Genomic DNA, 72,089 nt, shown 5'->3' on the forward strand with positions numbered 1-72,089 from the left:
GCTCTGTCCCTTAGGAATCAAGATCTTGGATAAATTACTTCAGTACACAGAGCCTCAGTTTCCTCTTTGTAAAATGGGCCTATTAACGTCTACTTCACGAAACTGCAGTTAAGACAGCACAATCTTAAACTTTTATGAGCACATATAGTAGTGAACAAGTATTCAACAAATACCTGCTGAATCTAAATTTATAGGATTTGAAACACACCTCAGACAAACTTAGGGTTTTGGCGGACTGTGATTCAATATAAACCAACAGTACTGATGACAAAGAGAAAGTGGAATCAGGATGCATTAATAGAAGTATCTTATTCATAAGAGACATACTGTGTTTTGTACCTCAAAACACATTGAGTATACTGGGTTCAGTTCTATATACAATATTTTAAAAGGAATACTGACAAAATGTAGCAGATCCAAAGTGAAATACCCAGGATACTAATGGTCTAGAATTCATATTGTGAGAACCAGTGGAAGGACTTGGGTATGTTTAGCTTAGAGAAAAGATACAAAAACTATTTTTAGAAGATAAATCTAGGGCCAAAAATTAAGTTGTATGCTGAACTGAAACCTGCTCTTTTACAAGAATTTTATTTTCTATGAGTTATTAATGACATAAATACAATTTATAACACTAAGGAAAAAGTCTATTTATTATGGTTCTAATTTTAATATTCTGAGGGCTAAAATAAAATGAATACAGATCAGTTTAAAAATTGACTTTTGGGCTTCCCTGGTGGCGCAGTGGTTGAGAGTCCGCCTGCCGATGCAGGGGACACGGGTTCGTGCCCCGGTCCGGGAGGATCCCACATGCCGCGGAGCGGCTAGGCCCGTGAGCCATGGCCACTGGGCCTGCGTGTCCGGAGCCTGTGCTCCGCAACGGGAGAGGCCACAACAGTGAAAGGCCCGCGTACCGCAAAAAAGAAAAAAAAAAAAAAATTGACTTTTAGGAAAATTCAATGTATTTTACTAAGCTGTCTTGTTAAGGATTTGGAGGACAAACTGCCAATTTTAAGTTCTGACTATAGGGCACCAAATTCCAGAGGCATAAGAAACAGCTTGTAGAGCCAAATTAAGGAAAACAAAACTGAAAAAAATTTTAATAAACTTACTGGATATAACAGGAAGAGTGAAACTGACAGTCTAGGCAAAAAGTCATGTATGACTGCTGACAAGTGGATACATGTTTAAGTCAATCTGCATTCAATTTATTCCTGTTTTTACAGGGAGATAATTTTGAAGACTCAAATTTCAGACAAATAGGCAAAGGGCAAGACTGCAGACAGTAGTCTGGGATGTTACCTACTGTACTTATGCTTAGAACTTGAAATCCCTATCATACTAGAGTTCATTATATTTGTATATTCATTTCCTATTTAAATCAAGGCCTGTGCTATTAAATTCTGACTTGTTTTCATTTCCTAAGAAAATATCCAAAGTAAGTTCACAAATAATAAGTTTTCTATTATCCTTCTTTGAATCACCCATCTTGAACTGAGAAGTTGTTCAGGGTGGGAAAACAGCGAATTCATTCCCTTTCTATAGTTTTGGCATTAAAATTCAAATTTTATAGCTATAATTCTTGTGAGATCAGAAACACAGCACTGCCGTAAACATTAAAGCTCAAATTTAACTCGTTCTCTTAAACATACATGTGTCAAATATATAAAATTTTGAGGACAGGAACACCTGGCATTTGATTAAGCATTGTCTACTTCTCAAAAATAGCTGTTATTTGAACAATGACTGAAAAATGGCTGTTGCATATTGTCAACTTTCTCTATGTTCACAAACTGTAAAACAATATACAGCTTTAAGAGCTTAGATATGATATGTTTACTAAATTAATATCAATTGATGATGTTATTAAGTTTGCAAATCCTTCCTTACCACCAAATGCTGACAGTACCTAGCATCCTTATAAAATTTTCTGCTTTGGATTATAACACTCTTTACTAATCCAAGTGCCAAAAAGGCAATTTGTTTTTTTCTCTTTTGGCACACGTCCTTCTCTCAGAAACATTCACATTATAAAATTATTCAAGATAATTAAAATTTCCCCATGAATGGCATAGGTAGACAGTAATTTACACCAGTAAATTTCCATCACAAATAAATTAAAAATAGGAGAAATTTCAGCTACATCTAGGGACTCATAAAAAAAGCATTACATTTTCATTGAAAACACAACAGATTTTATATCATTTGCCATATTGACTGCTTACCGCCCTACTGATTACAACATTCTGGTTTTATTTCCAGTACTTTTAGTCAATCCTACATTTACACTATTTATAATTCAAGAACTGACAATATTTTCTATAATGGTATAATTACATGCCATTGCTATTCTATGGCTAACTTGATAACTTGATTTCTAAAAACGATAACCAGTCCTATGTGAGAAATAGTTGTCATTTCTTTTCACTAGCTTATCTCTTGGACAGCAGGCAAATTTAATAAGTCTCCTGAATTACAAGGTAATTTATCTCCATCACTTTTGTTTACAGGACTACTAACATTGACAGCATTGAATAGTGAATTTTCTGCTTTATCTTTTGTTTCCTATTTACAAAGTCAATCGCTTAAAATTTTTGTTATTGTAGATTAAAGAGACAGAAGCAATGATATTAAGTGCTGACAATGAACCTAAAGATGTTATTTTATTTAGCACCAAATGATACATTAATTTATTTTAAATTCACATAACAGAAATATATAAAAATCAAAAAACATAGCTCAAAAAAGAAAAAGTAGGAAGAAGTGTGACTATTTCTAAATGTTTTATGTTAAGCAACAAAAGTTTAAGAGCTTAAAATTGAAAAACAAATTTGAAAAATATTTCATCTCTACTCAATTTGTAAAAATGAATCAAAAACACTATCATTATTTAATTTTTACAGTATCAAACATATGGAACACTAATACTCCACAATTTCTGGAACATCCATATTCCACAAGTGAATAGTTAAAAAAAAATCCCTCTCTTAAAAAAACAATGGGGACTTCCCTGGTGGTCCAGTGGTAAAAGAATCCATCTTCCAATGCAGGGGGCACAGGTTCGATCCCTGGTCGGGGAACTAAGATCCCACATGCCGTGGGGCAACTAAGCCCGTGTGCCACAACTACTGAGCTTGCGGGTCTCAACTAGAGAGCCTGTGTGCCGCAAAACTACAGAGCCCACATACTCTGGAGCCTGAGTGCCACAACTAAAGAGAAAACCCGCACACCACAACTAGAGAGAAGCCCACGCGCCATAACGAAGAGCCCATGCATCGCAATGAAAGATCCCGCATGCCTCAACGAAGATCCTGTGTGCCGCAACTAAGACCCGACACAGCCAAATAAACAAACAAATAAATAAATATTAAAAAAAGAAACAATAGTGTAAAATAAACATAAAAGAGAGAAAGACGGAATACACACACAATCATGAAGAATCAATGACCACTGTCACTATGTGCCTATTCTTCTGGGTATTGTTTAATTGGAAACAACGCTATTCTAGTATCTAAGATTAAAAGTAACTCCAGGCATATTACATAGAAGAGACAAGAGTAAGCATTTCAACTATGAAATACCACAAATGACCTATTTTAAAAGATGCTGGAGAGTATCCAAGCAAGGCTGCTTGCTTAGAAATTTATAAAGGAGATGAAATGAGCTTAAGAATGTGATGTTATCTGTACTTATAAATCTGTTGGAAATTAATGATACCTATTTCTTTTTGAAAAGTGGACTGCCCTCCAGTCTACAGTAAGACTGCAATACCAACTGAAAAGATTTCTTTTTCTTAGATTTAAGTTGAAGAAAAGCTGAGCTGGCTTCCAAGGGACCAATTAAGAAAGCCAAGCCTGGATTATATAGGATTCTTTGGGGATTTGCAAATGTTTCCATTCTAGTTTTCCAGCAACAAAAATATAAAGGGAAAAAATTATAAAAAGAAGTGATCAGTGGCATTTGGTTACTATTCTTCAAACTGGCTCATTACTACAAATTTTCAATATTTAATTGATTCACACCCTAAAAACTACTTAATTGAGCTCAATGGCTGATCTATGATCATAAAGTCACTCCTTGACACATACACATTATTTAATAATAATACACATTATTACTGGGTCACTAATGCAATGGTATGAGGTAATGTAAGAGAAGCACCTGAAGCACTAGTTTTCATTTAAACAGGGCCATCCCTCAATATCAAGAACAGAAACAGTAGCAGCTGAGTTTCTTTTATTTAGAGATGTAAATTAGCTGAAGGAATACATGGAAATGAATCTTTTTGGTAACTGATTTTAGGGTCTCAAATTTAGGGAAATAAGTATCTTGTGTATTTACCATAACCTTGTTTTTGACAGGTTTTCTAGGGGTATGATATTAATTTCAGCTAACCTATTAGAATTATTCCCTTAGCATTTACAAGTTTCTCAAAAGTAAAATGAATCAGGGTAAAAATGTTTCTTATTCTAAGAGGTGTGCATGTGTATATATAAAAGGAAGGAAAAGGGATTGCCTTCCTGTTTTTCCCACCTCTTGAAGTTTAACAGCTAAATTTTAAGCACGTCACAAAGAAGTCAGAAGTGTAATCTAGTAAAATGTAAAAACAGATAAATGAAAAAAACTATTTCTCCAGTGGAGAGGACACTTCCACTTTATAAAACCATAAAATAACTGTCAATAAACCTGAATAATGATGATAATAAAAAAGACCACTACTTATTTATAAATTCCTTTGAAGGAAAAGGGTTTAAAATTATGATTCTCAGATTTAGAGATGATACAGCCTGGCTGTAAAATCCTTTCCAAAACAGAAAACTTACCCAAGGCAATGACATTATTTTTGCTCTAAAATGGACTAAATTAACATCAAACTTCAATGTGTTGGGGGTCAGGGGAGGTTAGAAAGTTGTCATTCTAGGATGGTAGAAAAAAAATCCAGAAATAAAGCAAAATATGACACCAAACAGTAACTTTTTACAGCAATGGCAGGGGGACTGTGAGTTAATACTTACAAGGTAAGAATTGCAGGGCTAAGTAGGGGGCTTGTTTTATATGGTCTTCATTTTGTTGTTATTCACCTAGGAAAAAATAAGAGGGAAGACTTAAAAAATTTGATCACATTATATACGTTAGAAAATTTTCAACTGAGGTTGACAATCATTGTTTTTTGATCCTTATATAGCACTGAACAATCACAGATTAGAAATACCTAGCAGCAGCATTTACATATTTCAGTACAGAGTACTATCATTAATTTTTTAAATTCACTTTTCTATTACTATCACCCTCTTGAAGTTTAAAAGTCAAATATGTGAGTGTTACTAAAACTCACACTTCAATATCTAACTTGGAGCACACTGAGGCTTCTGGAAGACATCATATAATTGCAGATATTTTAAGATAAATTCAGTTTCATACCTCAACATTGACCAATCTCTTTCTCTTTGTCTCACACACATACACATGAAATCTACAAATCCATATACTGCCCAATTCCAAGAATTCTACTGTAATACAGTATAAATACAAAGCTTAGGTTGGAGCTTAAAATGCATGTAGAAATTTCTGAAAACAGTATGCTATGATCTATGGCCAAAATAAAAGAAAACACAGTCATGAAATTGCCTGAATTAAAGAGCAAACGAAAGAGTAGTGATAAAAAAAAGAGAAACTATTTCCATGGTTGTCCTTTCCTTATAAGAGTAGGGAGGATTAAAAGCCAGTATGCAAAGGAAGGAAACAGTATGGCTCATCTTCAAAAATAAAAGAATTTATTTAAAATTTAAAAATATCCTAGCAACGTAAGTTGCTTAGAATGTTTGATTTCTGTGGGCCATGACTGTAAGTTGTAGTTTGTACACCAACTAACAGTTAAGCACTTACTACAAGACATAGAATAGAATAAATCCAATCCACGCCCTTAATGGAGTATTCCAAGTGTATATCTTATTGTAGAATATCTTCACCAAAAAGGACAGTACATTTTTAAAACTTATTTGAAAAATAAATATTTCAAATCCACAGAAAAAATCAAGAGAATAGTAAAATGAATCCCCACATCCTACCCCTGGCCCTCCAATGCAGCTGTATTGAATTCTAATATTCTGTCATACTTTGCTTTTATTTATTTACCTTTTTTTTTTTAAAGAAAAAAAGACTACACATATAGTTGAGTTCCTTTTGTACCATACCTTGGATCCCATTCCCCTCTCTCCTAAGACATAATTACAATCCTGAATTTGGTATTTAATTCCTATGCATCTTTTTACACTATTATTACAAATTCAAGTATTTAAAACAATATATATCATTGCTTTCAAGCTTCATATAATGTTATCATACTGTATCTAATCTTTTGCAACTTTTTTTGTTTGCTGAAGACATTCATCTGTGATGATACACATAGCTCTCATTTTAATAGCTGTATAATAAACATTTTTTATCACATGACTATGTCCCATATTTGCCATTCTCCTGTTACTTAACATTTATATTGCTTTCAATTTTTTGTCATTCTCCTGTTACTTAACATTTACATTGCTTTCAATTTTTTCCCATTAAAAGTAAAAATAAATAAGACTTTACTACAAATGTGTTAGTTTATCTAAAACATCTAGGAATGGAATTGCTGAGTTAAAGCCTAGGCATATCTTCAACTTTAGTAGGATGTTGCCACATGCTCTCACAAGCAGCATATGAAAAGTTCTCCTTTCTGTATTTTCTCCAATACATATTTAGAAGTACATTTAAGATAAATAGCTACTATCTAACTGAAAATTTAAAAAATTCTTAAGTGATCAACTCCCTCTGTTTTCATCAAGTACAGGTTAAATAGAGGTATACTAAATGTTCCAAACAAATACTTAAAATTTGGTCCAAGGTACTTGAACAAAAATAAGCTCTCATAATATAGGTTTTCTTCATATGACTGAAGAAATAGCAAGACTTAATCTAGAGCTACTGTGTTAGAAATGATAAGATTCATAATTAGTTACTGAGCTTAGAGGAAAAAAAAAAAGCAGAAAATGTAAATGGTTTATTAGTGTGAAGAATTCTTCCCCAATTCATTCTGGGCAGTGTTCTCACATGTGGTGCTTCTAAAAAAAAAAACTCACTTAGTGTTTATAAAAAACACAAATTCCTAAGTCCAGCTCCAGAGATTCTGATTCAGCACATCTGGAAAAATGCTTTACTCTAGGTTATTCTGGTACAGGTGGTCCACAGATACTTTACACAGTAATTAGTAGTAAAAACAAGGTATTTTCAATATAAAGCATTATGTAACTCACTTTTTTGGTTAACAGTAGGTAACAGTAATTAATATGTTATCTGTTAAATTGCATCAACATATTAATGAAAACACACTGTAGTATTAGGGGGAAAAAACCCATACCAACCAACCAACCAACAAAACACCCCATGGTTACCTTTTTAAAAGAATGCTATTGTAAATGTTGGACTTTAAGATGGGGCATTAGGCTTACACACTAAAAACACCATTTGTAGTTTTCCACCAAGAATGCTACAAATGAAATCAGAATTGTAACAGAAATCCAATATTTACTTCCCTTTAACTACAACATATTGGAATTTGGATACAAAAGAGGAGAAAAATATACAGATAGTATTTAGGTTATGCACATCTGTGCAAATTCAAATCATTAAAAATCAAAAACACTCTTTTATACTATTTGAAATTACAGAGTCCTATTTCCAAAAGATTTAGAATGATCTGAACTTTCCATATACAAAGTTCAGATGTAAGACATTATTTTAATAGTGAGAAAAAGTAAAGACTTATGTACTTTCACCTGCAGCCTGCTTTGTCTTTATACACAACACCAAGTAGTACAGGGTGTTGTTCTTTTTAGTTACAGTGAAATGAACAAAAATTTGGCCTTGTTTAGACTGGGTTATAAAATAAAGATAATATGGGGCTTAGCATATGGTCCCAAAGTGAAAGAAACACTCTTATGTGGCCATAGTCAACTTTTCTTTCCTCAAGTGTACTACCTAACTTGTGTTATCAGCAACTAACTATTAATAATTTATTCTAGGCTACCAAAGCATGAAACATACCATAAATACTTTCAGAATCAAGACAGTTTTCCATTCAAACAGATGGAATTAACCGAATAAAAATTAAATGAACTAAAACCAGAGTAAATAGTAAAAAACAGTAAAAGTCTAAGAACTATAAGCATCTACTGTTCTCTTTAAGCTGCTTTGGGAATAAAATACCTTTTTGTCAAAGAATGTATTCATTATACTATATATGGATTACACTGACAGTTTGGCCTCTCTCACTTGGTCTGTAAAAGCTGGTGGGTGCAGGCTCTATTGGCCACCATTACTGCATATTGATGCTATTCTGTACAATAGCTGACAAGCAGCAGCAATCTCTCAGACCCTGCTCCCAACTGTAAAGAGCAAGAACAAGGGCTGTGGTGATACTTGTTTATTCACTGTTGCTTCCACTGAAGCAGCAAGCTGAGAAAAGCATATGCAACTAACACAGAGAGGAAAAAACTGGCTCAGCTCAACCTACCTAGTAAGTCTGCTTTTCTCATTACATGATAAAATTAGTTAAGAAGGAATTTTTTCTTTAAAAAGTGGGATGGAGAGAGAAGAAAAGACAAAATTGATGTTTTGATTAGAAATGGAACCTGTAATGTATCTAAGGAAAAAAATTAATGACACATGTAATGACACTTCAGCTCCTAGTTTAGATCTAACTGCTCAATTATCAAAATTCTCAGAAGAGTTTTAACCAGGTTCAGGGTGAATTCATAAAGACTATCTTCCCTAGCCATTCTTTTGGAAAATAAGAAAGCATCTAAACTTTAATCAAGAAATGAAATTATATTATGCTTAATAAAGAGCTCCAGTCTCCCAGGTTCCACATATCTAATCACCAATATATGTTTGACATCAGACACTATTAGCAAATAAGTTAAGATTTTAGCCCATAAAGTTTTTACAAAAATTCCAGCTATTAAAAAAAATTTCCACATGTAGTTAAGCTACCATGAATGTGTAATACAAAGCTAAAAACTTAGTCAGTACATATCAATTGATGACTAACAGAAATAGAAATATTTGTTCTGTCAAATTATCTTTAAACTTAAATGATTCTATTTACGGACTTATAACTTTAAATTTAAAAGAAATTCTTATTCTTTAACATTTAAGTATTTTTGATTCTGAAAAATATTTAAAAAGTCAGAAAAATTAGGAAATCTGTAAATTATTTTTTAAATGCAAGAATAGGCTGATAAACTTAAATAGCTAGTCAAGAAGGCTAGGTTTAAGATAAATAAAAGTATAAAATATAGTAATATTTACAATTCAGATAATATTTTGTTAAAAACCCCCAATCTTTAATTTTTATCAAAATTGAAAAAGTCATTTTTCTGCTTAGCAGCAGCTTAATAACAAACAATGTTAATAATAAAAATTAAAAAAAAAATCTGAGGATCACAGGATAACAAAATTACTAAATATATTTGTTTATTATGAAAGCTATCCAATAAAAAAGTTACAGCAAATATCAAAGAAAGATTTTTAAAAATTAAGACATTTACAAACAGTAATAAATTAATAAACGAATAACCAGTCAATTAATCAGTCTCAGCAACTACATTTGAATCAGGCTGCATGTTTCTCTTCCAAGTGACTCTAACCATGAAAATAGGAAAGTAAAACTAAGCCAAATCACATATGTTAATGAAATATCAAAAGTGTGGTTTGTGGTGCTGAGAACTGAAGTTCTACTTCAAAATGATATTAAATAAAAAAACTAAGTCCTGACATTAATTAATTATTGCCTTTTGAAAATGCTTATCTGACAATACAATTCTGATGCATTACGTCTTATCTGAAGAAAACTGAAACATTAAGGACCTATTTGCTAGTCAGAAAAAGAAAACATAAAATACACACATGTACAAAACTGCCTCAAATAAACATTTAAAATTTTTTCATTAAGAAATTGTATCTACTCTTTAATGAATCCTCAGTAACACCATAAAACCTCAAAGAAAATTTTTATAGCTGACAAACTGTTTAAAATATAAGTTGTCCTTATATACTAGCATTATACATCAATGACAAATATGAATAATTTCAAGTCCCCTCATACATAGATATGTTAAATTACCTCTATTCTAGTTTATCCAAATATTCTTCTCCCCCTAAGGATAACTATTTCAATAAAACTAGAACACTGACAGTATAACTGTATTTTGGGAACAATTAAGAATTTTCCTAAAAATAAACATCATTTAACCCTGAAAATGCACTTATCCAAAAATATAAATATTGCACAAATAAGATAGAAATCTATCACTGTAAAAAATATAACACAATAAATCCTTTCCCCCAAATTCTGTTATAATGAACTACATGTAAGGCTTAGTTAGATAGTCAGGTTTGTAAATTAAAAACAGTCAAAATCCTTACAAAATGTCCTTTAAGGGACAGCCAATCACATGTAGCAGTAAAAACCCTTATTAACCTGTCTCCTAAAATAACACATACTACTAATTAGGTTAAAGTTTCTTACTCTGTAAGAACTGACCAAATAGAAGAAAACTTAATATCTACACCAACTCTTTTAGATGTTAAATTATTTACTAAGCTAAAAATTTGGAAGTTTATAAGCTATCTATGGGACAATTTCATGATGCTAAATACTTGTGTCTAAATAATAAGTTTTGACAACTTCAGAGATCACAAATCATAAACTCTCTAAATCAGGAACAACTCTAATTTATATCTTTTCCACAATATAAATTCAAAAGCTGTCTCTCTTTCCCCATTTAACTCATTAAGGCTGTGTATAAAGATATCTGAATTGAAAGTGATAAACTGAACCTGGATTTTTCCCTCCCCCAGATACCCAGAAATTGGATTTTTCACTTTTCATCTCAATGTTCTCTAACCTAGAAAACACTGGTTAAGTTAAAGGGCAAAAACTGTATTCATTTTCATCCTATCCAAACTAAGCTGCTTTTTTATAACATTCTCAAATCAAAGTTATGAAGACTTTCTATACCTTGTATTTATCTCAAACAAGCACCTTACAGTATAATGACACCAATATCTGAACTCCACCCTTACATCAAACTGATTTCTATTAAATTTTAACGTTTTACTTAACCTTAACTGTCAACGGATTCACATTCCTGGATCACCTAATACCTAATAAAACAGAAATATCTGATTTTTAAAGTATTTTGATATGTATCTCAATGTTCAAACACATTCTTAAACACACATCTGAGAATTTACTTAAAAATTTTTTTTAACATTCTTTAAAGATAAAGGCAGTTCTATGTCCATGGTGATAAATACACTTCACTCTTAAAGACTAAGATTACACTCTTCTTATGAAAACAAACCTTTGTGATTTCCTATATCTTAAGTATATAAAGTAAATATTTTTAGGTGAAAATAAATTTAAAGAAAAAATTATATTATTTTTTAGTAAACCTCACTTTATTTAGCAAATAGTGTTTTAAAAAACATATTATGGTTAGTGTTTCATGTAATTTATACTTTACTAATCAAAACTTAACCAATACTTAGTAATACTGTTCAATGAATTTTCACTATACCAGATTACAATTTAGAAAACAGCCAAAATTTTTATCAGCTAAGTATCTGAAAACTTCAACTAAAACTATAAATTTTATTTCAAAGCAAATAAACATGCTGGAAAAGTGGTTCTGTGATAAAGTATTTTGGAGGTAAAGACCAAAGTCACTGGAAGTTCTGGAATTCTACAGTTTATTTTTAAAGAGTTTGCAACTTTTGATATGAACAATTTAAATATTTTACTCAGAGTACCTATGAGTAAGATGCTAGCTTCTGCTTAAGAAAGTGGGTTTTTCAGTTTCAACCAAATTGCCACTTCTGGTTAGGACAGTCCTTGGAATACTTTAAATTCTCTTAAAATATTCTCATTAATCTTATCTGATTTTGTAGGGTCTATCTACCACTATACCTGTCAAAGAGCGAAACACCAAATTCCTTTTGATTTAAACCTTCCATTTTATAATATGAAAAATCCACTATTTAAGACTTTTACATATAACACTGTAATAACAACCTTAAGAAAAAAAAAGAAAGATCATTATGTATACACTTATTTTTAGAATAAATAAATTCATTTGGAGTTGGACCTAATACAAGATGATAAGAACATCAATTATATGGAAAAAACCTGAAGTTTTAATAAATCAAGAGAACTCAACTGTGGCCACTTCACTGGATGATTTCTGTCTATTAGTAAATATTGATTTTAGCTCACCAAAATGTTCTGGCTTTACCAATTGTCTAGCTCAATTATATTGCAAAGATATAAAATTGTATGCTTTTAAAATTCATTAGTATACCTTAACCTCCTATCATGTTCCAATGCATTATGTGAATGTTCAATCAAAGAAGTTAGGTTGTTCTCCAGAATTGGCTCTCTCCTAAAGGTCAAAACCTGCAATAAAAATGTCATGTATTATAGCATGAAGACACTCAACAGATTTCCGCCTCCTGCAGTTTCACAGTGGATCCCTGAACACAGAAGTAAGATCTTCAAAACGACCCCAATCTTGCCTATATTCAAAGAAACCCTAACTTGAAAATAATGTTTTAAAAATAGAAATATCTTGATTAGAAACACCTGTGATATGCTTTATCATCTGAAGCCTCTTCAAACAAATCAGATTAATATGTTTCTGCTTTCATTTCTCTTTAGAGCATTCATTTTGAAAGCAGTGTAGATGAGTGTGTGTGTTTATGTAAGTAGTTATAAGAGGACTGGTAAAGGGGACTCCATAAGGAAAACAGAAATATAGTTTGTGCCTCTAAAACTCATAAAATCCACAGTTTAAGAAGTTACTCAAAGTGATAGAGACAAATTTTTAAATACCTTTCTCCCCAAATTATCGTATGTTTTAATGGTGACAGAAATTACCATCATTTTCAACTTCAGTCTTTTCCCAAGCCTGAGTGAATAATAATACTGATATTTCCAAACGTTTTAAGACATTACAGTCTAACAGAACAAAACTTAGAAATTACTTTTAAAACAAATTAAAATATTTGTAAGTAATAAATGGATGAGTATCGGGCCACTGGCTTTTTTAATGTGTCCAAGTAGAGGTGGTGTAACTAAATGTATGTAAGGGTGTTTTCATTTGTTTCACCTGAATCTTAATAATTTAGTGGCAATCAACTATACAAAAATATTAAATTGTTAAATTACCACAGGTTTATAATGTACTATATGTGAACCACAATGCTCTGAGCTTTCCATTTTTATTTAAAATAAAATAACCCTTTATTCCTCTGCAGCCAAATATCTGATTGTTTAATAACAAAAAACACACATATATAACTCACAAACACTAACCCTGAAACCATGACATTTAAAAAATTAGAATAATTGTACATAGTCTTCCTCAAAAGATATAGACAGTTTTCTATATGTGAGCATACAGTAAAGGAAGATAACTTAATTTTAAAAAATCACAGGATAATAGAAGAAACCAATATGTACTCCATTGCAAGTGCTGTTTTTAAATAGTAGGGAAACAAAAAATACTAGATAATAAAGAACAAAAGAGGTTCAGATAGAAGACAAATATTAAATCAAATGTGTATGATAAAAAAGATGTTAAGAAAACCTTGAAATATTAAAATTCAAATCTCAAATCTATTACAAAATACAGCTTTTTACACTCAGAACCCACGACAAGTCTTTCCAGTGCAAAGATTCTTCAGTGAAATATGACAGGATCAAACAAAAGTATATTTAACTTCTCATAATTTGATAAAAAATATTAAGAATATAATTCATATATATATTTAATACTTTTATATATTTCCAATACTTTAAACTTGTCTTTCTAAAAGAAAGATCCTTTAAAGTATCTTTAAGACAGGCAAAGGAAAAAAAAAAGGCAAGAGAAAATCATTTCCCTACCAGAAAGCAGTATTTCTAGGAAGGCTCTACAGTCATTTGTTCATGCAAATAATCAGAAAAATATATAAACACATATTAGTAATGTGACATTCTACAACTGATGTTACTCCTATAATATTAAGACAATCGAGACTTTAAAGTTCTACTACTGTCACTTGTAAAAATTAAATGCAAAAGTGGCTTAATCTCATTTTCGACACTTATTTCAAAGAAAGTGGTAGTTTATTACTGATTTCCTTAAGAGATTTGGAGCTACCAAATTTCAGCAAGTCATAGTTTGAATTCTAATTACATGCCAAAATTAGTTGCCTGGCACACAATGTTTCTAAGTTTTCTGAATTAAAACAAAACAAAACAAAACAACATGTAGAGTAATACTCTGACAATTCTTTCTAAGATGTGTTTTCTAGTTATAATCAGACCAGTAATCTGTTTCTTCTAAAAAAGGGTTAAAAAGAAATCAGTGAAGATTATTAAGCTTCATTAAACAAAAGGAAAAAAAGACAAGAGCCAATTTTAGCCCAGTAATATTTTAAAATGAGAGACAAATTTTTATAGAATAAAATTTCAAAATCGTGTGTAAATTTATACTCTGATGTTTTTAATTGGAGAAAGCTTATGTATCCTGTAGAAGAAATCTCTAATACAGTCGCTGGGCATTTTTTTTTTTCTTTTTGTAAACCAAATCAACCAACTAATATTTCTGGATTGAAGTTATTTAGTGACATTCTGAACAGTTACTACATACTAATAAGTAAACAGAGATAAAAATATATGTCTCCACAAAACAAAAAATAAACAAAAATGTAGCACACAAAGCATGATGAAACAAGGGATCCAGAATATCAAAGGTATTGAACTTTTCATCCTTAGCTCTAGATAAACATGAAAAGTGATTATTAATCTGATTAGGAAAAAAGCAGTGTTACATACAAACACCTGAGGCTACATTTTGTAAATGTACAACTAAGACAACTTAACAGCATTAAAACAAAGTCTAAAACCGCACTTTTATAAAAGAGTATGAAGGGCAAACAAATGAAAATCAATGCTATCAGGAAGACTGATACCTTACCTTCTCTAGTTCCCTCTCCCCCACAAAATGTAAACATAGCTTTGAAAAGAGCTGAGCTACGGTAGCAACACCTTTCTCCACCATTGTTTTCCTGTGGTAATACAAGACTTTTCTAGCCCTTACAATAGAAAATAAATTAGAATTATCCATTTCTGCAGAGAAATATGGATAATATACATAATAATATACATCTGCTGGAACTCATACCTACACGCCCACAAGTCTAAAACCAAAATCTTCCTCTTATCTAGCACCACATAAAAGGGAAAATATTTTGAACGCTTGTGGATTTTATTTAGGTGCTAGTGTGTTCTCAAGCTTTAGTGTAGTATTTTAAATAAAGGAACCCCTTCACTTCTTTTCAAAATGGCTTATTAAACAAAACAGTCCTTCACCTATCACCTCCCAAAACAAACGAAAAAAACCCATAAACCAAAACACTAAAAAAGTATGGTTAAATTTAACCAGCCTGGTGGAATTTAAAGCCTTTCCCCATCCTACCCTCAAAACTCTCCAAGTCACATAATAATTTGAATGAAAATTGAAACACAAAAACCAAAACAGTGAAAAAGCAAAACCCACCGGTTCTGGTATCTTAGGTAAAATTACATTTAAAATAGAAATAGGGTCTTCTACAGTTTCATTAAAGCAAATTTTATAGAGAGGATAATTAGCATCTCTTATGAAATTTTCATGAGATGACTCAAAATAAACAGCTTTGAAAAAAAGCAATGAACATAGGTTGTGTCATTCCAATTCTTGTTTTGAAGGCAATACAAAATAGTATGACTTATAAACTCAGCTATTCCCTTTATTAATATAAATTATATTTATAGCTCTACAGAGATTTATAAAAGTCGTAGGATCTTTTCATTTGAATATTTTCTCACAATGCACATCTGACCTAATGTGAGAATACAAACTCTAAGTTTCAAAATTTCAATTACTATTAATAAAAGGATATAAATTTCTATTAAAAAACCTTTAAAAAACCATCTATGGCTATCTTGTTTATCAGTGAGTTTACCGATGTTCTTTGAAAACCACACCCGCCTTTTATCAAGATGCAACTAAACGGAATGACAAGCTTGGTAATAAAAAGAAATATATTGACGGTTGTCTCAAGCAACATTAAACAACTGAAAACTAACCAAATAAAACACAACACACCCACACTGTTCTATGCAATATATTTCTTCATAATGAATTTATAAATGAAATCATACACACGCACCTGTGCTACTTACCTGTTGTATTGTCTAAATTAAGCAACATAAATTTATTGCAAATAAGGTTTTAAGTCCATTGCAATGGCTGAAATAGCAAAACCTATATATTTTAAATTATATGTGAAAAGTTTAAGAAATGTATCCAATTTTTGTGGAAAATGTGGAATGTGCTCATTCTTAACATTAAGAAAATTGAAGTTTCTTTTCATGGAAATAAAAGAAACAATTCTCCCATAATCTGCATCTAACAAATACATGTAGGTTAAGATGAAAAAATTCTGTCAGAGGAATAAAAAAATCCTAAACTCAGTTTTTAACCAATAGAGAACAGGGGCAAATATATAAAAGTCTTGTAATTTCAGCCAGCAGAATTACAATTTTGCGAAAATCGTCTTCTCTAGGATTTTCTTTTAATATACATTTCAAAACCACTCGAAAATCCTTTATGGAAGAAAAAATACTAAACACCAGCTTTTTTTTTTTTTAAACTCCCCGTCTTAATGTTTCATAACGTGGTTTTCTAAATGTATAATTTTTTGGAAAGCCGAGAATTATAATCTAGTGCTCAACATTCAAACCCCCCAGTCCCGCTTCCTTCCAGCCAATCAGGGGGTAACAAGTTCGGTGTTTTGGGAGCTCCGTTAGACACAATTTGAAAAACATCACTTTGCGCTCTCCTACTCTCTTCGGGGAAAGATTCTAAGTGAGGGCGGGTGCCCCAATCTTTACAGAAATAAGAAATCAATCAATCGTTACATCAATTCCAGAGGGAAAAACTTTAGGCAGGCGGTCCTAAAAACTCTGTGACTGAAAGCCTTATCCCTCTTTTCGAACAACTGAATAGCTGCTGCAAAAATCATCTCCTGCATATTCGCAACTCAGAGTCGCGCGCCCCATACGCAATACATCACACCAGCAAAGGGTTAATCTAGGGTGCCTTCAGCGCAGAAAGGGATTCATGATCCGGTACATCTTTAATGAGGAATTTTACAAAAGCCATTATCTAACTATAAAGTATTACTTAAAGTTAAAGGCGTCACTGGCTCAAATCATTCAAGAGTTGTCGAGTAAAAACTGGTAGAAACTACGAGAAAAAAAAAAATCACTAAAGGGAAAGACAAATAGCCCTTTCCCCTCCGCGTCAAAGCCAAGAGAGCTCCCAAGAAAAGGTGGGGATTGCAAAATTACCGTTAAGTTCTTCGGGTAAAGACTTTTCGGGAGGAAAACATTAATACAGTTTCAAAGATTGCCTTTTTCCTTGCGATACGTTTCAAAGACTGGAGAAAGAAAAAGTCTTCTCAGAAAAGTGCGACTCTGAGAAGGAAATCGCAAGGTCGAAGCCCCATCTTTCATCTCACCCAAGAACACACCCCCGCCCCCCCCCCCAAGAAAGGACGACACCGTGAGAGCAAATGACAAAAAATCCCGAGCAAAAAGCGAAAGTCCAGCATCTTTCCTAGGAGCCCGCTAAAACCTCAAAAGCCTGCCCCCGCCCCATCTTGTCCAAATTGGAAAAGCCAGACTCGGTCAGTGCTACCCCTGCCGAGACCCAGGCGCGCAGAGCAGGAGGGCGGCGTGGAGAAACTCACATTGCTAGGGCATCTCATGCTTTGGCATCAAAGACGACAATATAAACGACTGGGTCCCGCGGAGGGTACTATCCGCACGTCGGCCGGGAGGCACCCGCTACTCCGGGTCCTCAATTTTCCGCCGACCTTAAGTTTCTTGTCACGGGAAGACAGCCGCAGCGGGCCGGGAAAACTGCCATAAAAGACTGCTCGGTTCGGCAATGGGGGAGGGGCGCTCGTCCCCCTCCTCCTGTCAAGGAGCCTCTGCCTGCCGAGCCCCGCCGCGCCCCGTCTCCGGCCCCGGGCGGGGGGTCCTGCTGACAGATCCGCTGGGCGGCGGCCGCTCAGCCGCAGCGCGTCCGCGTCCCGCTCAAACTGCAACTCCCCTCCCCCCACACCCCCGACTCTCCGCGCTCCCGCCACATTCTGCCCGCCGCCGCCTACTCAGACACCCAATTACCCCCAACCCTACCTCCTCGCATTTTTGGCGATTAAAATGAAGGCGGACCCAGTTCCCACTCCCTGCACCCCCCCGCCACCGCCTGCCGGTCCCACCACTGCCACCTCCCGAGTCCCGCTCTGCTACTTCTTCAGGCTCTTACCGGCTGCGCCAACCCTGGCGAAGCTCCGCCAAGTGCCCTTTGCTCGAAGTAATTTTTGGCGATTTTTTTAGTAATTTTTCGGCTGAGTCCTAGTGGCGATACGCTCTCCGACAGGTTATCCCGTCTCTCCCGCTAGATTGATGAGATCAGGCATCACTCGAAAATGGCGCCGAAAGCGCTGAGGCTCCTCATTCAAATTCGTTAGAGCCAACCCCGCCGCCCCGGGGCATGCCGGGAACGCGGGCTGCCTCCACAGCTGTCAATACCGCCTCCTAACCTCCGTACTCTAGCTTTCCCGACACTTCTGCTCATGCGCAAACTCCTACCCCAACCCCCCACGCCTTGAACATGCGCAGAATCATCGAGTGTTCACCGTTCTGCCTTCGCTTACTCAGTCGCAGCCCTTCTCTTTTCTTGCGCGTGCGTGCAGCTCCTATGCTCAGCCTAAGAGGTAGAGGGGCCGTGCGGAGTGTGGGCCCGAGGGTCCGTAGATGACGTATCAGTCGATAGGCATTTATTCTACTGTTCAAGGAAAACAAATAAGGGTGCAGCTTAGGCGAAAAGAAAAACATCTTATTGCCAGTGTCTAAACTCCAACGGAATGTGTCTGAGACCGTGTGTATGGATACACGTGTACTTGAATCAACCCCGCCTGTGTGTACAGCTCTTGCTGTTAAGTCAACGCTTTACCGGAGCTATCGCACTTAAGCCTCAGAACAACTTTATGAGGTAGGTACTATTATCATTCTCCGTTTGCAGACCAGGAAACGAAGGCTCAGAGACGTTGTAAGTAATTTCCCTAAGGTAGCACAGGTAGCAAGCACGTGGACGAGTCCGCATCTGTCAGATTCTGGAGCCCGGGCCGTTCTCTACCATGCTGTGCGACCCAACCTGTGTGCGTCTGCGTGTGTGTGTGTGCGTGTGTGTGCGCGCGCGTGTGCTGGAGCCCGGTTCTAGGTTCCCTGTTATGAAGGCACTTTCACTGAATCTAGTTTCTCTCACCGCGTTCTTGTTCTTAAACATTCTGCTCGATTTTGGAGAGGTAAATGGGTTATTGGGCAGTCTTTGGGATCGCTTAGGGTGATTTTTAAAAAAAACGGTTGGTAGGGTAACTTAATCTTGCAAAGACGGGTTTCTGTTGTGTCACGCACTGGTAAAGTAATAATAGCTAGATACCATATATTGACTGTACTCTGGGCTGCCATGGTGCTAAAATAAACGCTTTACGGAATGATCATGTTTACTGCCCACATCAGCCCTATGAAGTAGGCATTATCTTTATTTTACACAAGAGGATACCTGAGACTCAGATTAAGAAACTTGCCCCTAAGTTTTATAACTAGTAAGTAGAAGCACAAGACCTAGGTAGATCTGTCCAACGTCAAAAACTGGACACTATGGTAAGACAGTAGATGATGATACATTTGTCAATACTGGAACACCTTCTTTAAAAATCTCTTTTAATCATTCATTTGCTTGAGAGAATTATCCTACCTGCCACAGGCTAGTTAAGATGGAAAAAAAACCAAACTGCCATTGATTCTAAATGATTACATTTTAAGATTATTTTAAAACTGGTTGCTTTTTTTCCTGATCCCAAGTTACAATGAATTTTCTAAAGAATCCAACAGTTTAAAATCTGGGGCATTGCTACACTTATTTCTAGTTTTTTGTTGTAAAACAACTTGTGATGAATCATAACTGAGTGTACAAAGACATACATCATTGTGAGGGTTAAATTAGACAACGCAGGTGAAAATGCCTGAAGTGCTAAGAAGTAAGGAAATGGGAGAAGGCTAGCATGGTTTGCATTATTGTGGTACAGTTGGAAGAGAAATGGATTTTAATAATTTGACATCATCAAGAAGTAACATGATTGAGTAGTATGGGGCTTACGTCTCTATGGTACGTTTGTGCACTGGTTAAGTGAGTAGACTCTGGAACCAAACGGCTTGGGTTGGAGCTCAGCTCTGCTATTTACTAGCTTTGTGACCCTGCATGAGTTACTTTTTCTCAGTTTGATCTTTTGTAAAAGGATTAATGCTAGTACCTCAACCGGTTGTTGTAAGGATGTAAATGAGCTAATATATTAAAGGTATTTGAACAGTGCTTGGTATATTAGTGAATGTTAGCTATTGTTGTAAGTCAGTTATTAACACTGATCTTTTAAAATGGTTTCTTTAGAGGTATTTTAAAAAACTACAGTTAGGGCCGTTAGGAATTAGCATTTGTGTTCAAGAGCCCCTTAAAATGATAAATCAACCTGACGAATTATTTTTGCCAAATAGAGTAATGATTTCTGTCAGATGAATAAAGATGTTAAGAGTAACCTAAGAAGATGGAATCGTTTTACTGCTTTTTCTAATTATTAAAGTTAAAGGGAAAAGGGAATAAAACCACTCTAAAATGTAAAGTAAAAACCATCCAAATTTCTATCATCTAGAGATAAATACATATCCTTTGTAATTTAAAAATATACCTGTGGAGAGAATCAGCTAGGTGAAGTCTGCATAAGTGGTATATTTGGGGAATTTATTTGCAAGATTGTACTAGAACATCATGAATTGGTAAAGTTTTAAATCCAGTCCCCTTTTAAGATTTATTCTGTCAAGAGAATTCCAAAGTGATGATGATATTAATAAATAATAACATTTATTGAGTACCTACAATGTGTCAGCTAAGCATGCATATCCATTTTCTCCTTGAATCCTCATAATAACTCATGAGGTGGGTGTAATTATTATCTCCCATTTTCCACATACTAAAGTTTATGTAGAGGTCACTTTTAGAAGATTTAAGTCCTGTTTTAAGATCCTATTTAATAAACCAACAATCCTTCATTAAAGCTTCTTGATTCACTAATATGGGAGAAAACAAAATCAGGTAACTTGGTTCCTAAGCCTGAAACCAACTGGAAAAAAAAATGGTGTTTTGAAAATGAAGAATTTTATGTTTGACCACAAGGGGGTGCAAATTCCCGAGTTGAATTTTAAAGAAAAAAAAAAGAGTACTTTTACTTCAGATCATCAGATTCACAGGTAAAAAGCTAGTAAGAATACCTTCCTTGAAGTTTAATACTCCACACAGTGATATACTTTATGTGAAGAAAGAACTCAGTTATTTAGGGACTCAGCTGGGGTAGAAGTTGTCAACTTTCTTTCATTTTCAATACAGTGAAGAGTTAATCACCCTACCCCCACCCCTTTCCACCCACCCAGTTTGTTTTTCTGCATACTCTTCTTGACTTGTCATAAGAGTAAAACTGAAGTCATAATTTAAAATTTGAGGTTTTACTTGGAAACTGCAGTGCAATCACCAGCAAATGAATGGTAAATATGGGTAGTATGGAGAGCAGAGGTCTTGTAATTTCAATGCTTTTTTTCCCTCCTGCTGTTTCTGATGAGTAAGCTGCCACTGATGGAATGTTGGCTTCAACATATTAGCTTATTTAGATAAAACTGTGAAAGCTATAGGTCTGTTCATCTTTTAAGGAAGAATGAAGCCTCTTAAAGAAAAACATTTTGAACAGTAACTCAGTATACACTGGTGAATGTTTTAAAAACAATTTGCATAGATGCAAATTGCATAGATGTAAAAGCTACATAAATAGCTTTTATTTTCCTGTTGGTCTTGTTTTTCTGAGGTGGACTTAGTTTAAAAAAAAACTCTTTTACTTGGAAATAATTTCAAATTTACAAAAAGTTGCAAAAATAAAAATAGTTCAGAGAACACCCATATCATTTACTTGCTCTTTTGCAAGGTCTGTCTCTCTCCAAATATATATATATATATATATATATTTCTTTATATGCAATTTTTTTTCTGAACCATTTGAGGTTAAGTTACATACATCCTGGCCCTTGATCCCTAAATACTTAAGTGTGTATTTCCTGTCAACTTCATAAATTTACGTTGAGAAAATACTTCAGTCTACCATCCACATTCGCATTTTGTAGGTTGGTCCTTATACCGTTTCCCCCTCCAGTACAGGAGCCAGTCTGGGGTCAGGCACTACATTTAGTGGGTCTTGACTCTAGCTTCTTTTACTGAAACATTTCCACAGCCTTTCTTTATCTTTTATGACCTTGATATTTTTGAAGAATATAGTTTCTCCTTCCACCCTCCTTTTTGATAGAACATTCCTTATTTTGTTTTTGTCTGATGTTTCCTCATGATTAAATTGAGGTTTTGCATTTTTAACTGGACTACTGCACATGTGGTATTATGTCCTTCTCAGGGTACCACTTCTGGAAGCACATGATATCCATATGGCCCTCACTGATGATGTTAATTTTGACCACCTGATCCATATATGGCCCGAATTTTCCAATGTATAGTTACTGTTTTTTTCCTTCCTGGCAAATAATCAATTTGTGGGGAAATATTTGAAGATAAAGCTTGCTCTTCATCAAAGTTCCCATTTAAATATAGCATCCATTATTGCTGATATAATTTTACCATGATGGTTGCAAAATGATTCAACAAATCTAATACTCCTTTCACATTTACCAGTCAGCCCACAGCATTCTACTGCAAACAGAGCCCTTTCTTCTCCTCTATTTATTATCTGCATTAACTTATGAATTCCTATGTTTTTCCATTTCTGTATTTACCTTGTTTTCCTGTATTCTTTCTATATTTATATGTGTGTATATATATATATATATTTTTGTGTGTGTGGTACACGGGCCTCTCACTGTTGTGGTCTCTCCCGTTGTGGAGCACAGGCTCCGGACGCGCAGGCCCAGCGGCCATGGCTCACGGGCCCAGCCGCTCCGTGGCATGTGGGATCTTCCCAGACCGGGGCACAAACCCGTGTCCCCTGCATCGGCAGGCAGACTCTCAACCACTGCGCCACCAGGGAAGCCCTATATGTGTATATTTTGTACATTTTTTTCTGAACCATTTGAATGTAAGTTACACACATCATGACCTTTCACCTCTAAATATTTAAGCCTGTATTTAATTATTTTAGTGTTCGAATTGTCCCAGATTTAGCTAGTGGAAGCACCTTTAGTTTGGGTCCTGTCTTTGTGGTATGCTTATATCATTTTTTGGGCGTACTTCCTTGCTTTCTGGTATAATAAGATGTTCCAAGTTTAGCTTGCGCTTACCCTGCCCTAGCCCTAGTGTTAGCTTTTTCTCCAGAGCCCTGTTTCCTCTTAGTGGAGAATGGTATTAGATATCAAGGTTAGGTATGCTCATTGCTGCTTCTTGGACCTTTCAGGAGACAGAGCTAGGAAATATATACATATATATGCACATTAAAATATGCATACACTAAGATGTACATATATGTTAATAAAATTAAGCTCATGTATATTATTATTTGTATTATAATTGAGAAGATATCATAGCAATATTTATAAAGTTCTGAATAAAGTCATGAAATCACAATCCACATTAACAACTCATACAATTTTCATGTTCCCTTAGTAAATATCTGTACATATAATTTTATAGGGTCATAGTGTGAAATAGTTTTCTTTGTCTTTTTCCACTTAACATGTAAGAAGCATCTGAGTTACTATATCATTTTTACACTCTCATTCTAAATTTCTCTGCTATGTATCATTTAGCAGATTCTACCATTCTTTTATTGGTGGACATCTAGGTTGTTTTCAATTTTTTGTTATTATAAATAATTCTGAAGTGAACATTTTTATATTTTCCTAATTAACTTTCTTATTTATTCATTTATTTATTAGATGATTTCTCAGAAGTGGGAATATGTTTGATATGTACTGGCACACAGATTAGTCAAACATTTACCAAAGTCCATATCAGAATTGGATATATAGAGATGAGAAGTATGTAGTCCCTGTTAGCAAGGAGCTGAAAGTCTAATGGAAGAAAGATAAATTCTTAAAAAATTATAATTTGAAATGTACAGGAAGAACATTAACCCAGGTAAGGAATAGGTGGCTCAGGAAAGCTTTTTAGGAGGGAGGTGGTGGTTGAGCTGCGTCTTGAAGGATACCTTGGCGAAGCCTTCGAGGAACCAGTGTAAAAGAGAGAGCAGAAGTAGGCCATAGAGAGCATTTTAAGCAGAATCACTGGAGTGTAAGGAAACAGAGGAGTCAGAAAGAACCTGGCATGGTCAAGAATATTCAGGTAGTTGTGTGATTTGTTGCCTAGGTGCTTTGGAGGAGTTGAGAAAGGTTAGCCTGATCAAGTGGATAGAGATTAAACCATGAAGGGCCTTACATATCACTTTTACATTGATGCAATTGAAAAATCTTAAACCAATGAGTAATACGATCAGATTTATATTTTAGAAATTCACTTTAACAAGGGTACTGGAGAACAGATTAGAAAATGCAAGAGCAGTGATAGAAAGTCCTGGAGAGGCTATTGTAGTATCTAGGCAAGAAATAAAAAAGTATTTGAACCAAAGAATTAGAAGTGAAATATAAACAAGATTGGATTTACTTACTCAGTATTAACTATGTAACTATTCCCAGGTACCTATTTAGCACCTACTCTGTGTTATGTATTGTTCAAGGTACTGAGCATATAGGGATGAGCATAACAGCCACAGTTCCTCCCTTTATGGTGTAGTCTACTGAGAGAAACAAGGATTAAGTTAATAATCATACAAATTACAACAGCAGGAAAACACAGGATGCCCTAAAAGCGTACACCATGGGGACCTAACACTGAAGATTTAAGTAAGGCCTTTCTAAGGCGGGACAGTTAAACTGAGACTTAGGAAGGAAGACCACTCTAGGCAAAGGAGGAGTGTATGTTAATGTCCTGAGCAGAAAGGACCAGTAAATTCAATGCCCATGAGGCTAGAGCAGAGTTAGCTAGGATGGAAAAAGTTGGAAGGTAAGACTAAAGAGGCTTAGGAGCCTTTGTATAATACATGGAGAAGAGAGAGAGGAGGCGTGTAGCAGGACTCCTAGGTTTCTGGTGTGGGCAACTGAGTGTCTCTTGGTACCATTTCCTGAGGGAAAATAGAACAGGTTTGGTGGATTATGATATGTGAATTTTTTTTTTTTTTTTTTTTTTTTGGTGGTACGCGGGCCTCTCACTGTTGTGGCCTGTCCCGTTGCGGAGCACCGGCTCTGGACGCGCAGGCTCAGCGGCCATGGCTCACGGGCCCAGCCGCTCATCGGCATGTGGGATCTTCCCGGACCGGGGCACGATCCCGTGTCCCCTGCATCTGCAGGCGGACTCTCAACCACTGCGCCACCAGGGAAGCCCAGAAATGTTGATTTTTATATGCCTTTGGGCCAAGTACGTACTTCCATCCTCTGTAGAGGTAACTGGATATTAGGATTGGATTTTTGATTTGGAAGTCTGGAATTTTGGGGAAGGTCTGGTTTGCATGTTGTCTGTAGATTTACTAGTTGACCAATTGTAGATGGTAGTTTAAACTGTGGGATTGGATGAGATCACTGAGGGAGGTATGTAGACTGATAAAAAGGTTCAACACAGAATCTTGGAGAACATTGGTAGCTGCACAAAAAATGTATACACCAGAAAAAAAATTTGCTATAAATAGTAAAGACACATGACAAACTAAAAAATATTTTTAACATATAAAGTAGGTAAAGGGTTAATATCCTCAATATATAAAGAGATAGGTCTATAAGAAAAATAGAGTTAACCAATACACAGTTAGCAAAAGGAGAAAAACAAATACAAGTTTTTCTTGTTTTTCTTTTTCAAATAAGTTCTTGGAGAGGTTTTATTTATTAATCAAACTTTAAGTACTTAAGGAAAGCAGAAGTTATAGAAGTTATAAAATTCTAAATGCTAAATATTTAAGAGACCTTAAAAAGCATCCTTAAAAGTGATTGCTGTTAAAATTTACAAAGACTGGGCTTCCCTGGTGGCGCAGTGGTTGAAAGTCTGCCTGCCGATGCAGGGGACACGGGTTCGTGCCCCGGTCCGGGAGGATCCCACATGCTGCGCAGCGGCTGGGCCCGTAAGCCATGGCCGCTGAGCCTGCGCATCCGAGCCTGTGCTCCGCAACGGGACAGGCCACAACAGTGAGAGGCCCGCGTACCACACACACACACACACACAAATTTACAAAGACTAATAACCAGAGTTTCAAGTTGAATTTAAAAGTTAAGGAAGAACTAAAGTTTTTTAGTTCATAACTTTGATAAGAATTTAAATGACCCCTGAATATTCTTTTCAATGCACGAAAGACATTTAAAAAACCTCCTCACATTGACGGTATGAGTGAGTAAAGGCTGGTGGCAATGTAAATTAAAGCAGACCTTTTGGAAAGTAATTTAGCAATAATAAAAAAGATTATAGAAATAGTCATGTTTTTCCTGCCAGAAATTCCAATTTCAGGAGTCTAGGTGAAATAAATCCAAACTATGGAAAAAGATCTATATAGGAAGATGCCCATTGCAGCATATTAAATAAAATAGCAAAAAGGGGGGGGTTGGGTTGCAATGTCTAGTAGTAGTAAAATTATTGAGTAAACTGTGGAAAATTCACTGGATTTACTATTAGCATCATCACAAAATGATGCATACCAACTGGAAAAATGTTTGTAAGTGCAAGATGTTAGAGGTATAATTAGGATGATTGGAACTACTTCTAAAACACACAGAGGAAAAGTACAAGGAAAAACTTTCAATGCATATCAAGGTTTTCTGATCAAAGCTAAAAAGATAAAAGCCAGTCTAAAATTTGGCATTGTTGACCCTGCCAAACAATCTTTCTAAGGAACATTGATAGTCTATGAGCTAGTCCAGTGATTCTTAAACACTGAGAATTTGTTGACAGTTACAGATTCTTTCTCTAGAATCATGTGCATATGTGAACTGTTTGCACGTAATTTTAGAGATGGATGATGGTCGATGGAGTTCCTGAAGAAAGGTAGAGGAAAATGATTCATTTTTATGATAGGCATAATAATGGTTCTCCTAAAGATGTCCGTATCCTAATCCCTGGAATCTGTGAATATGTTATGTTACATGGCAGGGAGTATTCAGGTTGTAGATAGAATTAAGTTTGCTACTCAGATGACCTAAAAATAGATTTTCCTGAATTATCTGAGTAGGCTCAATATAATTCCACAATTTTTCTAAATGTGGAAGAGGGAAGCAGAATAGTCAGTGTCAGGGTGGTGAGATGTGAGAAAGACTCAACCAGCTATTGCTGGCTTTGAAGATAGAAGGGGGCCATGAGCCAAGGAAGGAGGGCAACCTCTAGAAGCTGGAAAAGGCAAGAAAACAGATTCTTTCTTAGATCCTCCAGAAAGGAATGTAGCTCTTGTGGGATCTTAGTTTCCCGAACAATGATTGAACACCCCCACCCCCCACCCCCGCCACAGCAGTGAAAGTGCTGAGTCCTAACCACTGGACCACCAGGGAATTCCCCAATTCTGGTTTTGAGAGTTTCATAATGGCCTGGAATCTGTCTGTCCTTGTTCTGTGTCTTCAGCACAGTTACTGGCATTAATATTTAATGGGAATGAATGGAACTCAGCAAAGAGAGAGAGGATCACCAATTGCTCTGCCACCTGAACAAATCTGAGAATTACTTGTTTTACTCTGTTATGTTCTGTGTATTCTTATAATCTGTGAGTTAAAACTGCTCTAGATTGATTGTTAAGGCTGTTTTCTGAAATAAATTGATGTTTACTGAGTATCACTTATGAACAAGGTATTTTAAGACTGTACTTGTTTATTATCATATATTTAAAACATTGTGCTATAAATAGCTATGCTTAGGATTTTCCCCCTCCAGGAATATTATAACTAGTAAACTAGAAGAATTATAATAAAAGGCAAAAAGAATAAGGTTTAACAATGGCTGGTTTGAAAATGTTTCTAATCTCTGTCATATATCCATAGCTATTTATTTTCTACTATGAGTTTTTAATTTTTCAAATTTAATATTTACCTGATAATTTCAAATTAAGCTTCTAATCAGGTTAGTGTATTGGTAAAAATATTGTATATATTGGTAAAATACTAAATCTAAGTATTTTTCTGTACTTTTTTTGTTTAACAAATACATCAAAGTACTTTTTGTCTTTTTTAGGTCTGTGAAGTGTCAGACCTCAAGACAGACAACAACTGTTTCATTAGGTTCACAGTACCTAGTGCACTAATCATAAACCTGTACAACATTTACTGAAATTTGTTGGTAATGTGGTGAGTTTTTCCCACATATTCACCCATTTACATTCCCTTTTTAAAATGCAAGTGTGTCATTTATTTCAGATATTGACAGAATCTTTGTTCTGTGAAGTAACTTTGGTAGTTTCTTTTCCCTGTAGCTAATTGATACATTAAAAAAGCAATGATAAAATCCTCCTCAGAAGTAAGAGAATGGACTTAGGACATGGGGAGGGGGAAGGGTAAACTGGGACGAAGTGAGAGAGTGGCATGGACATATATACACTACCAAATGTAAAATAGATGGCTAGTGGGAAGCAGTTGCATAGCACAGGGAGATCAGCTCGGTGCTTTGTGACCACCTAGAGGGGTGGGATAGGGAGGGTGGGAGGGAGACACAAGAGGGAGGGGATATGGGGATATATGTATATGTATAGCTGATTTACTTTGTTATACAGCAGAAACTAACACAACAATGTAAAGCAAATATACTTCAATAAAGATGTTAAAAAATAATTTAAAAAGTTACTTAAATGGTTCATAACTATATGCTTTAATTAATTACGTATCAGTTTATAAGTACTTTATTATCCATAAATATTTTTGGATGATCCTTTAAAAATCACAAAAGGCAAAAAAAGAAACTACTCTTAGAGTAGTTTCTTTTTAGAGTATATCCATATTAGTTATAGAGGAGAAAATTTACACATGGATCAGGAAATATATTTGTTTGGGGAAATTTACTTTGCATGGTTTAGAGCCCCAGTTTCTGAAAGTCATTTATAACAGATTCGTACATATTTTCAACTCTGATTCTGTTAGGATTATGGAGGTATAAGGGTTTTTTTCTCCTATATAAAGAATTGTTTTGCTTCCACATTCGTGGAACTAATATTATAGGACTGAACTAAGATTCATTTACAATTAATAATTATAATATTTAGTGAAGAAGTATGAACTACCCACCTCACAACCCATTACCAATAAGGATACCTGGAAAGGGATAAACCCATTTGTTTGTTATTTACTTTCTAAAAAGTTAGTGTGAAAATGCTGGCCTTAAATGATATATTAAATACAGTGTTTTGAAACATTGTTTTAAAATAATTTAAATTTCCTTAGTAAAGGAAATTTAGCCTATTCAGGTTTGGAATCGTAGAATATTAAAAGTTAAAACACACCTATTTGTAACTGCGCCTTGGAGCTGCTGAGAACAAACTCATTCCCACCTACATGTGATAACCCCTTAAGTATGACTTCTAGTACTTTCAACCATGAGGACAACTGAATCTCCATTCTCCAAACATCTATGATTTTAAACCCTTCACAGTCTTGGTTTCCTTCTCTGGTTGTTCTCCAGTTTAACAGAGCCTATCTCAAAAAGTGACACCCCAAATGGTAAATCATATACCATATATAGTCTAAAATACACAAGCATTGGTTAACTTTTTGTCTGGTCATTAAAAATGTGTGTATTTGGGGAGCAATTTAAGTAATAAAAAGGACTGGTAAATAATAGTCATGGATCTATTCTTGACCCTTTATCAAAGGAAAATTGAATAATAAACCTTACATTGAGTAAAAAACATTTAAAATGACAACTCATGGCTTTGTCAGAGACTTTATTGACTTGGGATTAGCCTTGTCCTGGAAGTTGAGTAGGACAGGAATCTATTAACATTTATTTCTTATTCATTTCTAGTAAACAGAAGTAAAATTGGGACTCTCTGGTCTCTAGGAGATATGACTGAGGATGTATGACCTGTTCTCTATGACAGTTGAGCCTCATGCTACATTTTCTATTCTTAATATGTAAAAACATTACTTCGTGTAGAACAAACCTATAGGGAAATAGGGAGAATAAAATACAGCACATTCTCTTTTGGCAAAGAAATGCTTACGTGTTTTAAACAAATTAACTTTTTAAGGCAGCTCTGAAGAAGTAATTTATTTTAAATAGGTGAACAGTTTACAGCTCTTATGGGAACACTTTTTCCTTACTTTTCTTCGTCATAGGATTAGGCCCTATGTTTTTAATTTAACTCCTTTAATTTTTGCTGTTAACATTTAATTTACTTGATGACCCCATACTGTTAACTTTTGACCCAGTGAACTCAGGATGGTATATACAGACCATATACCTGATTTTAAAGAAACTCTTTAAAGAAAAATAATGTTTGAAGTGAACAGAAGATTAAATTCATTTCAATGTTCCATGTAGAGAAGTATCACACATACTTAACCAAAGAACATTTTTCCCCTTTGGAGGATGTATTTTTATAAACATGCGGTTTTTACAATTAGATGTTTATGCCATTGGCAAAACAACCCAAAGCTGATGTGACTGAACTGCAATATTTCTAATAAACTGTAAAACCACTAATACAGTATAGTAGATATGAAACCTTTTCCTGATAAGAAATTCTTATAGCATGTAGCTAAATCTAATGGTCCTTCCATCTACCTGTACTTATACCCAACTTCCTTTCCTATCATAAAATTGAAATTCCTAAAGTTGAATCCTTTCGATGTAAAAAATGTTAGTACATATAGTTGTTAATTATGATAAAGTTCAAAGCTTCTTCTAAATTACTTGATGTAAAGATACTTTGTATATAACTTTTATTTGCCCTTAAAACTGAACCTGTGGACTTGCTTTTGAACATTTCCTCCCTAATTATAAAATAAGAGTCCTATTATTTATTGAACTGTTTAAAATGCAGCTTAATGATTATTATGGGTATCTTCAAATATGCCATATTTACTTTATTCAAAAATGAACAGATAGTTAAGCAATAACTGCTATATGCTAAACACCTTTATGTATAGGGGTATTAACAAGCCTTCTAATCTCTGGAAGTAGTGCAAGCTATATATGTTTCTGTATAAAACTTCATGGTTTGCTAATAAGGTATCATGGTTGTTGTTTCTTAATTTAAATACTAAGGGAATGTTATAAAAGGTGTTTTAATTTCATTTTATTTTTTAAATAAATGGAAGTATTTTTGTGTGTTTTTATAGCCATGGAGGGAAATAATGAGATTTTGCACTAGGGAAGTAATGCTTGGAATAGAGGTTAAAATAAGGTAAGAAAGCAGGTCTTAAGTGAGTAAATGGAGTGAAAAAAGCTGGAGTGGTAAGCGGTTGTGGTCAGAGATCAAGATATTGGAGTCTAAGGCCATGGAGTAATTTCTTGGTGTGTGGCTCTGGGTCTGGAAGGCTGAATGAAGTGGTTATAAGATGGTGGAGTCAGAGTTCAAGGTTGTTGGATGGGTTGTCTGTATGGACATGGAAATGGCGCACAATAGCAGAAAATGCAGGGGAGGTGGATACTGGCAGCCAAGTGCCAAAGTCCTCGATGAGTAAGGGAAGGAGTGACTGGGCAATTAAGTAATGACAATGAAAGAGAGGAACAAGGACTAAAAAATTTCCAAGACTGTTAATCATGCCCACAAATGAAGAGTCATGAGGGCAAGGACTAGGTCTTATTTAATGCTGCAAATATTTGTTGAATTAATGAATAAACAAATGATGACTTTATCATTTTGAATAGTATTTATTCATGTTGAATAAGTATTTCTGAAAACTTTGTGTTTTTCTATTATAAGAAATTGGTATTAAAGAAGATACAAATGGGCAAGAGGTAGAAAAAGGTGAATAATCCCACACCCAGAAATAACCACTATTAACCCCCGTTATTAAATTTTCACAACTGTTTTTTGTTCATATATATTTCCTAGCAGTAAATATTCAAGTATAATGTACTTTAATGACTGAATAAGTATTCTACTATAGAATATAAGGATGTACCATAGCAGTTTCTTATTTGGGAGTATTTATATTGATGCCTACCAGTTTTTCTCTACTGGTAAAAGGAACAATGTATCAATAATCGTTAAATTTTTGCCTTATTTATTTCCTTAGGATTCAGTCTTAGAAATGGATTTTCCGGTAGGGTCTTCATAATGAGCCTATTTATCTTTATTTTAGGTCTACTTCTAACAGGCTTGTTTATATGCATTCTTATTCTATCCTGGATTGGAATCAGAAAATTGGACAGTGTTGCAGGTTCTGACTGATGCAGGCACACTGACAGTGATGAAAGTGAGAACTGGTAAGTAAAAGTTCTTCTTCACAGGAATAATGATGGGTGTTTTAAAAACTTGGAATCAAGTAAACTTTTCATGATTAAAATAAGAAATGATTCATGAGCTGAATAACAGGATATAGTGGTCAGTTCAGAAATACATATTCAAATTAAATAAAAACCTCTATGAATAACCTACATTTATTGACAGCATCCAATTTTAGGAGAGATTTTAAAAAATCGTGAATAGGGACTTCCATGGTGGTCCAGTGGTAAAGAATCCACCTTCCAGTGCAAGGGACGTGGGTTCGATCCCTGGTCAGGGAACTAAGATCCCACATGCTGCCGGACAACTAAGCCTGTGCGCCACAACTGCTGATCCTGAGCGCCTCAACTAGAGAACCCGCATGCTCTGGAGCCTGCGCACCACAACTAGAGAGAGGAAACCTGCATGCCACAACTAGAGAGAAGGCTGTGAGCCACAACGGAGATCCCATGTGCAGCAACTAGGACCCGATGCAGCCAAAACAAAATTGTGAAGAGTCATCAAAGTCACTGCTCCTCAAGACTTTTTCACAAATGTGTGGTTTGGTCAATAGCAGAGAAGAGTGAATAATAGCCCTAGAAACTTGGTCCCAAGATAGAATTTTCTTTAGTTTCACATTTTATCTTAAATTTAAAATGAATGTGCATTATATACCGTAATAGTCCTATGGTTAGTATAAATACCACGCCACGTGGTATACCATTTATACCACGGTTAGTATAAATGTTAGCGTGCCACAACTACTGAGCTTGTGCGCTTCAACTGGAGAGCCCACGTGCTGCAAACTACAGAGCCCACGCACCACAACTACTGAGCCTGAGTGCCATAACTAGAGAGAAGCCCGCATGCAGCAACAAAGAGCCCGCGGGCTGCAACTAAAGCCCGACACAGCCGTAAAAATAAATAAATAAATAAATATTAAAAAAAGAAAATCGACTGTTCAAACAAAAATAATAACAATGTATAATGGGGGTTACAGCATGCATAAGTAAAATATATGATAACAATAGCATAAAGGGCAGGAGGGGAAAAATAGAAATATGATATTTGCTATATGTGAAGTGATATAATATCACTTGAAAGTAGGCTGTGATAAGTTATATATGTAGACTATAAACCCTCAAGCAACCAGTAGAATAATAAAACATTATTAGGTAACAAGCCAACAAATGAGAAAAAATGAAACCATAAAAATTCAATCTGAAAAAAGGCAGAAAAAGGAAGAAAGGAACAATAAACAAATGGAACATAGGACAAAAGGAACAAATAGAAAACAGTAAGATGATAGACTTAAATCTAATCATATCAAGAATCACATTAAATGGAAATGATCTAAAAATCCTTATTAAAAGGCAGAACTTATCAGATTGATAGAAAGAAAGACCCAACACACTTTACATATGAAAATGCAAAAACATTAAGAATGAAAGGATGGAAAAAGATATACCATGCTGTTGCTCACCCTAGTCAAAAGAAAACTGGTGTGGCTAGATTGACATCTAGAAACAAAGTAAGATTTCAAAGTGAAGAATATTACCAGAGATAATGAAGGTCATTTCAGATAATAAAGGGGCCAGTTAATCAGGAGTACATAACGGTCCTACATGTTTATGCCCCAAATAACAGTAGGTTCAAAATATGTGAAGCAAAAAATGATAGAACTGCAAGAGAAACAGAAGAATCTACAATTATAGTCAGAGATTTCAGTACCCCTCTTTCAAATAATTGCTAGAACAAGTTGAAACCTAGCAAGGATATAGTAAACTTAAACAACACTACCCACCAATATTACCTAATTGACTTGCCTAGAACATTCCACTTACAGTAGTAGAATACATATTCTCTTTAACATGAAACATTTACCCAGAGTGAGCATATTTTAGGCCAGGGGTCAGCAAACTATTGCCCTGGGGCCAAATCTAGCCTGGTTTTGTATTGGCCTATGAACTAAGAATGGTTTTCACATTTTGAAAGATTTCTAAAAAACAATATTGAGATTGTATGTGACCCACAAATCTTAAAGTATTTACTATCTGACCCTCTACAGAAAAAGTTTGCTGACCTTTGTTTTAGGTCATAAAACGTGTCTCAGTATATTTTAAAGGATTCAAGTCATGCTGAAGTATGACCTGACCACAAAGGAATTAAATAAGAAATCAGTAACAGAAAGCTAACTGGAAAATCCCCAAATATTTTGAAACAAAATAACATGCTTTTATATAATCCATTGATTAAAGAAGGACTCAAAAGTGAAATTAGAAAGTATTTTGAACTGAAGGAAATAAAAATATAACATATCAAATTTTGAATAAATGAAATGCCTATATTAGAAAATACAAAAAATATCTCAAATCAATGACGTCAACTTGATGTTAAGATACTAGAAAAAAAGAGCAAGTTAAACACAAAGAAGCAAAAAATAAATCATGAAATAATAAAGATCAAAGTAGAAATCAATGAAATGGAAAACAAAAATCAATTGAGAATATCTGTGGAATCAAAGCCTGGTTCCTTGAGGTGAGTAAAGTTGATAAACTTTTAGCCAGACTAGTCAGGAAAAAAAAAAAAAAAGACACATATCAGGAAGACAAGTAATCAGGAATGAGAGGAGGTGACATCATTATAAATTCTACAAATAAAGGATAATAAGGGGATATTATGAACAACTTTAGGCAAAAAAAAAAAAGTCAACAACTTAGATGAAATGGCCAAAGTCCTTGAAAGACATAAACTACCAAAGCTCATTCAAGAAGAAATAGATAACCTGAATGGTCATTTGTCTGTTGAATTATTAGTTTAAAATATTCCCACAAAGAAAACTTCTGGTCCATAGGGCTTCACTGACAAATCCTTCCAAACATTTAGGAAAAAAAAAAATACGAGTTACACTCTTCCAGAAACGTGAAGAGGAGGGAATACTTCCCAACTTCTTCTTTGAGGCCAGCCTTACCCTGGTACCCAAACCACACAAAGACATAACAAGAAAACTCAGGCCAATCCCCCTCATAAACATAAGTGTAAAAATTCTAAACAAAATTTTACCAAAATCCAACCATATATAAGAAGGATAGTATTATTGAGTGGGGTTTATCCCAAGAATACAGGATTGGTTTTAACATTCAAAAATCAATAAGTATAATTCACCATATTAAACTAAAAAAGAAAAATTGATCATCTTAATAGATGTAGAAGAAAATTTGACAAAACCCAATTTTCATTTCTGATATTAAAAACTCTCAACAAACTAGGAATGCAAGGATACTTCTTCAACCAGATAAAGGGTATCTACACAAAACCTACAGATAACCTCATACCTACTGATGAAAGACTGCATGCTTTCTAAGATCAGGAACAATACAAGGATTTCTGCTCTTATCACTTTTATTCAGTATTGGAGGTTCTGACCAGTACAATCAGGAAAGAAAAGGAATAAAACAATTTCAGATTGGAAAAGAGAAAATAAAACTGACATAATCGTCCACCTATTCCACTTGGTGGAATTGACAAAAAGCTGCCAGAATAAGTGAGTTTAGCAAGATTGTAGGATAGAAGATCAATATATAACAGTCATTTATATTTCTACATTCTAGCACCAAATATTAAAAATGGAAGTGCAAAAAATACAGAACATTTACAATAGCATAAAAAATACGAAGTTCTTAGGAATAAATCTGAAAAAGGCATGAAAGACCTGTACACTGAAAACTACAAATAACACTGAGAGGAATTAAAGATGACTTAAATAATTGGAGAGATTTACCTGGCTCATGGGTTCATATTGTTAAGATGTCAGTTCTCCCCAAATTGATCTAAAGGTTCAGTACAGTCCAAATAAAAATTCCAGTAGGCTTAAAAAAAAAAAAATCTGAGAAGCTAATTCTAAAATTTGTATAGAAATGCAAAAGATCTAGAATAGCCAAAACAATTAAGTTTTATTTATTTTTTTGTTTACTTATTTATTGCTTTTAGGTAACTTTTGGAAGCAAAGTAGGACTTAAGAAAGGTAGCATTGGTGACCACCCAGAGGGATGGGATAGGGAGGGTGGGAGGGAGATGCAAGAGGGAGGAGATACGGGGGTATATGTATATGTATAGCTGATTCACTTTGTTATAAAGCATAAACTAACACACCATTATAAAGCAATTATACTCCAATAAAGATGTTAAAAAAAAAGTAGCATTGGAATCAGACAGATCTGGACTTAAATCCTAGCTCTGCCCACTTACTGTCTACATTATCTTGAAGATATAACTTTACTTGGGCCTCGGTTTTGCCCATCTGTGAAATGGGTTAATAATACCTCAAGAAGCTGTTGTGAATATTAAATGAAATAATAAATATTTGAGCACTTAACAGTGTCCGACATATAGCATGTACTAAATAAATGTTCCATTGCTAGCTACTATGAAGATACTTCTACATAAATGTAGGAATCCAAAGCCATATTGGATTAGATAATGGTAAGATGCTGAATATATTTTATGATATAATCTTCTGTTTACAGAAATCGTATCACAAAAACCCTTAGTTCAGGGAGGGTCAAACTTGATCCTTTGCTATTTAAAGAAACATGTAGGGTAGCACATTCTAAAATTGAACCTTCTTTAAAAGTGCTTTTTTATTTAGTTCCATAGCCAAGATTTGCTTTGGGGGTGAAAATTTATATATTTATGGTCTGACAGTTTTACATTAAAACAAGCCCCACATTTAAGGGCTAAATAGTTTGGATGACTTGCATTAATGTACCTTTTATACTTTTTGAAGCCATAGCCTTTATACGGGAGTGCCATAGCCTTTATATGGGAGTACCATAGTCAAAGAAAAGTTTTAGGTATTTATTTTATGTGTTTTATCTTAAGGCACATAATTTGTTTAAGCTGGCTAGGAGGACATTCAATTAAAAATTCAGAATATTGAGTGAGATAATCCAGAGAAACAAAGTCTTTTAATTTTATTCATTCAGCTTGTTATCCTCACTCACTAAGGGGTCAGCTAACATGAAGAGATAATGTTTAATAAAGGACAGCTTTGTCTGACCTGAAGTAAAGAGTTCCAAAGCTAGATTACCTCTTTTGAAATTGCTTTGAAATTGCTTTCCTCATCTTACAATCAAAGTTCATATGCAGCCATTTGATGTTGTTTATTGCATTCCCTTTTTAGCCCATAGGGTTTCAATCTATTTCTATATAATGATGACTTTCATATGTCATCAGTAGCTTATTGAGAAAGCTTGAGTCCTCTGTCTTCTAGTGATATCCCACTTAGATCTGACATTAAGTTCATTTTTTTCCTTCAAGCTATTTTTTCCAAATTTCGTGGCTATTATTGGTGACAACACAAATTTTGGGACCTTCAAACTTAAAATCTTAGGTTCATTTCCTTCTTTCCCTCCCATAGGTAAACAGCTGCTAAACTTGTTACTTCTTATAGCTACTTCTCTACAGTGGTACTTGATATATCCCTTTTCATTTTTAAAATTGCCCATTTAATCCAAGCTCTTAAATGTCAAGTTTGTATTGTAGCCTCTTGTATTGTAGTGTATAGAATTATATTGCAGCCTCTTGGTATTCTCCCTAGCCCCCATCCTATCTTATCCCTTTCCCCACTAGTCTACACAAAACATAAAATACTTTCCATCAAACACTCTGTAGAGAAGTATTGCTCGGTGAATACGGAAAACCTGATTAAGTAGAAAAAAGGAATTTAACTGGAATCTCCCTTCCTTTCAGTGATTCTACTTGAAAGGAACGGAGGAGAGCAGAACCTTCAGGTATTGAATCACGACTTTGACAAATACCACATGGGAGACGTGGCTGGCAAGAGACTGATAATATACGATAGAAACCATTGGAAAGATAAAAGGAGCCATAAAATTCAACTTCTGCTAGCCATTCTTTCCCTTTTTGCTCTCCATACACCTCAGCTGGGACTCTTTATATGTGCAGTATTTATTTGGCTTGTGTTATCCTGGTCATTATAAAGTTATCTAGGAGGCTAAGAGAGCTGACCAACTGAGAAGGGAAAGCAGTCTGTTCTGACAGTGATGACAAAAGGAGTTCAAGTCATACCAAACATCTTTCTCCCATTTAGAAACATCCTAGTATTTAAGACCTAGTATTTCATTTCTCTCTACTCCCATATTTGTGTTCTCTGTTCTTATCGTGTCTGTGAGATGACCTGCCTATTCCTGCTCTGCAGTAGTTACGTATATTGTTGCATCTCTAGTGCCTCGAACAGTGCCTAGCACATAGCACATAGGAAGCACTCAGTAAATATTTGATGAATGAATGAATGGTTACCTTTTCTCTCTGGCAGTCCAAACCCATTGCCACTTTCAAAAAATCCACATGAGATTTTCCGATTCCACTAAACTTCTGTCCATATCAATCTAGTTTTAAATCACTTCATTTTGCACATCCCCTTAGCAATTATTTGTAGTTTGTACTTGATTAATATACTCTTATTATGTTACTTTTCACATATTCCTATATCTTTTCTATATATGTTGTATTTTCAACTAAAAGATAATGCCTCAAGTGTTAAATACTGTATGTGCTGTTCAACAATGCCTCATGTGCTGCAGAAAGATAGACCCTCAATAGATGGGCAAGCTACCTACCTCCTTTTGAAACATATTCTCTGGATCAGTGTGATCTGCCTTGAAAGGGAGTTTAGATACATAGGTTCTGTTTTTTTGTATTTCACTCATATATTGTGTGACTTTGAGCAAATTCATTCCTTCAGTGTTCAGTTTAAGAACAAATTAAGAAAAGAAACAGTTTCCTAAAGAAAAACATTTTAGAGTTCCAGAAGCATTTGTATGTTGGTAACATTTCTCCAGAAATATTTAATGTAATATACAAGTCTGGACTGGTCAATTTTAATCTTTCCTTGGAATTTCCATAGAAAAGTCCATGTAGCAGAGACACTGAAATAATGTTATATAGAAAATATTAACTATAGAAAGAACCATAGCTTCTTCATAGAGAAGAACCAGAGATAATATCCTGGATTTTTGCAGTACTTAAGCTACTCCTTAGTTGTCTCACAAAGGAATTTAGTGCAGAGGAACACATTCAAGGAATTACTGAGGTTCAGAATAAGACTGTACAAAGTGTAAGAGTGTTTTCTATAATAGTTTCTATAATAGTTTTCAAATAGTTAAGTTAAGAGTCATTCATTCTCTGGCCTCTTTCTCCATCTACACTGTCTTCTGGCAACAATAAAGTGCACCCTATACATGAAAGCAATTTCTAACAATGCCAAATCAACAGCAGTTTCTAGGTCATTTCCATTCCTTCCTCCATGAAAATGTACAACATTTAGGTTATTCCATGTATTTCCCCCATGCCCCAAAATTGTTAGGTTGCCAGAGAAAACTGATCAGGTAATGAATTAACTGTTTGCCTTCAGGTAGTCATTCTAAGTACATACAAAATCAGACATTAACATGAAAATATGAGGGGAAGAAAAACATCAAACCACAGAATTCAGTTTTAGTTTTACTGACATTTATATACCACACTTCCTGTTTATGATTTCTAAAGTGCAGCCATGCAGTGCTTCTATTAAAAACTGAGTAATTGGGAACACTTTTGAGGATTAAAATGGCAACTTACTCAAAGGAAACCCCCCCCCCCCACTAAATTTACTGTTTGTGGAATTGTTATCTTTGTTGTGTAAAAAGTTGAATATTTTTCAAACATCATTTACTAATAGTGTAATTAAAAGGGAACTTGATGGCCTTGTGCCTTTAAAACAAGCAGCCCAGTCAAGAGTCTTAGTTCTGAATTTGACTAGTTGATGGGATAGGGAAACCAAGCCAACGCCCTTCTAATCTATATCTATATATCTATAAAGGTAATTGTTGCAAACATTTGCTTCTTTCCCTTCATTTTGAGATTTCAGTTGACTGTTGTTATGCATTAATTAACAATTAGTTCTGGCTGAAGGAGGGAAAGGGTAGAAGTGAATACAATTCTTAAATGAAAGGTCCTTTCTTCCACTACTAATTTATTCTATTTGAAGCATAATTGTATGAGTTTATTTAATTTTGATGATCACTTCAGAATGTGTGTGTGTATATGTGTGTGTGTGTGTGTGTGTGTGTGTGTGTGTGTGTGTGTGTGGAGAGAGAGCACCCAAGTGAGCAGTGGCTGCTAGCTAGACATCAAAATCCATGTTCTCACTTCTTGGCCATACAGATAAGCTTATTCCCAGCCTCCCCTGCAGTTAGCTGTGGACATGTGACTTAAGTAGCTATGGACATATGACTTAAGTTACAGCCAATGGAATGAAAATGGAAGTTATATGTACTACTTTGAGTCCCCGCCCCTAAAAACTCCCCTTCCTACAGGCTGAAAGAGAAAAGACCCCCAGGGAGATCTTGGAACTTTGGTACTGAAAGCTTAGGTACAGAAAGACCTTGAAAACTAAGTACTGAAGTACTTGTTTATTTTAGCAAGAAACAAACTTGAGCCATTATACATTTTGGGGTTGATCTGTTAATGACAATTAGCTTACCGTAATTAATTCAATGTACAAAACTTATATTTGCAGTGTCCTCTGATGTACAACTCCAGTGGGCAACATTTACATTGTAATGTATGTAAATGACATTTCCTGAAGCACAATTAAGAGGCTACAGGTATGTATACATATGGATATATATAAATGTTCCCCCCAGGGGTTGTGTAACATTGTAGCTCTGCCAAACCGACTCCAACTTCTCTCTTGGGTTTTATTTTGTAGGAGCATCCATTTGTGTAAAGGCACTTTCCTTTTGTGTTTGTGGTAATAAATTAAGGTGGAATGGATCATCCAACAAGAATCTTAAGGGGAAAATGTATACTTATGAACCACATCAGACCTCTTTGTTAGATTTGTTCAACTGTGTTAGCTACAGACTCTTCTTATAACCGATTACCCTCTGGCATGCATTAGGCCAACAGAGAGTGTTAGCAGCGCCCTTCCCCTCTGCCCGCCAAGCTTACTGCTGTGAGTCATAAAAACTTTTCTGGGCTTCATTTTCCTTTTCTACAAAATGAGAGCTGGATTATATGACCCCAAAGATCCCTTCACTAAAATTCTACTATCTATGACTACAAAGTCCATAGCTATTCGTAGAAATAATTGTTAATGTGAATGTTCCTTTAGATTCCAAATTGATACTGTATAGGTGCTTAAAAGTAACTTGAAGCTATAAAAAAGATGTTTAACTTGCACCAGTTCACAAAGAGGCACAACAGAGGTTCTACTTTTCTCCCAAACAAAAACTATTAAATTGAAAAGATTTTTAACTCACTCAGGATAGTTTTTAGAGTAGTTATAAAGCACTATGTCACCTCTCTGATTTCTTTACTCAGTTGGTGAACTATCAAACCAATGCAGAATTTGACATTTATTAAAATAATATACTTGGGCTTCCCTGGTGGCGCAGTGGTTGAGAGTCCGCCTGCCGATGCAGGGGACGCGGGTTCATGCCCCGGTCCAGGAAGATCCCACATGCCGCGGAGCGGCTGGGCCCGTGAGCCATGGCCGCTGAGCCTGCGTGCCCGGAGCCTGTGCTCCGCAATGGGAGAGGCCACAACAGTGAGAGGCCCGCGTACCGCAAAAACAAAACAAAACAAAACAAAAAAAACAGGAATCAATCTTATTCTTTCCAACGTCTGTAGCCTTCCTCATGCCATTTTCTCCCCACCCCCTGTATAAATAAGAGCATAATGGAAGAAAGGTTTTAAGGAGAGATGCACAGACAGTGAATTTTAAAGCTTGAAGGGATTTCAGAGATCATTTAGTCAAAATTCATCGTTTTGCAAAGGAAACTGACACTGGAAAATTAAATGTCTCACTTAAGGTCTCGATATCACCATTGCTACTTGCCAAAACCTGGGTTTCCTTGATCCCCAAATCTGGCACATTTTACCTTCTACTGTAACATGCTTCATCTGAGGTTGGGTCAGACCAGATTAGAGAGAGTACTTTTGGAGAGGGTGGGTACAGGGCACAATGGTAATGGAATGGTAATGATCAGAGTCATAAAATATCTGGGGAGATCATCTATTTCCTAATAATTCTAAATCTTTAACTTTTTTCTTACTCAGTACTGCTTTAAAAATTCTTGGGGGAGAACTCAGATCACTTCTTTGTCTCACATAAATAACACTAAGTAATAAAAGTGACTAGATTACAACTTATGACTTTTACTTATTTGTTCATTTACTTTTGTCTGTCTCTTCCACTAGAATGTATCTTCCAGGAGGGCAGGCCTATATCTTTTTGCTTACTCCAACTCCCTTCTAGCAAGTGTTTGACACATAAAAGATGTTCAGTAAGTACTGGTGAGTGAATTATTAAATCATAACTACTACAAAGCAGTAATCTTATTTGCTTTGGCTCTATTTCTTCTGGAGGTTTTCCCAAGTTTTGTGATTCCATCACCATTCTAAATTAATTTTAGAATTGGGTGAACGTGCTCTGTTCTTCATATGCTCTGAAGTTCAGTCTAGCACAATTGAACTGTTCTATAATATTAATTTTGGTACTCTTAAACTCTTGTGCCAAATTTGCTAAATTTGGGAATGACCTTGATCTGTAATTTTATTTAGGTTTTTATCCACAGATGAATGTGTAATTCACCACCATGAATTAGTGGTGTGCATGTGAAATTAAACTGATGATGAGTCAGGAGGCAACACTGTTGGGTGAGCAAATTTGGAAATAGGAAAAAAGAGATGGTAAACCTAGAAAAATAGAAATATTAGGCTGAAATAAGTATACATTTAAACTTCTATCTCAAATTAAATATAAGTTTCAAACCTGATAAAAAGAAGTAACTAATATTTTGAAGAGTGGATTTTTCCTTAAAGGTAAGATATTAAAATAAAAACAAAGCAAAACAAAAACACTGAGCCTAAATTTAAACATTAATCTCAATTTTAAAAGGTAGGCCTCATACCTTTTTCTCCTTAGGTTTATTTTCAATATAAATATATGTAGAGAATTAAAAGAGATATATATTTTTTTAACAGCAAAATTTTTACCAGATGAAGAAGCTTAAAAATGTTGGCCTTGTAGTCTATTTCTAGGAATTCATCCTAATTTAGCAAATAATCTGAAATGCTAAAATAGATTTATGCATAAAAAGTTCATAGCAACATTATTTATAAGAAAGTAAGGAAAATAGCTTAAATGACCACTTAAGGAAACACTACTCCACACAAGGATCATTAATGCAGCCACTGAAAATGTTTTTAAAGAGTTTTAAATAATTTGAGGAAACATTTCTGATAAATTGTTATGAAAAACAGACAGTGTGCTCAAGCAAACAGTTTAAACTTCATAAGCTTAAAAAACTGCGTGGAAATATGTCAACCAATAGTCAGTTACCTCTAAATAAAGGAATTATTGGTTGTTTTTTTCTTGCTGTCTCTTTAAAAAGTATTTTTTCTTTACTTTATTTAAACATATTTTCAAATTTTTCTTCACTTACATGTACTACTTTTATAATCAGAAAAAGAAACCTATTACTTGGCGTAGATATGTGTTTATGTCCCAATGATGTGTTTTCAGTATCATCACGAGTATAAATATTGTTGCCCAAAAGAAAAGTTTGATATTGATTTAAATCCAAACAATGGAGTTTCCAAAACAAACACTGGTACATATCCTATAACTTGTAAAATTATAGTGGTTTAATATAATTTATTAATTATTTCGACATAGCAGGCTCTTAGTATGTTCGTTGATGATGAGATGGTTAGAGAAGGGATACTCAATTAATTTACCAAGTTCCTTGAATCTGTCAGTTAGCAACTCTCCCACCAAGAGATTAATGATATAGTCCTATGTTAAAAAGTTGTCCATAAAAATCTCCCTTAGTTTGTGTGGTGCACTTTTGCAAACTATTATTTTGTATTTCAAAAAGAACAGTGTCTTAAGTGCTAATTTTTTACAGACACAAAAGGGAGAAAAATTGATTCTTACCTTGTTTATGTTGGCCAGCTATGAGCTTCAAGTAAGATTCTGTGATCTGTAAACCACCAGTAAAAAAGGTTTCTTGTGGAAATAACTGGCAACAATACTTACCTTGTAAGGTTGTTATGTTTTAGAAATCATGTATGTAAAGTACCCAGCATAGTACATGGCACCTAGGCATTCAGTAAATGGTGGCTGTTATAATAATACAATATATAATATTACTATGACATTATCTGTCATATATAGAGGTTGAGTTGAAAAAATATGAAGTGCAGTCTATTTAAAAACATTATTCTACACTTTCAGATAAAGATGGGGAGTGAAGGCTGATCACAAAATTTTCCTGCCCAAATACTTTACAAAATAGTTTGCGCGAAAAAAAGAACAGTAAAAACTCCTTTAAAAACCTTACCAGGGACTTCCCCGGTGGCGCAGTGGTTAGGAATCTGCCTGCCAATGCAGGGGACACAGATTTCAGCCCTGGTCCGGGAAGATCCCACGCTCTGCGGAACAACTAAGCCTGCGGAACTACTGAGCCTGTGCTCTGGAGCCCGCGAGCCACAACTGCTGAGCCTGAGCCTGAGTGCCACACTACTGAGGCCCGTGCGCCTAGAGCCCGTGCTCCGCAACAAGAGAAGCCACCGCAATGAGAAGCTTGCGCACCGCAACAAAGAGTAGCCTCCGCTCGCAGTAACGAGAGAAAGCCCGCGCACAGCAACAAAGACCCAAGGCAGCCAAAAATAAATAAATAAATAAATTTATAAAAAAATTACCAGAAGCAGCGAGAAAAAAGAAAAGTCTGCAACCTAAGCCAATGAAGGCCAAAATAATACTATTATTTCAAAATAAATAAATAAATAAGTTTGGATCAGCAAGAAATGAAATAAGCATGGCTGGAAATCAAATTCTCACCAAAAGAAAAGACTGGAAATCCCAGCACATTCCCTAGTCAATTCATCAAGATGATTATGCCTTGTCTCCTCTCTCCTAAATCTCCCACATTTCCCTGCTCCTCACTTCGAACATTTTATTGATAAATAGAAGCTATCACAAGAGAAACTCCTTTTTCCCACGTTATACCTATCAACCTGACTTCATCTGTACTCTTCCTTTATAAAGGGTCAACTCTCCCTGCTCTTATCTAAGGCAAGCCCCTCTACTTGTACCCTGGATCCCATCTTGTATAGTCAAGGATGGTGCTCCTGTGATTACCCCCTCCATTTCCTGCATCCTCAGTTTCTCTCTCTTTACTGGATTATTCCAATCAGTAAACATACTGTAGTATTTCCTTCTAAAAACACCATCACCCTAGACCTCATATCCTCTTCCACTTACTTGGTGAGTAGGAGCCCATTTTTTCTGCTCCCTTTTATAACAAACTTTTTTTTGCGGTACGCGGGCCTCTCACTGTTGTGGTCTCTCCCGTTGCGGAGCACAGGCTCCGGACGCGCAGGCTCAGCGGCCATGGCTCATGGGCCCAGCCACTCCGCGGCATGTGGGATCTTCCCGGACCGGGGCACAGAACCCGTGTCCCCTGCATCGGCAGGCGGACTCTCAACCACTGCGCCACCAGGGAAGCCCCTATAACAAACTTTTAAAAGGTTGTCTCTACTTGGCAGTTTCCACTTCCTCACCATACATCATCTCTTTAGTCCATTCCAATTAGGATTATTGTCTCCATAGCTCCACCTAAACTGCTCTTGTTGAGATCATCAGTTACCTTCTTGCCAGATCATTTTCCTTTTCCCAAATGTTTGGGACTCCCAGGCATATTCCTCACCCTTTTTTTTCTTCACCATAATATTAATTTCCCCCTCAGTCATCTTATCCAATTTTTCTGATTTTAAATATTGTCTGTGTTCTTAGGACTCCTGAAATTTGTATTCTATCCCTAATACCTTTGTCGAGCTCCGAACCCGTATCTACCAACTCCACTCAGATGTCCAATAAGGACTGCAAAGTTAACTCATTCAAAACAAACATACTGGTTTTCTTCTCCCTCTCAATTTACTTCTCCCCAAGTTTCCCCCATGTCAACAAGTGGCATTATTTTCATCCAGTTGCTCAAGACAAAAACCTAGAAGTCATCCTTAATTCCTCTTTGTGCCAGTTATTAGGCTGTTATCTCTTAGCAATAAACCATTCCATACTCTGTGATGCTGGGACTGGGACTCTGCAAGCTACATTTCTATACTTTGCCAGCTGAATCCTTGCTACAGTCTGTCAGTAAGCGACATTAGAAAAAAAAGACTAAAAGTCAGGAAGAGGGAAAAAGAACTTGCTCCTCCTTGTTGGCTTTCTGCACCTGCCAGCATTGCCCCAGTTATGGACCTTCACCCTCACAGCAGCAGTTAGCCCCAAATTTCAACTATTTTCCACTTCCCTAGAACCAGCCTCAGCACACCTCTCAGAGCCACTAGCAGCAAGTGGGCAGCATCCCCTGCCCCAGGTCAGGGTTCCAACTCTGCTGGGTCTCCCCTCCTAGCCCCGGGGTTCTAGTAACTTCAGGTCTTCCCAAGTTTATCCAGGACTAGGTTAGTTCCTGAAGTTATTATATTATCTCAGTGCTCCCCTTTTCCTTTTTCAGTTAGACAACACCTGTCTGACCAATTCTTTATACTCAATTTATTGCTGTTGAAATACTTAGCAGCAGCCAGAGTGACTCCTCTAAAGCATATGTCATCTCCTTGCTCCTCATCACGGTTGGAACAAAATTCAGCCTCCTCTTTCAGGCCTTCAGCCCCTTTTGTGACCCGGCCTATCCAACTTTCTAGTCTCACCTCTCACCAGTTTCTGATTACTCATTCAGTTCTAATCATTCTGTCTTGAACACACCACTTTTCCACTGCAGGGCCTTTGTACTTGCTCTTCTCTACATCTGGATTGTCCAGGTCTTTGCCTGTCTCACAGCCTCGTTCCATTCACGTTTATTCTCAAATGTCATCTCGGAGAGGCCTACTCTCACTGCATTATCTAAAATGCACAATTCCCCCCCACCTCCATTTCCTTACCTGGGTTTCTTATTCTCACTACCTGACTTTGTTATGTTATTTCTCCCTCCCCTATTCTCAAGTAAAAAGCTTCATAGCTTCACATAAAGGAAGGGATGTGATCTTATTTATCCCTGGTGCTGGCACTCAATAAATTCCAGTTGACAATTGAATTTAATAAGTGAATGCAGAAGAAAAGTGGACCAAAGTAATTGCAAACAAGGTAATATGCAAGTGAGACAAAGACAACATGATATAGCCTACTTCAACTCCCTGAGTACATAATGCAACAAATGAATCAGAAGAAGCACTTAAAGATGTAACAGAAGAGAATTTCCACAAAATCATGAAAGAACTGAATCTGCAGAATAAAATGTTCAAAGAAAAATGGACATATACTATTCATATCAAGGCATATACTGGTTAAGCTATTAGCCATGAAGAATGAAGGAAAAAATTCAGACCTCCAGGCCGAAAACTAACTTATCAGAGGGAGGAAATCATGCTGGCCTTAGACTTCCTCTAAGCAATATTCAAAGCCAGAAAACAAAGGAAAAATGTTTGCAGTCTTAAGGCAAAGCCAGCATGACGCCAAACTATGATATCTAAGTAAGTGACATTCAGAAATTGATGAAAAAGGCAAACATAACATCCACGAATCCATGTTAAAAAAAAAAAAAACTACTTAGTGAGGAGCAGATAGCTAAGTGATGAATCAAAATTAATAAGTAGGAATTGAGAACTGAGGTGTGTTGCGACCACTGGATTTTAAAATAGAGATCAAGACCAAATGACCAAAGGAATTAAGGTTACAAAACAGGAACATTAAAACCTTCACTTTAAAAAATAATGACATAAATAAAAATATATCTTTTTCATGGCAGAGTCAACTTGCATTTCTAAATTGGAAACATACAGATAAAAAAATCTCCAAACTCTTAATTTTTTAAACTTTGGATATTTTAGGACATAAGATCTCTTGTGGCAAAGAAACATTTTTCTAGAGTTCAGCAATTCCTTCAGCTTATCTTACTACTACCAAATTCAAATAATTTTAACACTTTAAAAATTTAAAAAGTATGCACATTCTCATCTTAAATAAGATTAACTTATTTGTATAAGTTACAAATAGAAATATGCCTACCACGATGGTCACTTAATATTGATGGTAAAATCTGGGATCTGAGGAGATTTAAAAACCTTCCTATAACTTTCTATATTGTTTGAATTATTTATAAATGAACATGTATTGTTTTTATGAAACCAATAAAAACACTATCCTTAAAATACTATTATATACAGCAGTGTGAATATACTTAATACTACTGAACTGTACATTTTAAAATTATTAAGATGGCAAAGGGCTTCCCTGGTGGCGCAGCGGTTGAGAGTCCGCCTGCCGATGCAGGGGGACACGGGTTCGTGCCCCGGTCCAGGAAGATCCCACATGCCGCCGAGCGGCTGGGCCCGTGAGCCATGGCCGCTGAGCCTGCGCGTCTGGAGCCTGTGCTCCACAACGGGAGAGGCCACAACAGTGAGAGGCCCACGTATGGCAAAAAAAAAAAAGATGGTAAAGTTTGTTATGTGTTTTTTTACCACAATTAAAAATAAAAAATACTATTATAAAAATTATGATATAGGTCCAGCCATTATGGCTTTACAGATGGATTTTGACTATCCCAAATTCTCCTCAAATCAATTTTTTCCACCAAAGATTACCCCTCAAATTATACCCTTCACATAATACTCTGTACTTGCTTATACCTTATCTAATTTAATTTTAGAAACAGAGACCATTCACTGGCAGACATTGTTATAAGTATGCAAAATGAAAAGATGCATGTAAAAAGTAACTAATATGTTGTATTACTCTATTAAATATCTTAGTGTTATGAAAATGTAAATATATGTTATTTGATTTACATATTTTGGTGGAAATCTTTTAATGATTTTTTTTCTGATTGTTAAAATATGTGCCCATTTTAGAAAATATGAAAAAGAAGGTAAAAACCACCATAATTACATAATATATTTTGGTATATTTTTTCTCCCAACCCTTGAGGAGAAATAGTTTTGTAACCTAAAAGATTTATCTGTACATTAAATTAAACATTAGTGTTTCTCTGTGGCATTAAGTATTTTTAGTGGTTGCAAAAATTCCATTAGATTGATGTACCATGGTTTATTTAATCACTCCTTTACTACTGAATATTCAGATTGTCTCCTCTCTATAGGTGCTGTAATGATCATATATAAATCTTTGACTTCATATCTAATTTTTTTAGGATTGGTTCCTGGAAGTGGAACTACTATTATCAAAGATTTGGACACTTTTGACTCCAGAAAAGTAATATAGTAATAGATGAGTTTGTAAATTTCATTGCATTCTTAGCAACACTACCTGTTAGCACTTTTCTTTTTTTCTTTTTTTAACATCTCTATTGGAGTATAATTGCTTTACAGTGTTGTGTTTCTGCTGTATAACAGAGTGAACCAGCTGTATTTATATATATATTCCCACGTCCCCTCCCTCTTGCGTCTCCCTCCCACCCTCCCTATCCCACCCCTCTAGGTGGTCACGAAGGACTGAGCTGATCTCCCTGTTCTATGTGGCTGCTTCCCACTAGCTATCTATTTTACATTTGGTAGTATATACATGTCAATGTTACTCTCTCACTTCGTCCCAGCTTACCCTTCCCCCTCCCCATGTCCTCAAGTCCATTCTCTACATCTGAGTCTTTATTTCTGTCCTGCCCACAGGTTCTTCAGAACCACTTTTATTTTTCAGATTCCATATATATGGGTTAGCATACGGTATTTGTTTTTCTCTTTCTGACTTACTTCTCTCTTTATGACAGACTCTACATCCATCCACCTCACAACAAATAACTCAATTTCGGTTCTTTTTATGGCTAATATTCCATTGTATATACGTGCCACATCTTCTTTATCCATTCATCTGTTGATGGACACTTAGGTTGTTTCCATGTCCTGGCTATTATAAATAGTGCTGCAATGAACATTGTGGTACATGACTGTTTTTGAATTATGGTTTTCTCAGGGTATGTGCCCAGTAGTGGGATTGCTGGGTCATATGGTAGTTCTATTTTTAGTTTTTTAAGGAACCTCCATACTGTTCTCCATAGTGGCTGTATCAATTTACATTCCCACCAACAGTGCAAGAGGGTTGCCTTTTCTCCACACTCTCTCCAGCATTCATTGTTTCTAGATTTTTTGATGATGGCCATTCTGACTGGTGTGAGGTGATACATCATTGTAGTTTTGATTTGCATTTCTCTAGTGATTAGTGATGTTGAGCATCCTTTCATGTTAGCACTTATTTTCAATCTCTGTCAATCTGATGGAAGACTCTTTCTGTAATTTAGTTTGATAAAGTTGCATTTTTGCTGATCCACTCAATAACTTTACTATTTCAAGGACTTATAATTCTTTGTCTTCTCCATGATGCTTAACAGAGCCTTGCTAAGATACAGAAGAAATGTATTGTTTTATTGGCTTTGGCAGCATTTCTTTTAAAATACATTATATCTTGAACACATAGAAAGGTGAAGAAAGAGAACATCAAAAAGGATCCAAATTATTTTACTTAATAAAAAGTAAGATTGTATTCAATTCTTAATGTAGTCATAGAGCGTTATTACTATCAGCCAGCAATATCATATTTTATTTATTGAAATCATATTGAATTTATTGCTTAATGTGCCATTTTTACTACAGCACTTTTCAAAATTCTTCAAAATGCTTAGTCTATAAGGTTAAGAAAAACATTCACTAGATAACTACTTTGAAATAATTTCCTCAACTCTGCCTTCATTCAAGAGGCCTAAAAACAGACTGGCCTACTTCCAACTTTCACGTTATCTTTGCTATGAAGTCATTCTATAGATAGGTTAATAAGCATTCTGGCATACAGAAAAATAGTTTCTGTAAAACTATATTGCATAGTTTGGCTGGGGTTGTTCCTCCTTCAGAACTGCATTACGTAATTTTAAAGTGTTTACTTAAGCTCCTTTGGGCTGCCTCCATGGTAGCTATGAAGTCACTGAGAATTAGGAACAGTTTGGGGCCTGATAACAAAGTCTATTAGTTTAATGTGAACACTTTGTCAATTTTTTTTTTATCACTGCCATATAAGGAAATTTAAAAACAAGGATATTAATTCATTTTATTTTTTTAAAAAGTTTGCTACTTCAAAAATCATTAAGAAATACACACACACACACAAAAGGTTCATAAATGTACCTTTGCTCATTACCTAAATGTACTTATTTTAAAACCCGTACTCTATAGCATGAATTCACAGTGTGATTTTGACTTATAAATAATTATGCAAAATTACCAAAATGTATAGAGCACAGGCTTTAGGAGAGTATGAATTATTAAAACGGCCTAAGCACTATTTCTATCTGTAAGTCATAAAGGAAGTTTTCTATGAGAACATCAAAGATATATAAATTATAATAATATCAGCTTTGGGAGAATTTAAAAAGATACTAGGTTATAAGATTATTTTATCTTGATTACACAGAGAAAGGGAGTATCTTCAGTTCCTTAGAGAACTCTTGAGCTCCTTTACGAACTAAATAAGAATGTGTCATGCAATGTGCGTTGTACAAGTGGGAGAAGAGTCATTCAGATTTTGTATGTTAATCAAGTGTTATATCACCTCAAGGAAACATGCAAATTCTTATAAAATACCTAAAATCTCAACCATCACTTTAGAATTACTGAGTTTTATGAACCAACAAGCCCAAGTAAAGTCAAGATCCTGACATCTGGGACTTCCCTGGTGGCGCAGTGGTTAAGAATCTGCCTGCCAATGCAGGGGACACAGGTTCGAGCCCTGGTCTGGGAAGATCCCACGTGCTGCAGAGCAACTAAGCCTGTGTGCCACAACTACTGAGCCTGTGCTCTAGAGCCCACGAGCCACAACTACTGAGCCCACGTGCTGCAACTACTGAAGCCCACGCTCCTAGAGCCCATGTTCCGCAATGAGAAGCCACCGCGATGAGAAACCCGCGTGCCGCAACGAAAAGTAGCCCCCACTCACCGCAACTAGAGAAAGCCCGCGCGCATCAACAAAGACCCAACACAGCCAAAAAAAAAAAGATCCCGACATCTAAAAACATGTAACCCTTTAAATGTCATTTTATTTTAATTATGTAACATGAGTTTATTATAAAATTACTTATAGGAATAATCTCGATAGCATTTTGTTTTTTAACTTTGAAGTCATTGATGGCCTTGCCAATGATCTAGTGAGGTCCAAAGTCAGGGACAATTCAAGGAGGGAATGGAAGAACTTTTAGGACCTGATTATCTCCTTGAAGGTGCAGCCACTGTGCGTGTCCTACCTAGCTTAGGAGAGAGAGAAGTGTCTGTGTATAGGAGGCCTAACCTGGAGGGGAGGGAATGATCATGAGGGAGAAAAATGGGGGATAATTATGAGACTGCCCAATCAGATTGGCTCTCGATTTGCTTTGCTGTAATGATGAAATGTTTGGGTTTTTATATTTCATTCTAATATCAAAAAGAGGATATTTATTTGGTTTCTTATGTTTAAACATTTTTCATATACAATATATTTATACATCTATTTATCTGAAGTTAATATGTGTGGTGATTTCAAACACGTTGCCAATTCTCTTCCCATTAAAAGGTAGAGTCTGATTCTCCTGTCTAGAATTGGTATGGCATTAGTTATTTGCCTCTAGCGAACAGAATGTGGATAGGATGCTCCAGACTTCTACGCTTAGGTCATAAGTGATACAGTTTCACCTGGCTCTCAGTCTTGGGACCCTTGGAGCCCAGAGCCCTGTTGTGAGGAAGCCCACACCACAAGGAGAGGCCATGTGCAGGTGTTCTGGCTGAAAGCCCTAGCTAAGGTGCCAGCCATACATGAGTACGGATTGCTAGGTGTGGAAGTGAACACGCCTTCGGGTGATGCAAGCCTTCGGCCTATGAGCTGCCCCAGCTGACTCCCAGTGGACCGGAAACAAGGTGTCTGCACAGCCCTACCCATACTGCATATTCATGAGCAAGTAATGTGTTTTAAACAACTAAGTTTTGGGGGTGGTTTGTTTTGTATTTGAGTCCCTGCTTCCATTAAATCTCTAGCTCAGGTTAGCTGTAACAACTAGGAACACTTTCCCTCCACTTTTCCTTGTTTCCCTAGCCAGACTGAGATCTTAGCACCTCCAGGTACTAATTGTGGATGATTAAGTGTGGTTTTGAAGTGCTGTTAGGAACAAAACCCACCATTATGGGGACCCATTCTAGCCAAAGTCCTTTTCCTTGAAGGCTTAGTGGTTGAGCTGCGGAAAAAGAAAGCTTGACGCCCTCCATCTCTCCTTTTCTTCTTCACTAGGTATCCCTGGTTTTAAAAAAGAGGGGAAAGCAAGATTTAATCTTCTCCTGCCCTCATCTCCCTTCTGAATTCAAATCTTTGGAAAGGTGCTTTCTTTTTCACTGAAAAGGTACACAGCCTTTTCCGTCTTACAAAGGGACCAAGCCAGCCACAGCTTTTTATTCCTTATGAAGGAAGCAAAACAGAGTTCCTCCTCCGGAACCCGAGGCCCACGTCTCCTCCCTCCCCAGACCAGAATGGGGATGGATCCCTTGTTCTGGCCCCACCAGCCAGTCACTTTCCCATCCCACCAACTCTTTCAAATTACCTTTCTTGAACCCCTCTTCTCTCTATCCCCACTGCCACTAGGTACACAGCAGTGGTTCTAGTTGATTCTTACTTAGATCACAGGATATTTTATTTTCCATCTTCCAGTCTCCAGGACCCCAACTGGTGTAATCTTTTCAAGGACCTGTAATCTTTTCATACCTGACCATGCATTTCCACTAAAAAAAAAAAAAATCCTTTCATGGTTCTCCCTTTCCTGCAGGTTTCAATCCGGAGGCCCAATAGTCATTTACTCACAAAGCAGCGTAAACCCTTGAAATTGTATGCAAAATTGTAATAGAAGTCTATAAGTACATTTTTTTTTTCCTGGAGAGAGACCAGATTGCTTTCCGTAGGTTCTCAAAAGGGTATGTGTTCCCCCAAAAGATAAAGACTTGTAGGTCTCAGGCTAAAGTCCAAACTCCCTAGCATGGACTACATGGGTGTGACCTGGCCATTCTTCCAGCCTCCTTTCTTTCCCTTCTCTTTACCCCTTTCATATCCCACCCATTCTTACTTGGCTGTGGTTGTTCACTACAGGCCTTTGTACATGATGCTTTGCTTGCTCAGCTTGGGGAAATCCTTTCCTTTCCTCTCTGCTTAGCTGGTCTAACTTTTGCCCATCCAGGAAACTGCCTTCTTTCTTTTAAGAAGCACCTCAGGCCATGCTACCTACAGAAAGTTGTGCAGGCTAAGCAAGCTAGGTGTGAACTCTTGCCTCCCTGAATCCAGCCTAGCAATTGCTCTTTCTTTTAGCATCTACCTCCTGGATTTACAAACTGGGGTGGGGGGTGGGAGAAAAGAAGATAAAACGTAAAGTAAAACCTGTAAAACAAGCAGTGACTAATAATTGTGCAGCACTTATACAGAAGAAGAACCCCAGGATGTAGTGTACATTTTTGTAGTGCTTTCTTGGGAGGGTGAGATTGGGTAGTAAATGTGTAGTTTATAGTTCCCTCAGAGTGTTAATGATAAATACAACACACACCTTCCTGTTAGAGAATATCCTATATGAATTTTCAACATCATCCAGTTTTCCTTTATTTTATGCCCAGCCAACAAATGGTGTTATGTATTTAACAAATACTGAAATTAATAAACAACATAGTTCTGATATTCTGCCATCTACTAGGACTGCTGGGTCATTAATCTGAATTATTTCTCCTTGGTTCACGCACCACCACCCAAAAAAGACGGTCTAACATCATGATGTGTCCTTAAAATTCTCCATCTACCCAGGAAGATGTTCCAACTTTTTGAGATAAACCGTGTACTAAGTCTGCTCGTGAGACCTGCTTTGTCTTACAGCACAGACTTTAAGTCAACCCTTCACTCTTTCAAAAAGTTAAGTCTTTTAATTGTTGCCTCGAAACAGAGCTCTTTGCCCTTCTTGGGCGGACGGATCTCAACGAAGTGTATTTCCCTGCTACTAACGCATAAACTTATAAATAGCGCTTACCGCGCTGAGTCACCAAAACCCGGAGTTTCCCCAAATAGCTTATAACGACTGCTGGAATCGAGTCCTCCAGAGCGGTGACAGGCTCCTATCACACACCCGCGAGGCTGGACCCTAGGCGGGTCCCCAACCACCCAGCTCCCGGAGAACGCGGGCAAAGCCACCTATTCCCAGCCAGGAGTTGAGTGTCGGACCTTTTGAGCGCCGATGGCGCTCTCGGGACGCGGCCGGACTTGGCCTTGACCGCTCAGGGACCGTCTCCGCCCCCTCCGGAGCTGGGAGCCGCAGGGGGCCGGCACAGGCCTCCGCCCTACGCCGCCTGCTCACACAATGGGGCGCGTCGGGAGAGGACGGCCTCGGCACCCGCTCTGGTCCCAGGCCCGGGACTATGGGCAGCTGGGGAAGCAGCCAGGAGCTAGGGCGATAACGAAAACCCCCATCTCCCCTCTGCCCACTCCCACACTTCGAAATGGCTGCGGCCGCCGGTTTGGGGGCTGGGGGAGTAGGGCTGGGGGAGGGAGCGGAAGTGCCACCCCCTGCAGTCAGGGGATAGTGACGTCACCCCTACTGTCGGCCTGTAGCGGGGGCGTCTGCCCGTCACGTGACCCCAGCCCCCCCACTCGCAGCTGAATCCCGCGCGCGCGCGCGCTCCCTCCCCCAACCCCTTCTCCCCAACTTTCGCCCTCCCCACTCCAGCAAGGCTGTCAACAGCGCCAGCTCCGCCCCCTCCCCCGCGCCCAGTGTAACCGCCACGGCGGCGCGGCGGGCGCTCGCGCTCAGGTCAGGGCTCCTGGAGGAGAGCATGCCTTATGTCCTCACCTAGCCCCCAGTTGACGGCGCGCTGGGTGCGTGGGCACCGGAGCCAGGGTGTGCGGTGGCGTGCGGCGACAGCGCTTCTCCGTTCAGCCCTCCCACAGCAACCGCAGGACGAGGTGGAGACGCCAGGTCCGAGCTCAGAGGGGGCGAGTTGTGCTCAGCAGCCTCCAGGTCCTGGCACGTCTCCGCTGGGGGTCGGCCCCCAGGCGGGAGCGGCAGCAGGGAGCCAGCCGTCGACCCCCTGCCCGGCGGCGCGCGCCTCCGCGGCGCTCCCGCCTCCACTCTCCCTGCCGCCTGGGCGGCGCACGCTACTCCTGGCTTCCTCGCGGGCCGCGGCGCGGCCACGGGCTGTACGACGAGGGGCAGGCGCGGACCATCTCCTCGAGCCCCCTCGGTCACCCCGCCGTGCACTGCTGGGGTTCCAGATTGGGTGGCTGTCACTGCTGCGCCTCGTTCCATTTTTTCCCCCCTCAATTCTCTTCTAAGTAGAGGCTTGGGGGAGGGAATAGAAAACCCAGTGTAGAAAGGGGCGGTGCGGACTGACCTGTCAACGGCGGAGGAGGAAGACCCCCGGTCGGGGCGAGCTCTCGAGCCCGCGCAGGGACCGGAGCCCTGGGTTCGCGTGGAGCGGCGCGGCGCGGCGGGCAGCAGCTGTGCCTCAGCCAGGTGTCCCCTCTCGGCGGGGCTCGCGCTGCCGCGCCCGCCTCCTCCCCTGGCGCCGCGCTCCCCGCCCCATCGCCAGGGACCAGGGAACCCCCCAGCTCGATTTTTTGTGCAGTTTCAGCAAAGCTCCGAGGAAGTTGGTCCTTTTGTTCCACTATTTATAGATTGCGTCAACATTGCGAAAAGGAGAAGGCGGAGCGGTGGCCCCTCCCCCTCCCCTCCCTCCGCCGGCTCCTGGGAGAGAAAAGCCCCAGCACACGACCTAAGTACACAGCGCGCCAGCCGCCCGCCCGCCTCCGGCCTCCTGCTCGCCGCTTCCCCCTCCTCCCTGCCCGGGCCAGAGCGCTGCCAACCCCGTCACGTGCCCGCCCGGGAAAACCAGCTCCCCGGGGCTCCGCGCCGCCCGCCAGGCTCTGTGGCGGCGGCGGCGGCGGCGGCGGCGGCTGCCTCGCTCAGCTGTGCGCCCAGCTCGTGGGCTCCGGCCGTGGCCCAAGCGTCGCGCACAGCGTGGGCACCCGCACCCTAGTCACTCGGGGGGGGGAGAGCCGGGGTCCGCGACTCTTGGATGTGCTCACAAGCCTTCCGTGCTTCCGCCCTCCTCCCCCACCCCGCCCAGTCTCGGGAGCGCCACCGCCCCGGCGCGGAGTGTGCGCGCGTTCGGGCCTCGCTGGGAGACAGGGGCCTGACTTGTCCTTCGCGCGGCCGCTTCCCCAGAAGCTGGGATGCCAGGACCCCCAGGCCCCCGCACGACTGGTTGTGGGCGGGGGACTGAGGGACGCCGGGGTGGCTGGCGGCAGCTCTAAGGCTGGCCGGCGGAGCGCGGGAAGTACGGTGCGGCAGTGCCGAGACGCGCGGAGACGCTTTCCCTCCTCCGCAGGTGCAGCGGGGCGTTGCGCGAGCTCACTTAACTGCTTCCCGGACATCTGCGGACCAAGGAGTTTGCAGGCCTGAGCTACAGTGGGGGTAATATAGTTTTTGAGGAGTTACTGGAAGTTAGATCTGTGACAACAACATTCGAACTTTTCTTTAAAACCTGATGACGAAATGATAGGCCCCGCCATACGCCCCGAAATGAAACTGAGCTCCCTTGCCGGCCTAAAGCCTCTGTTCCTGAGCTCGATGTAAACAAGGAGGGCGGTAAATACGAGAGGAAGGCCTTATTTTAACAAAACCAAGTGCAAGTAGCTGGTTTGAGTGTAATTTACCTTCGCAGCTTCCGGTCATTTCCCTAAGTGATGTATTTAGATCGCAGTTTAACTTTACAGAGTCGGAATAAAATAATTTAGCCCTTCAGATCACGGGTGGAGGAAAGCCCAGGCTGAGCTGGGACGAGTGCAGGAAACGCGTCGGACCTTTCCGGGCAGCTGGACGGTGTGGTAAACAGTCTGGAAGACTTACGTTTTTTTCTAAAGAGTTTGGAGAGACTTTTCCGTTGCACCCCTCCGCGTTCGGGCTCAAGTGCAGGCCGGGGGTGGGGGCGGGACTCTGCATGGGCCCTTACCCGGAGCCGTGCTTCCTGGCCCTGCACTGGGAGCGTGCAGTCCTAGGGGAGCTTTCGCACGGGCCACACGGGGCAGCAGCAAGCCTGCCTCTATTTGAGAAACCTTTCCAGGTTTGGCTTTTTTTTTTTTTTTTTTTTAATAAAGGGGGAGACCTTAGGCCATGGGTTCATCGATGTAGGATACGTGTGCTTTGCTCGCCATAAAGAGGGAGGCGAGATGAAGAAAAGCGAGCCTGTGCAGTGGTTGCTGGGTTTCCAAAGCGCAGAGCTGAGTGGACCGGCAGCAAATGGGACTAGGCGTTAGTCCCCTCACACCTGATGGTGCTCAGGGCCTGGTGTGGGAGCCGGATCCCGGCTGTCGAGCCTTCTCTCTCGGTTTCCTTCCAGTTTAGTGAAAGGCCCCGGCCTCCTCTCTTCCCGCCTTTCTACCCTGCCTATTCTTCTGTATTTGAAAGGCACAGTCCTATGAAGGCGAATTCGTTTCCGCGCCAATTTTGTTGCATCAATATCTACAAATCACGTTTCTTTGCGCGAAGAAAACAAGCCAGGGCCACCTGGTTTTTCTCGCCCCTGAAAGGGACAGGGGTACCCAGGCCTCAGCCTGAACCTTCCCCTCCCCCCGGCCCGCTTCGGACCGAACAGCGGTGTACCCATCACTTTGTCAGGACACGCGCTTTTCACCCCTACTTTGTTCTTCTGCAGTCTTCCCAGCTGCGGAGAGAAGGGAGCGAAAGCAAAACGAAAGCACCCGGGGCGCATTAGTCGCGGCGGCTTCCCTGAGCGCGGCGGTGGGAGGCCAAGGTCTGGGGTCGGAAGGCAAGGGTGGGCGCGGGGGCTGCGTGGAAACCGGGTGGCGGGTGGTCCCCGCAGGGCCCCCGGGAGCTGCCGGGAGCTCCATCGCTCCTCCTCCCTTGGGAAAAGCCACCGCGTGTGAGAATATACCGGCCCCGAAGGAAAAGTTTGGTCTGGGTCTTGAGTTGAAATTCGAGACTGATTGGGACCGTGCGGAGGGGTCGCAGAGGCAAAGGATGGTGGCGCGGGCACGAGCGTTGGCCCCCGGCGGATGATCCCGGGGAGAGGTCCGGGCGAGCGGGAGCGCAGCGAGGGCGCGCAGAGGCCGCCGGGGAGTGGAGGCCCACGGAATTGTGGCTCCACTGAGGTTGGATAAGCAGCCCGCTTCCCCGCAAAAACCAGAGTTCTACGCGGTATAAGGACTTAAGGGAACTTTGGTGACAACCTCCGCGCCCGCCCGCCCTCGCGGTAGTCACTGCGGGGACAAAGGCGGCCTGCGCAGACTTGGACGAGGCGCGGCCCGTGTGGGTGGCCTTAGCGGCCGCAGACTTTTTCACTTAAGAGAAGGATGAGTATCTTTATGAGGTGAAGGTAACCTCCACAACCACCCCTCAGGGGTGACAGCTACAGTCTGATCAGCTAAAAGGCGTCCTCGTTCCCCCACCTGCCCCCGCAATGAACAAACACTGGGAGATTGGCCTGCAAGATGCTCGCCCTGTCACTCCAGTACATTTGTGTAGCCAAACGCCCGAAAAGCCCCACCTTGCCCACATAAACAGCTAACTTTATTCCATTGCATGGTACCTTTCTTGTAGCAATAGCTGTGGGTTTTGGCAAGTGTTAAAAAATCATTTGATCCTAAATGAGTCGAGTGTGGAAACATAGTTTTCTGTGCGAGTAGTTTGGGTTTGTGTTTTCTCTCACTGGCGCCTAATGCACGGCGCAGCGCATAGCTGTTACACCTCTACCTGTGCAGGGGCGCTTTCGCACCGCGCCCTTTCACTCTGTAAATAAGTAGACTTGGAATTATGTACATGTGTGCATTGTTTAGATATTGCATCTCTGGTTATTCATTTCACCGAAGGGACTCAAAAACGGCTATAATTTTAAAAGATGCAAAATTGAATTCTTTTAAGCGAATCTCGAGAAGGCAGTCTTGGTTTCCTGCTAATGTTATGCCGGTAACAGGCAGCAGCCAATCCCAGACTAATTTTGTTCGTTTTTATTTCTTCCCTCTTTACCACAACTGCAAATACCAGAAAGTTCTGTGAAAAACATGGCCCACTCCACCCAAATTTCTTTATACAATGATGAGAGGAGACCTGCAGGTGAAATAGACCCGTAGGCTATTACTTTTGGAAAGACTCTTCTATTTCTTTAAAAAAAAAAAAACTCAGCAAAAGCTATTTTTGACTCACTCAACAGACTGATTAAAATGCTTGCTTTCACCATGCTCGCCCTTTGGTTTCATATGTGGCCGCTGTTCTCACTTTCTTACAAGTTTTTCCTCTTGTAACTTATTTTCGTGAAACAGAGATTCCATCAGGTTATCTTGCTAAACCGGGCGTCTATAATTATGAAGTTGGTCTTTTCTCCTCCGCCCCACTTAAAAAGTACACACACGGCCTTGAAAGCCCGCAGTTGTCTTTATTTCGCACCCCTCCCCCTTTTCTTTTTATTTTAAATCTTCGCATTCGCAAATGATGCTTTGCCTGGGCTAGGTTCAGACTACAGCATCTAAAACGTTACCCGTCCGGGTAGTCCCTTAAGGCATCGAAAGCCCAACCTTGCGCAGGCCACTGGAACCCGCACCAGAAACCTTGATCTGGAGTCCAGTTTGGAAACACATCTGTGCTTTTCGCAGTAAAATGGTAACTTGCCCAAGCGATGCATCTGGCTTTAGATTTTATGCGGAATATGATCTGGAAAAGGGAACGCCTGTTTCAGGCGCGGCAACATGCCCCGCGCGGATCCCCGGGGGCTCTCTCCTGCTTAAGAGCGCGCGGGGCCTCGACCCGCAGGGCCTCCGCCAACCTCTGGGCGCCCTGGTTTGGGTTAACCCCACACTAGCTCTCTCCCTTCCCGGCCTCGCCTGGGGTCGCTCTCCGCGGCAGACGAAGCTTGTAGACGAGAGGAGAAAGTTGGAGACTGAAGATCAGATGTCCTTAAAGGGGCTGGGGAAAGGGAGAAGCTCTTCGCAGCTAGTGCCAAGAAACTCGGACACCCCGCGCTCGCCCCGAGGCGAAGAAAACTGTCCTGGGGGAGCACAAGTGTTCCCGAGACTTTGCCAAAGATTCGGGAGTCCGGAGGTAGCCTGTCCCCCACCCGCGCCCACCACCGAGTTGTTTCATAATCCCCTCTGGGCCGCCTTAGGTGAGGACCGGGCGGGGTGGCGTGGGGGTGAGGTGAGGTGAGGATGGCGGCTCTTCTCTGTTTCCCGCCCTCTTCGCAGCGGAAACGTCCAAGGGGTTAAAATGGCGCGGCGGAACGGGCTCGAGGAGCGGTGCCAGTGTTCGGCCCCGACGGGCGGGAGAAGTGGGGTGGGGGTGTGGGATCCCGGAAAGGGCTGGGAAAGCGGGGACCAAGGGGAGCTGTGAGGCAAGAATTTCTGCTCTTGGGGGTTGGGTCCAAGGCAGTTGCCGGCGGTAGTGGGGACGGCAGCGGCAGCAGGGGAGCCAAGCGATGGTTAGTGCACGTCTTGGCCCACCCTGGGCAAGGTTATGTCAGGAGAGCGCTCTGGCACCGAGCTCTGGCCCGCGGAGAAGATACTCCCCCCTCGGGCTCTTTCCGCGAGCGGGGCTGGGCGGGCGCGGAGGGGCGGGCGGTGCGCCGCGCGAGCCCAGGGCGCTGAGGTCGGCAAGTCGCGTTCGGAGCGGGCGGCGGCCCTTCTCCGGTCTACGTGGAAAAAAATCATCTAAAAGAGCACCCCCTCGGCAAGCAGCCCTTTAGCGCCGGTAAAGAAGATAGAAAGGGACTCAGGGAACGAGGGAAGCTCAGTTTAGAACTTCCAGAGTTTCCAGGTTTGTCCAGCGAGTGGGACTCTTGATAGCTCTCGAAGAGCTGAGCCCATTTTCCCTTCCAGAACAAAACTAGAGGAGCATTCCCCCAGAGGAAGGCTGAAGTTCAGGCCCCACGTGGAACCCGAGCAGCCCCCGCCGCCTGACCTCGGGCTCGCTTCTCCCAGGGCGGCGGGGAGCGTCCTTTCTGAACCGCCCCGGGCGGGAAGCGCGCGATTCGGAGCGCGCTCCGCTCTGGGCCCTGCTGCGGGCTCGGACGTTAAGGCAGGAAACGCCTCGTCCCGTTTTCAGTCTCCCAGTCAAAACATTTGGCTGAATCTCGAAATAACTTTTTTGATAGTCCGGAAAAGAAGCACGACAAATGAACTCACCATCAGCCTTGCGTCAGCGAACCATTTCCCCTGGACTACAGTGAGATTGGTTTTTTCATTAGTTGCAGGAACTGAGTTTTTGATGATTTACCTGGCTGCTCAGGCTCCTGGGTGTATTCTCCTCCCCTCCTTTCCCACTTCATCTGACTGTCAACTCCCTTCTCATTTTTTTTTTTTAAAGCTCCGCATACGCAATTGCATCGTATTCTTTGTAACATATGTAGCCTCTAGTCTAACTCAGCCTCTATCAGTGGTCAGCACAAGCCACAGTGTTTGCATAGCCCTTACAAAACGGGTCATGTTTTCGGTTCCTTTGATCCACAGAGACGAAAAAGTTTTGCTTTGCATTTCCCTCCCGCCCCCCCCCCCACCCCCCGCCATCGCTTTCAGTGACAGTGCTCTCCTCCCAGTTACAAGTTCCTTCTCCTCCCGAGCAGTTCGGGATTTCTTTATTTTTACAGGGACCTAAAGAGTTAGGAGAAATTCACCGTGTGCTGACTCACCTTCACTTCCCCACCCCGAACCCCCCGCCCCAGACAGGATTAACACTAAAAGATGTAATCAGTTAAACTAACAGACTTTAATATCATTAAACATGGATCTCTCCACTAACCTTAGCAGTTACGTCACTTCGAAGAAGGAAGTAATAAAAACAAAATTCTTGCAAATAAAATAAAATTATGGAAGCTGTCCCTTTGAGGTCCGGATGCAGAAGAAAGTGTTTGGTCTTTTTAAAAGAGCTCTTATTGATAAACAATTATTAATATTAAATAAAATTTATAAAGCCAGCCCTATCAGGTTGTCTGCACATAGTAGGTACTCAATGAGTATTTAGTCTCCCTTTCTTCTTCCCATCCTTGCAATTTTGGCAGGAGATAGACTTCCCAGTGGCTAAGAAAATTATGCTCAAACTTCGCTTCTGGTTCATGTAATCTCCACTCACTCAGACAAAAAAACAAAACAAAACAAAACAACCAAACAAAACGCACACACAAAAACCCCAAAAAAACCCTCACAAAAATTTATCCAGGGAACTTTGATAGCTTATTAAAACTTAATGGAAATAGCTAGACAAAATAAAAAGTATGGTGATTACATACATATAAATCCGAAACACATTAAATTATTTCGAACTTTTCAGTGGCTGTAATAGGTAACCATTGCCATTTGATTTCGTTTACCAATTTCTACAGTAAAAACGAAAATTGTGGGCTCCCGCTCACTTCTCGAGTTTCTGCTAGAGCAGCCTTCACCCACGCACTGATCTATCTCGACCTCATGTTTTTCATAGCGCAAATTTTATCAGACGCTATTCAGCTATCCACTTTTAAGACTTGTGCGCGCGCTCTCTCTGTCTTTTTAATTTTAAAAAATAAAATGAGAAAATAGAGAAGGAGGTTGTAGCACTCAGGGGTGGAGGAAACCCACCTGCCCGCTCCTCTCTCCCCGGTCTCGGACTCGCTGGAGGAGAGAGTCGCCGGGAGCGGCTTTGCGGATCTCGCCGGGTCACCTGGTCCAAGCATATTTTCTTTGAGGCCCATTCGCAGGAGTAAACAGTCACGTCGTAGTGAGTTTCTTGGCAGCTTTGCACTGCTCTTCAAACAGCAGAGAATTATCGCACGTTCGTCTCCGCTTACAAGGCTCCTGCCTCAAACTGTCAAGTATTAAAAAAGGGTTTCGAGCAGCCCTTTTGCCCTTTCTCCTTCTAAATGACGAGGCCGGTCACGGCGGGTGACTTTGGCGTCTGCCGCAGGTCTCAGCCCCTTGGAGCCGGGCTGCCCCGTCGGCTGAGCGGGAGAACAGGGGCACCTAATTAGTCCGTGGCTCCCGCCAAGGTGAGCGCGTGGGCGCAATGCGCGCTTCGCGAGAGCTGCCCCCAAGTTCAACCCAACGCGCCTGAGGAAAACTTGGGGCTCCAAAGTCCCCTCTTTAGACAAGCGCCCGGAGGGGATCTTTGGAGAGACCTAGGGGCGCGGTCGTGGCTTCGGGACCAGGACTTTACTGTTTTGAGATCTATTTATCTCGTTCTAGAAAAATACCCCATACGTGAACCCATACGAATACCTCCCCGCTCTCCCCTCCAGTGGTCTGCAAGCCCCGGGTGCGAGCATGAATCCTGAGTCCCGCACCGGGTTCCCGCTCGCGCAGAGCCCAAGGCGGGCCGCTGAGGTCACAATAAGTTCAGAGCCACGGATCCGGGTCAGATTTGAAAAAAAAAAAAAAAAGTATGTTCCAAGTCCGGCCCGGAGCTGCTGTCTGGGGCTCAGCCCGGCTCCCCCTCAAAATCCTTCCCAGAGTGCAGAAGTTGGTGATTACTTCGTGCAAACTGGACGTCGCGCTTGAAGGGCCGGCGGAGCCACCGGCTTGCCTTCGGGGGGTTCCTGGCATCAGTGGGACCAAGACGTGTCATTATTGTTGCAAACGGAGACGTGAATGGAACCCCCATCCTCCACCACCCCCGCGGCCCGGAATAACTCCAGGGCTCTCTGGTTTGGATGTCTAGGGGTCGGAAGGGCCACGGCTCCCAGGACCCCTGGGGTCCCGATCGGGCCTCGCACCGAGGGGCGCGGGGCAGCGGGGACGGCTTCGCGCGCTGAGCCGGGGCCACCGAGCAGCGGCGGCCCAGGGCAGCCCACGCGGGTTCCGGCGCCGCAGCGAAGTCAGAGGCGCTTCCAAGCTCGGCCTGGAGCGAGGGGCGCGCAAGGGGAACCGCTTCTCGAGCTTCGTGGAGCAGGCAAGTTTGGCGGGGAGGGGAAGGCGGGGAGGAACTCTCTGTTTCTGAGGGTCTGGTCGGTCATAGGAAGCGCTTGGGGTGCGGGTCGCAGGATTCTGAGAGCTCGAAGCGGCCGCGCTGGGCCTGGCCTGAGCGACCCGGCGGCGCTCCCAGCCCAAGCGGCGCGGCGGTCTCCGCCTTCTGCGTGCGGGCCGCAGTCGGGCCACAGGTCGTCCAGTTGGGGCCGGCCTAGCCCTCAGGGAGGCCTCTGACGATGGCCGGACGGCAGGGAACCCCCAGGCCCCGGCCTAGACGCGGAGAATTCACAAGGGTATTTCTAGGCCCCAGCGGCCTCTGGTCAGGGGTTAGCTCAGAGTCAGGTTTCTGCTTCCACCAAAAAAGAATTATACAAGTTTTCCAGATCTGCAGTGATCTTAAGGCCGACTGCTTTCTTAGGAGCCTATAGGTATTTTTGCCTGTAGAAGTGAATTTGAGCCATTCCTCTTTCCCTCTTGTGAGCTGGTCACAGGCCTGGTAAAGATTTATACCAGGCACATTCAGGTCTGTGCCTCCTTCTTGGGACGTGGTGTGTCCCACACACTGCTGGGCCTGCGGGGTGGGTGGGGGGAGGAGGTCCTGCCCTGTGATGGGGAGGTGAGCTTCCCTGCAGGACTAGTCTGATGGGGGTGAGAGGCCTACCTGGAGGACGGCAGGGGAGGCACGGAAAGGAGGAGGAGACAGGCCCTGAGCTGTGTGTGGAGGGCTGGAGGTGGTGAGGGTAGCCCTCTCCCTAAGAAAAAGAGGCCTGTGGAGTTTTGCTGCCTGGACTAAGAAGACAGGGTGGGTACACCCAGTCTAAAAGTGGATGGCACAAGACTCCCACCTCTCAGAGACCAAACTAGGATGGCATATCTATATTTTCCTGGCTGTTCCTTCTATTTTAATTCTTTCCCATTTGTTTTCTGTTTACTCTTTAGTAAAGTGTTTCTGAAACTCTTGCCAAAAGGAGGTCATTCAGTTAACATATTTATTGAGAGCCCATTGCATGCCAGGAACAGGAATGGGATAATTAATAGGACGTTTCCTGACCTCACAGGGCTCATAATCCAATTTTCTCTATAGAGAAAAAACAAGGCAATTAAAATATGCTGTGAAAAGGGACACATGGGCTTATATATGGTGAAGTGAGCATGGCTGTTTAGGGCTACTTACAAGAAATTCAATATTTCTGGAACATAGAGGGGAGAGGACTGGGTGGGGGTGTAGAGAGACAGCCTTGGGTGATTAACCTGGACCCAAAAGAGGGGTTTAAAGTGTGAGCAGTGCATCATGGGGCCTTCATGGTGGTGGCAGGAAATGATGCTAAGGGGGGCATGGTGCTGCACTAGATCAGATGCCCTCTAGATTTCCCTTCTGGTGTTAAGATTTGAAGATTCACTTTTATTTTATTAAAGGATCTGGTATTCTGTGCCAGCATCTGCTGAGGCATGTATAGATTAAAATATATATATATATATATATATATATATATATGCTTATTCTACCTACATGGTTAATATTTCACACCTTGAAAAGAAAAAAAGAAACCTAAAAACGAATTTAAAATATTTAAAAAAGAATTTTTGGCCGTGCTGTGAGGCTTGTGGGATCTTAGTTCCCCGACCAGGGATCAAACCCGGGCCCTCGAGTCCTAACCACTGGACCACCAGGGAATTCCCCTTAAAAATTAATTTTAAGAGAACTCATCTAGCAGAAAATTTTGTGAAGATACTGCAGTTAGAAAATTGACATTTGAGATGAAACCTAAAATAGTGAAGAAGATACTGCCCTGACCTCATGGAGTTTACAATCCAATGGAAGATACAGAGAAATAAATACAAGTTGTTCAGCATCCCTGGAATATAAAGGGCACCAGACAGGGCAGGCTTTAAACTCTCAGAAAGTCAGATCATGGGGGTGGGGCATTTAGCTCAAGGTAGCTCAAAGAAGTCCAAAGGAGAAATCTGGAGAGCATTCATAGGAAAGAGAAAGCTTTCATGGGTTGACACAGCCCTTATCCTCTCTGGAAATGCCGGTGCCTTCATGACATTTGTGAGTCTCAGGACTGCTATAAGCTAATGACTCTTCTCTAGAGGGACAAAGGAAAAGTCTTGCAACTAACTAGACTTTAAAAAATGTTAGTTTGATGTCTTAATGATTAATTATGAAAATACCTAGATGTTGTACTTTTAATTGGAACCACTGAATCCGTTTGTAGCATTTTGGTAGGGGCAGGAGGGACAATAAATTGAGTCCCTGCTGTGTTTCATAGGCACTTCACGTACATTGCCTTTCCTAACCCTCATAACAACTCCATGAAGTAGGTGTTTATATTTCTATTATATTTCCATTTTATAGATGAGGAAACTGAGGCCTAGTGAGTTTATTATGCAAGGTCACTTGGCGAGTCAAAGTGGCAGAGCTATCTGACTCCAAGTCTGTTCACTCTTCTCATGAGGGCTTTTCGCAACCCAGAGGGTGATGATCCTTGAAAAGAAAATCATATTAAGAGTATTCACATTTGAGGACTTTCAATCCCTGTGGAAAAAATAGGGTTGAGTGAACTTATAGTATCCCTATAAGTTATTTTAGGGTTGCCAATATAAAAATTAAGGAGATCACAATAAGTAGGAATGTTTTATACAGATTGAATTCACACATGTGATTAATTTGTCTTTACCATCCTTGCTTGCTAGAAAATTTCAGAATAAAGAGATGCTGATGTATTAGTTTTGTTTTATTATACAGAGAAACATATGTATAGTCTTATATTTAAATGGAAACTGCCTCTTTATTTCACAGTTTGTAGTGTCTAAGTCACTCTCCTTGGGTTGTGACTGAATATAGCTTGTCATTAGTATGTAGACCATCTGGGGTTTGTGATTGGGGGAGGGATTATGGTAATATTATAATTTTATAGATTGATAACATTTGATAGGTAAAAGGAAAAGACGTTTGTGGGGTTATTTTTAATCCTAGGATTACGTTAATCAATCAATTCAATAAATATTTGTTGAGCACATACTACTGCCAGGCGAAGACAAACCGAGTCCTTGCTGTGGAGAGTGTGTCAGGAAGGAAGGAATACAATGTGTGCTCAGCTCCTGCTATGTGCCAAACACTCTCCTAGACGCATTTAATGCTTCAGACAAACCTGCTGTCTGTCCCTGTGTATAGAGTACATGCAAAAAAAAAGGGAGGCTCAGAAAATTTAAATAACTTGTTCAAGATCACACAGCTTGTAAATGGCAGGGCTCCAATTCAAGCGCGGCAATAAAGAGTATGCTTTTTCACTACAACACACTGCATTCTTGCCTGTGCAAATACTAAAAACTGTGAGTACTTGCTAGTCATTTTATCCTTCCTTGGCCTGTGTCCTCAGCTAAAACAGCTGGATAACTGTTCTTATCCTGTTTACCTCATGGAGCACTCTTAAAACTCAAACTGTAAGAAACTTTTTTTTAAAAAAGCTGTCCCTAATTGTTTAGCTGAATTGGATCTCACAGGAGAAAAAAACATATTAACTCTAATAACAGGTTTATTAATAGTAGTCTATTGATGGAAAAAATAGTTTAGTCCAGTAGGATCAGAATTTGATGAATTACTGCTGTTCTTTGTTTTATTAATTAATTTAATGCCAAACATTTATTGGACATAGTAGAATTGCACTGAGCCAGTGGATACAGCGACTATGTCAAGTTACTTTTCCAAAAGGGGCTTCAAATCTAGTGGGTGAAATAGAATATATAAACAGGTAAATAATGAAAATGTGCTATAACAGATGCCCAAGGTTTCTTGAGATCTAACAACATTCTGAGCCTCCCTCACCAAGGCTAGAATCTTTGTCTCCAAAAGTGTTTATCAAGCTAGGAGACACCTGGGCAGCTCGTTAAAAACATGGAATCCCACTTCACTCTCATATAATCAGATTTTCTGGAGGTGGGGCCTGACTCTCCATTTTAAACAAATTCTCCAATAGTTCTTATTCTAGTTCTAGACCAGAATTTGGGAAAAAGAGCTAGACCACTTGATTATAGTCAAGTGGCCTAAAGAAAAACAGTCCCCTGGTCCCTAACTGGGATGTGGTTATACTCTACCAGCAAAGGTCAAGAATTCAAACCCACTTAGGGAATTTGGTATGCTAAAGGGTGGGAAAGGTTGATGGGAAATTTTCAAAGCAGATGATGATAGCATACAATTATAACACATCATATTGGGGGGAGAAGCATTTGGGCTAATAGTCTTACCCATGAGTTAATTTAAAATTGTGAGTGGTTGCCACTCAACTCCAGAGCATCTAGTTGATTAAATAAGAGTAGAGGGCTTCCCTGGTGGCACAGTGGTTGAGAGTCCGCCTGCCGATGTAGGGGACACGGGTTGGTGCCCCAGTCAGGGAGGATCCCACATGCTGCGGAGCGGCTGGGCCCGTGAGCCATGGCCGCTGAGCCTGCGCATCCGGAGCCTGTGCTCCGCAGCGGGAGAGGCCACAGCAGTGAGAGCCCCGCGTACCGCAAAAAAAAAAAAAAAAATTGATAATAAAATAATAGGAGAGTAGAGAGTTCCAAACGTTCTTTTATTTTTTTAAGCCAAGGAATCTTTTATTCCAGTGAAACTTTAATGGAAGGCTGACACATAAAGAACTGCCGTGGCTGAAGAAAAGGATGGGTGAGGAAGAGGTGGGTGCCCTGAAAACCACAAGTGCAGCTGGGAATTCAGCAGCCTGTGAGGGATTTGAGCCAAGGACCAGGCTTGTGTTCCAAGCCTGGCACCATGTGGGCACATAAGACGTGCATAGTGTTTGATGGCTTCTATGGACTGAATGTGTCCCACCCCTGCCAAATTCCTATGTTGAAACCTAATCTCCAATGTGATGGTATTTTGAAGATGGGGTCTTTAGGAGATGATAGCTTATGAGGGTAGAATCCTCATGAATGAGATTACTGCCCTTGTAAAATAGACCCCAGAGAGCTCCCTTGCTCCTTCCACCAGGTGAGGCTACAGTGAAGGACTTCTGTCTATAGACCAGGAAGCAGACCCACACCGGACACTGACTCTGCTGGCACCAAGATCTTGGACTTCCCAGCCTCCAAAACAGTGAGAAATAAATTTCTCTTGTTTCTAAGTTACCCAGTCTATGGTATTCTGTTATATTAGCCCAAATGGACTACAGTGACTGAATGAATAAATGAGTAAAATGGCATAATTTCTGCTTCAAAATGTAATTGAAGAATGCAAAGCTTGCTAATATTTTTTTATCAGTAAAGACTAAAGTAAATAATCCATTTAGTGGCTTATTTTCATCACCAAATTCTTTTGGCCACTTATGGTCTTACTTGCCTTCTTTGAACATGAATTTATGAAGCATTTGGTCTTTACAGTCTAATTTCCTCCAGGACTGTTTCCACTTGACTTAAACAGGAAAAGAACCCAGGTGAAGTCAGGAAAACTGGTGAAATTCAGGCTGTTTGTTTTTGGGGGGTGGAGGTGTAGGATAGGACAAAAAGGAAGAAAGGAAACCATTTCTCTGTAAGAATGACATGTGATTAATTTTAAAAATAAAATTTATTTTTTACCTGATGATGAAAATAATATATTTTCACCGTAGAAAGTATGGAAAATACAGTAAAACACAAAGAAGGAAATAAAATTTACTTTTCCTATCATTACCCAGAGATAATGCTGTTATTGATGTCTATCATTCCAGTCATATCTTTATACAGTATTCTTTTTTTTCAAATTAGGATTACATCCTAATGTGTTTTTTTGGTTTTTTTTTTTTGCGGTACATGGGCCTCTCACTGTTGTGGCCTCTCCCGTTGCGGAGCACAGGCTCCGGATGCGCAGGCTCAGCGGCCATGGCTCACGGGCCCAGCTGCTCCGCGGCATGTGGGATCTTCCCAGACCGGGGCACGAACCCGTGTCCCCTGCATCGGCAGGCGGACTCTCAACCACTGCGTCACCAGGGAAGCCCCCTAATGTGTTTTAAACTTGCTTTTATCATTAAATAATATACATGAATATTTCCTATGTCATTATTGTTCTATAACATCATTTTAAAATTTCTACATCATAATCTATGGAAGAATATACCACATTTTGTCAAACTAATTTCTTATTGTTGAACATTTGGGTTATTTTCCATTTTTTCACTAGTATGAAGTGTGTGACATTGAGTATCCTTTAATCTTTGTGTGTGTGTGTCTGTGTCTCAGTATTTATGGTATGTTTATTTTTTAAGGCTTTTGACCCTCCAGAATGGTTGGACTCTTGCTGAAAATGGATGCAAGTTCTTGGTCCTCACACTGCAATGACCATCTGGCTATTTATGATCTGTACTGGTTATTTGACAGGGAGCACACCACTTTC

At 39.3% G+C, this 72,089-nt stretch overlaps 1 long non-coding RNA gene across 2 annotated transcripts; it reads left to right on the top strand.

Moving 5' to 3' along the window:
• Positions 1–18,639: 18,639 nt before the first annotated feature.
• LOC117203107 (uncharacterized) lies at positions 18,640–55,483 on the top strand. 2 transcript variants are annotated; one of them, XR_007473052.1, is made up of 5 exons: positions 18,640–19,190; positions 32,549–32,672; positions 41,252–41,339; positions 41,444–43,032; positions 44,978–55,483. It is a non-coding gene; the product is annotated as an uncharacterized LOC117203107 (long non-coding RNA). The 2 variants fall into 2 exon arrangements; XR_004485741.2 differs by having other exon boundaries at positions 18,672–19,190; positions 42,937–43,032; positions 44,978–53,282.
• The last annotated feature ends 16,606 nt before the right edge of the window (positions 55,484–72,089 follow it).

The sequence above is a fragment of the Orcinus orca genome, chromosome 18, assembly GCF_937001465.1.
Source record: "Orcinus orca chromosome 18, mOrcOrc1.1, whole genome shotgun sequence".
Lineage (NCBI taxonomy): Eukaryota > Metazoa > Chordata > Mammalia > Artiodactyla > Delphinidae > Orcinus > Orcinus orca.